At 44.0% G+C, this 72,089-nt stretch overlaps 1 protein-coding gene and 1 long non-coding RNA gene across 2 annotated transcripts; both read left to right on the forward strand.

The window, feature by feature from the left end:
- The first annotated feature begins 43,680 nt into the window (after nt 1-43,680).
- On the forward strand, nt 43,681-48,988 carry LOC112883031. The gene is made up of 3 exons (XR_003226746.1): nt 43,681-43,858; nt 44,915-44,962; nt 48,500-48,988. It is a non-coding gene; the product is annotated as an uncharacterized LOC112883031 (long non-coding RNA).
- Nucleotides 48,989-49,722: 734 nt separating this feature from the next.
- Nucleotides 49,723-60,424, forward strand: LOC112880217 (vacuolar protein-sorting-associated protein 33 homolog). The gene is made up of 22 exons (XM_025944723.1): nt 49,723-50,027; nt 50,101-50,140; nt 50,242-50,322; nt 50,479-50,673; nt 51,140-51,250; nt 51,323-51,388; nt 51,586-51,693; nt 51,787-51,831; nt 52,034-52,090; nt 53,460-53,554; nt 54,241-54,292; nt 54,500-54,559; nt 55,471-55,533; nt 55,604-55,710; nt 56,141-56,263; nt 57,210-57,291; nt 57,405-57,475; nt 57,987-58,067; nt 58,775-58,832; nt 58,912-58,979; nt 59,597-59,684; nt 60,107-60,424. Exons 1-22 carry the CDS (start codon nt 49,975-49,977, stop codon nt 60,206-60,208), a joined length of 1,806 nt encoding a protein of 601 aa, XP_025800508.1. The 5' UTR covers nt 49,723-49,974; the 3' UTR covers nt 60,209-60,424.
- Nucleotides 60,425-72,089: the final 11,665 nt, after the last annotated feature.

The raw sequence follows: 72,089 nt of genomic DNA on the forward strand, positions 1-72,089 counted from the left end.
CCCGATGAAAAACCCTGGAACAGGGGAGGCGATGCACCGTGAGTTGCTGATGAATGAATCTTTTTTTCTTGTTTATTCAGGGTACATATTTATAGTCCGTAGACTTGCTCTCCTTAACTAACCCTAGCCAAACACGACACGAATCCTAACTGCCTAAGCCTGAGTTTACACGGCCTTACTGCCCTCAAACACCCGTACGGGATCCAATCTGTAATCCTGCCATACCCTTTTCCTAGGCCCATCTTGCTCCTTGGCCCACTTTTGGCCCGTCCAGAATATGGCGATAACACATGCCCCCCTGGTTTCGGCAATGGTAATTCCGAAATTATTTATTTTAAAACCACCCCGACCCTTCGGCTTCCGATCCGTATATGCCTTTTCGATTTCCAACCGATATGACTGCCCTGTACCAATCTCCTCGGGAACTGTCACGATGCCGATTCACCTTACCCCTTGATTTACCTTTATAGACTTACTCACGACAACTTCCCCAATCATCTTTCTCTTACAGCCATCGCCAATTACGCTTCTCCTCTTCTTCCACCATGGCTTCTTCTTCCTCTGCCTCTTCCACCATTTCTTATGAATCCGAGTCCTCTCGAGAGCCAACCCCAGAGTACGACCCAATCGCCGCTTACGAGGTCCGTGCCCCCCTGCATTGGGACACAGAGGAGTCGGACTTCCGTTACCAGTCAGAGGATGATGAATCCCTGACCGATGGCAAGGATCTCGCACTCCTCCTCGGGGCCGAGCTGGAGGAAGATGAAGATGACGTGTCTTGGGGGGAGAACCTTTCTTCCTCGGAGGAAAGAGCCGATTCCTTCTCCTCCGAAGAAGATCCGATGGCAGGTACCTTCCTTCTTGGCAGGTCATCGGACGACGCTTCCGATAGCAGCACGGGAGCCGAAGACGACGACAGCTTCACTAGTGACGGCAGCGGAGACAATGATGACAGCAGCGACAGTGGCGACAGTGGCCCTAGCATTGCTCCGTCACCCAAGCGCTGCAAGACCTCCGGCGTGTACTGGTGGTAGATCGTAGTATCCCCATTAGGCCACCTTTAGGAGTAATTAGTTCCCCCTTTTGTATTCACTATCTTGCTATGAATGGAATTTTACTTTTGTATCGGCAACTCTGCTTGTGTGCAATTATCTGTTTTAAGAGCCGATGGCAACGCATCGGCCTCAGAATATACCAATCCGGATCTGAAATAACCCTTCAATTTACTTTACCCTTCCGCTGGTCTTTCACCCAACGCAAATCTCTAAAGATTCTGGGATCCAGATCAACTCCGATCCCCTCTGCTTTCAAACCCTAGCCGCAAGATCCTCCCCGGTCCTTGAGACACATATCCGATCTTGCGCCACCAAACCTAGATCCGTCCTCCAGGATCTCGATTCAGGATTCCCGATGGCAGAGTCGTCGCGCACCGCCGCCGCCGTCTTCGGTCTGAAGGTGAACTCCGACCCCCATTAATTTAACACAGCATCTGCAAGTTTTACTGCGCGGTTAATTAATTCCTCCCTTGGCAATCTTGTTTTTCTTGGGGTTTTTTCAGGCTTCCGATATCTTCTTGCCACACCCTTCTTCCCCCAACTCTTTCTGCCTTGGGCCTCGTTCCTATGAGAAACCCGTAGATTTGATTTCTTGTGAAGCCAATAGAATCCCCTTTGTGAGTCAGGATATAGACCTAGAATCTTGGTCGGACAGCCTCCGCGCTTGGCCAAATCCACCTGAAAACTGGATAGTTTGGTACAACAGAGTAGCGAGCGCTTACCAGCCCTTATGGGAATCCATCGGGATAGCCGATGCTCTGTCTCTGTCCCTCTCCCCCCTTGAGAAAGATGAGAACCTTCTGAAGACCATCGGCTATTTCTGGTCTGACGCCTTGAATTGCTTTCTCTTCGGGCACAGCCCGTTAACACCAACACTGCTGGACGTTATGATGATCACCGGCTTGGACATATCATCAGCCTGCCCTTCTGCTTACAGCCTCCCTGTGGTCCCTTTCAAACTGTCTTCCAAAACTGAGTGCACTAACTGGAGCACATACCTGAGCCAACACCAAAAAAGCAAGGGCCCTGTATCGGAAAAGGAGCACACTGCCTTTCTGAACCTATGGCTCGAACATTTCCTCTTCTATGGCCCTTCCGTCGCCCCAACCAAGAACTACCTCTCCTTGGCTTATGAGCTGGCCAGGGGTCAAACTGTTGGCCTTGGTAGACTATTTCTCAGGGAACTTTACAGATATCTCCATCTGATGACTTCTAGCCTTCTTACTCAGAAGAAAATCAGAACTGGTGGCCCATGGTGGTTCATCCAGTTGTGGGCTCGTCTTTATTTCCAAAGTTCTGACCCCGATTTCCCTTCCTTAGTCGGCAATTCCTTCCCCGATCTGAGTGGGAGACAGATTAGGTGCACTAGTTTCGGGCAGGCCTTGTACAGTCTCCCTGGCGGGAAACTGAATCCCCTAGATGCTTCCCGCTGGTTCAAGATTTTCTACAAAGGCCTTGACAACCCAGACTTCCTTCCTTATGCCGATTCTGAGCTCTTCGAGAACCCGGCTACCTTCCGATTAGCCGATATTGCCTATGATGCCGACACTAGGCGCCTTTACTCCATCATGGTTCGGCCCTATCTTCTTCCAGTTGGCATGAGTACCTCTAACCGGATCCTCAAGCCTGGTTATGAGTTTTACCAGCCGGTCGTAGCAGCCCGGCAGTTTGGTCTTGCACAGGTGCCTCCACACTTCCTTCTCCACCTGTTGACATCAAACAGGGTGGACCTTCCTGATGCTTTGACCACCCAAAGGTGCTACAGCCTGTTTACAGACCTTCCCTTGTCTGTTCCTGCCAATATTTCCTTTACTTCTTCGGCTGTCGACTTTGAAGGATGGTGGTCGATGTGGAAAACTCACGTTTTCCGAAGAGCTCTGGGCCCGATGCTGCAGCGAATCCATCCTGAGTATGATATTCCCGCCGGAGAGGTACTACCTTTGATTGGCATTTCTTCTTTTAACTTTTACTGGACCCCTTCTGAATCCATTTTCTGTTTCTGCAGCAAGAAGACGGCCCAGAGCCGATGAACGATGACGGATCCCCCTTCTGTTTCCTGGCGGTTGCTCCTGTGGTTCTTGTGGCAGAACCAACCTGAATTATACCGACTCAAGTACGCGAGTCCTCACCGAAGGGCTACCTCGCACTTCAAACGGTATAAAACCATTGGTCTGTCGGATAACGTCCCGATAAACCACCGAACTCAGGATCCAACAAGATACCTCACACGAAGGTGAGTCCAGAGATACAATGCCAAAATATCTTACACCACAGGCAGTTACATTACAACAATGTACAAAACATCATTAGCTTCCACAGAGGAGAGATTATTACAAGACAGGTTTTAGTTTTTAGTCAAAGCAGCGGAATTTGAAAAGCGTAACCATTATACACGTCATCATTATAAATATTATGCTAGCCCTGGCATAATATCACTCGGCGGAATCGGTGTTGGCCGGGGACGGATCCCATTCCACGGACCAACCATCAGGCAAAGGGTAAGGCCACGGTGTAAGGAACGCTGGCTCATCAGAAGGATTACCTGAAGTAAATCAACAACAACAAGGCTGAGTATACTAATACTCAGCAAGACTTACCCGGAATTGGGTATATCTTAGCCCATAACTAGACTCATGATGGCTTTTAGCTTTGGGTAAAGTTTTCAGCTGAAAAGCAACAAAGGGTAGATCCTTATTCTCAACTTTTAACTTTCAGATTCTAGTTGATTAACCATTCTAGGTAAGCACCTACAACTAGTCAAACATGGTAGAATCTTTATTCAAACATCATCTTAGATAATCACATAATTACTCTTGTTACTCTATGTGATAAAGGGGATAAGCAGTCTCATACATCGTGAGAGGCGGACGATTCTGAATCGAGATTCAACCCTTGCAAGGTAAACCTAACACACACGCTTGGAACACCACAGGGTAATTCCGAAGCAACCGTTTGCCTTTCATTCCGACTCGTGGATCAGTGCCACCACAAGCGACTGCAGGTCATACGCACATCCAAAGTGCAGGACGTACGTCTGTAGCGCGACTACAAAACCCGTACTCCTGGTTGCCCAGCAACACGTATGCCTACACGTCGAACAAAGTAACCAAAAGAAGCAAATACATGTGGTGGGTGGTATGTCCACTCCTCGGGCCGATCGGTTACTAAGCTTACCGCTTACCATATTTCACGGCATGTGGCTAGTGCTTTCAAACGCTTAACCACCGCTACCACACACTGCGACCTTATCAAACTTCATCAAAACAGACGGGGTATCATCTTGACCATGATACCTCATAAAACTTCCGTCCGTCATCCTTATAGTGATAACAGGAATGTAAACATTACAACTCCTATATATCGCGCGAGTGACAGGAAATCACTCGACTTCTACCGGTCCTATAAGCAGAGCAGCTATTCGGACTCAAGTTCTAGTGTTCAATACATAGGTTCCTGGAATTATGCAACTAAGGTTTACAAACAACTCCTAAGAACTTAATGCATAAAGATATACATAAATAGTATAGGTTGCAGTGTAATAAAGTAGGGGTTATGTCCGGGGCTTGCCTTCGCTGGTAGGGTTGGGGTTAGTCAAACTATTTTCTTCCGAACCTTGGTTCGGGGCTTCAGAGAAATCCGCGACGAGATTTCCGGGGTCTTCAGAATAACCTCCTTCTTGTTCCGGAATTAGCTGATAGTCCCCGTCAGCGAGAGTGGTCGATTCTACATGTTATGCACAATGAAGTTTAATGGATGCATACATTTGTAGTTCAGTTCACGATAAAGTTGCAATCCAACATAAGAAAAATTACATTACGACGATAATCTAACTACCCCGTACTGGGCAGTCATTTATCGAGTACTAATTAAACTAACTAGTCTCGTTAGGCAACCGGGGTGGGTTACCTTAAACATCCAATTTAACTATATTAGGTAGTGTATCTAATTACCTTAAGCAACACTACACACACTTAGAAATTCTCATTTATTAGTTAAACATTGTAATTAACTTTAGGTTATTATTTAATTATGGTTAACCTTGAATTAATTTTAGGCAAATGGTAATTTAGTAAGATTAAATTAATACTTATGAAAATTATCCTAAGTGGGTTTAACTGAAATAACCTTACTCTAGATATTCTATAAAATAAATAACAACTTACCTAATTAAACAAAATCAAGATTGGAAATTTCAAGGTGTAATTATGATTAGAATTTTATACTAAAATTAGGGTTCAAAATTTAAGAATATCATAAACTACTTAAGTCTAGCATTCTAGAAAAGTTCCATAAATTTTCATGCATTCTAATTATTATTTATGATTTATCTTGAAATCTAAGTTTGAAATTTATAACTCAATTTATATTAGGTTTCTGTTTCTCAAATTTTTATGTTATATTACACTCATAAAGACTAGACTACAGTAAAAATTTCATCCCTAAATATGCATAGATACTTCTGAAATTAAATTGCCAAGCTTTTGTTAACTTATAACAAAAGTAACCAAATACTCTAGCTAGAGAGCTGATCTTGGCCTCAAAAATTTACACAGAACTATTCACATTACCTACAACACATGCTCCAAAAACTAACAGCAACAAAACTATAGATCTCAGGATTTAATTAATGCATCCTTTTACTAACATTTAAAATACAGAACAAACTATGTACTTTCATGGTATGGTGATAAAATAAAAGTTGCAGAGCTTATCATAAGGTTTCTAACCCAACCAATTTCACATTTTTCTGATTTTTCTACTGTTTTCTATGCATTTTCAAAGTTCACAGCAGAGATCTCAAATAAGATTTACAAAACAGCCCCTAGCTTTAGCACAAAACCCCCTGAAACTTTACTGTCTTCTCCAATGGAGTCCCTGGCCGTGGTCAAAGAGGGGCGGCGACATTTGACCGGCCAAATCCGTGATGCTCGGGTCGCAATAGTGGGGGAGAAGAGGGGGAAAAGCTAGAGGAGGTCGAGGGCTACCCGGGAAGGTGCCCGGTTGGACCCCTACGGTGGCGTATGGGCCTACCCGCGTGGAGCAGGCGGCCGGCGACGGGGAGGACCTGGACGGCGGCACACCGGCAAGCTGGGCGACGAGGCTCTGCTCTAAAAGCTTCAGGGTACCAAGGGGAAACTCCCAGTGGCGTTGGATGGGGCGGAGAGGGGCTGCAAGAGTGGACCCGAGGTAGCGCCGAGCTTGCCGGAGTTGCGGGTGAATGGCGACGGCGTTCCGGTGTCCAGGGGCAAGGAAAAGACTAGCTAAGGGGAGGAATGGGTTGAGGAGATTCTTGCGGTACTGATGCGCCCACAAGATAGAGCTCCGGGGGTCTCTATTGCTCCCTCCACGCGGCGGGGCGGCGAGCAGGGAAATGCCGGCGCTCAGGTGGTGCTGGCAGTACCAGCACGCCGTGGCACACGGTAGAAGTGCCAGCGCCGGGGATTAGGAGCGGTGGTAGAGCTGTGGAGCGACGCGTGGGAGCAAATTTAGCAGGAGGTGGTGCTCGGGCTGTTGTGCCGGCGATGAGCGGCGGGAGCAGAGACAGAACAGAGAGGAACAGAGAGGAAGCATGCGTGACAGAGGAGGAAGAAGGCAGTCAGGGTCAGAAGGACTGATTTGCGAATCTGGAAACTTCCAGGGACTCCTCTGTAAAGGAAAAATTCCCGCTGATACAAAAGCCTAATGAGAAAAGTGTCTAAAGCAAAATTGTAGAGAATTTCAAATCCTACAAGAATGCTTTAAGGTTCAAGTTCAAAATCTCAAAGAATATAGTTTTATTTTAAACTTTAAAGCACAATTCAAATTATAAACTTTGTCTTGTAATTCAAACATAATGCTTTAATGTTGAGGGTCTTTTTGCAAGTTTTCCTGCAGTCATCATTACTAGTTCTTTTTACATTTTAGTCCTTAAGTAAAACTGAGTTTTACTTTTACCTTTTAACCATTTCACATGTAAACCCCTTATATTTTGTGTTAATTACACATAGATCCCTAGTTTCCCATAAAGTCCATTTTTCTTATGTTTTATTTAACTTTTGCATTGTTCTTCTGTACAATGATGTAGGTTTACCACTTAAAAGTACTTTTACACACTTATACTCAAGTAATTACACACTTCCTAAATTACAATTATACCCCTTATGTCTGGTACAACTTATATATATTATAACATGCATACATAATACACTCAAACTTAGTATCTAGTTGTCTAACTACCTGGATATCACAGCCTTCCCCCCTTAAAAAGAATCTCGTCCCGAGATTCCGAAGCTGAACAGAATTGAATGATTAGATTTGGGGATTGGCTTGAAGGAAGTCTGGAAAATTCCGTTGAAGATAAGACTCAGTTTCCCAAGTCGCTTCTTCTTCGGTGTGATGATTCCATACGATCTTGTACATCTTAACTGCCCTTCTTCTGGTGAATCTCTCCTTAGTATCCAGGATTCGAAGAGGTTGCTCGATGTACGAGAGATCGGGTTCAATCTCAATGGCACATGTCTCAACAATTTCCGTGGGTACTTTGATACACTTCTTAAGCTGAGAGACATGAAATACATCGTGAACAGCAGCCAATTGAGACGGAAGGCAAAGTTTGTATGCCACTGGGCCACAAACGTTGAGAATTTCAAAGGGTCCGACATATCGAGGTGCTAACTTCCCCTTTATGCCAAAGCGTTGGACGCCTTTGGTAGGTGATACTCGGAGATATACAAAATCTCCTATCTGGAATTGCAGAGGTTTCCTCCTCTTATCTGCATAGCTCTTTTGTCTGGACTGAGCGGTTTTAAGATTAGATTGAATAACCTTAACCTTATCTTCGGCTTCAATGACTAGGTCTGGTCCGAAGATCTTGCGTTCACCGGTCTCTGACCAACTCAAAGGAGTTCGACACCTGCGACCATATAACGCTTCGAAAGGAGCCATTTGAAGACTAGCTTGATAACTGTTGTTGTAGGCAAATTCAGCTAGAGCAAGGCACTTGTCCCAACTTGTACCATAGTGAATAATACAAGCTCGGAGCATGTCTTCAAGGATTTGGTTAACTCGCTCAGTCTGCCCATCAGTTTGGGGATGATACGCAGAGCTTCTAATCAATTTGGTCCCTAGAGCTGCTTGCAATTGTTCCCAAAATCGTGCAATAAATTGGGGCCCTCGATCAGATATGATGGTTTTTGGAACCCCATGCAATCGAACGATTTGTTCCAGATAGACTTCGGCATACTTCTTAGCAGAATAAGTGGTATGCACCGGAAGAAAATGAGCTGTTTTTGTGAGTCTATCGATAATTACCCATATGGAGTCATGTTTTTGAGATGTGTTGGGAAGACCAACAATGAAATCCATGCTGATGTCTTCCCATTTCCATGATGGTATGGGTAACGGCTGAAGCGTACCAGAGGCTTTTAAATGGCTAGCTTTAACTCTCTGGCACGTATCGCACTCAGACACATATTTGGCAATTTCTCTCTTCATTCTGGTCCACCAAAAATGTTGCCGAAGATCTTGATACATCTTGGTGCTACCAGGATGAATAGAGAATTTGGACAAATGTGCTTCGTCGAGAATTTGCTTACGAAGTTGATGATCCTTAGGTACAACAATCCGATCGTTGAACCATAGGATTCCTTGATGATTAGTGTGAAAACACCGATATTTAGCTTCTCCCTGGGATAGCTTGGATTTGATAATTTTGACACCCTCATCATGTAGCTGCGACATGACGATTTTATTCCGCAGAGTAGACTCAACGGAGATCAAGTTTAAACTTCCTTGGGGAATAATCTCAAGATTGAGTCTTCTCATTTGATGGCAAAGAGTGTCATTCAAGGTGGATATGGTTAAGCAATGACAATGTGACTTACGGCTAAGTGCATCCGCAACCACATTAGCTTTGCCCGGATGATAATGTACCTCAAGATCATAATCTTTGATTAACTCTAACCAACGCCTTTGCCTCATATTTAGATCAGCTTGAGTGAAAATATACTTGAGGCTCTTATGGTCAGTGTAAATGTTACACTTAGCACCCATAAGATGATGTCTCCAGATCTTGAGAGCATGGATAACTGCTGCCAATTCAAGATCATGTGTTGGATAATTTTGCTCATGAGTCCGAAGTGCTCGGGAAGCATAAGCAATAACCCGGTTGTTTTGCATAAGGACACAACCAAGGCCAATTCCAGAAGCGTCACAGTAGACATCAAAAGGCTGGGTACTATCTGGTTGAGCTAGTACTGGAGCAGTCGTCAGAAGTTTTCTCAAAGCGTGAAATGCTTCCTCACACTTATCATCCCAACGAAACTTAACTTCTTTCTTGAGTAGCTCAGTCATGGGTTTAGCTATCTTGGAGAAGTCTGGAATGAATCGGCGATAATATCCTGCCAATCCAAGGAAACTTCGTATTTGATGGACTGAAGTGGGAGGATTCCAGTCCATAACTTCTTGAACTTTGGTTGGATCGACCGATATGCCTTGACTAGAAATAGTATGTCCCAAAAATTTCACACTATCCAGCCAGAATTCACATTTTGAGAATTTGGCATAAAGGCGATGATCACGTAGTCGTTGAAGAACGACATGCAAATGATTAGCATGGTCTTCTTTGGTTCTGGAGTATATTAGAATATCATCGATGAAGACCACAACGAATTTATCAAGTTCCGGCATAAATACGGAGTTCATGAGATACATGAAATATGCCGGTGCATTTGTAAGTCCAAATGACATGACCAGATATTCATAAAGTCCATATCTGGTTGAGAAGGCCGTTTTTGGAATGTCACTAGGCCTGATCTTGATCTGATGATAACCGGAGCGTAAATCAATCTTGGAAAAGACCTTTGCTCCAGCTAATTGATCGAACAAGATATCAATGCGGGGAAGAGGATACTTATTTTTAATAGTAACCGCATTGAGTGGACGGTAGTCGACACATAGCCTCAGACTATCGTCTTTCTTCTTGACGAAGAGAGCAGAACAACCCCAAGGTGAAGCACTGGGGCGTATATAACCCTTATCAAGAAGATCTTGTAGCTGAATTTTCAGTTCTGCCAATTCATTTGGAGGCATGCGATACGGCCTTTTTGAAATTGGAGCAGTGCCAGGTTGAAGTTCAATAATGAACTCGATGTCTCTATCTGGTGGCATTCCAGGCAAATCGTCTGGAAAGACATCTGGAAATTCACATACTATCGGAATATCCTTGACTTTGATATCTGTGATAGCATATGCGCAAGGGTGTAGACATTCTGGTGGAGGCAGAACAAGAGTAATGGCTCCACAATACGGTGAATTAATTTCGATAACCCGGGAAGATATATCTAACTGGACTCGATGTTCAGCCATCCAGTTTGTCCCAAGTATGACATCGATACCCTCTAAACTGAGTAAAACCAAATCAGTTTTAATCTCTTTACTACCTAACTGAATTGGTACATATCTACTTATTCGGTTGGAAGTAATATTTCCTCCAGGGGTAGTGATCATATATGACCCCTGGATAGGACAAGATTCAAGTCCTAGTCGGGTTCCACAGTTGTTACTAATAAAGCTATGTGTTGCCCCAGAGTCAAATAAAGTAACAACTGGTTGGTGGTGAATAGAAAATGTACCCGACATGACAGGAGCTCCATCTGGAAGTTCTGCAAGAGTGGTGAAGTTAATTCGTCCTTGTCGGACTTGCATCACCGGCTTCTTGCCCTTATTCTGATTTCCCTGGGTGGAGCTCTGCCCTTGATTAGGTTTCTTAGGCCGCGGGCAATCTCGGATGAAGTGGTCCGCACTTCCGCAATTGTAGCAGCGATAGTTGCTGCCTTTCTGTGGCACTTGCTGAATATTTGGCCGTGGGCCAGATTGTTGTGCTTGTTGCGGGGGCACAGGAGGTCTGAACCTTCCTTGCTGCTAAGGCGGCCTAAAAACCAATCTTCCCGTTGGAGCATTGCGCTGTGGTGCTCTGGACGGCGTATTAGAAACAACCCGATACCTTGGTGGTTGAGCACTCGAGGTCCCTGCAGGGTTCTTCCGCTTCTTCTCGGCATAATGTGCCACAATGCAGTCTTCCTGAGTTAAGGCCATGTTAACCAACTCACTGAAAGTATTTGCCTTCACAAGGTTCAGGCGTTCCTTGAGTTTGGTGTTAAGGCCTCGGCGGAAACGGTCTTGCTTCTTGGTATCATTATCTGCATGATACCCTGCATACTGGCACAAATGATTGAAATTCTGTGCGTATTGCAAAACTGTGTTGGCACCTTGTGTAAGAGCCAGGAACTCGTTAAGCTTTCGCTCCAATAATCCTGCGGGAATATAGTGCGCTCTGAAAGCGACCTGGAATTCATCCCATGTGATGACATGCCCTGCAGGTTGCATGGCATAAAAATTGTCCCACCAGATTCTAGCAGCACCACGAAGTTGTTGAGCAGTAAAGGAAGCCTTGCTAGAATCCGCACAAGGTATGGTCAGGAGAGCGAACTTCGATTCAATGATGTGGAGCCAGGCATCGGCATCCAATGGTTCCTCGGCCTTACTGAAGAAAGGCGGTTGGGTACTGAGGAAATCTTGGTAACTAGCCACAGGAGGATTACGATCATCCCGGCCTCCTCGGAATTGTTGCTGCTGATTCTGCTGTGCTTGAACTAGCAAATTAAGCAATTCCGTTTGCCGAGCCATGACTTCGGCAAGGTTGGGAGGAGGTGGTGGCGGTTGCTGAGAACCGCTGGCCTGATCAGCCCAGAAACCCTCCAGGGTTCCTCGTGTAGCTCCGACCATCTGAAATAAAGGAGATGTCCATTATTAACCATATATCCTTACTCCCAATTTCAGAAGACATAAACAATGCATATATTCCGCACAATCATCTCATCTCAGAATTAAAGATAATGAACAAGATGATAAAACCGGAAATTATATTACATTGCTGACTCAGATAGTTCCCACTTCGCATGTCGAAAGTTCACTACATAGGCCATCTATGTTACATCAAATGGCACGAGGTTTGACTACTTAAACTTATTACATTCCCTTAGATTACATCTCGAAAGTCGACGATTTACTAAAAATCGTCGAAATTTCCTACAGAAGACTGACTGCCAGAAAGAGAATGATGGGGACTAAGAACAGGATCCCCATGCTCAGAATCAATCTTAGAGATACCCTCAATCTCCTCGGGGTCTTCTTCTTCTTCTTCCGGTACTATGGGTATAGCGGGAAATATCGGTTGCTGCTGCAATTCCTCAATGTGAGCTTGGGCATCATCAGCCACAAGTATCAGATCATGAATTTGTGCCTGTAGGAACTCAATAACAGTGTCACGCTGAGTGATAATATGATCACTCTCATTGATCTGATCTTCACGATTGAGGATTGTCTCATCTCTTGCTGCAATAATTTCATCCTTCTGAGTCACCAAAGCTTGTAATTCTTCTATTTGAGTTACTTGATGGTCAGCGTTCCGATAGTGGCTTTGAGCCACACCAGTTATCTGACTCACCCCATGACGCAGTAGCATTTGATAATGATATTGCACATCCATGAACCTGGTAACCATACGGACGGTTTCTTCAGCCAGATCTCCTAGCAGATGACCATGATGGTCTGTCCGAAAATCCCAGTCCGAATTACCCGGGTCTATGGTAGGAAATAACCCAATAGGATATGCAGCAACTTCAATCGGATGTTGATTGCAGAAGAGTTTGATACCTTCTAAAGCAGCAGTTTCAAGAGTATCCACTAGACGATATCCAACCACTTCCACTTCTATGGGAGGCCATAAGGAGCGGAAAGGGTGTTGAGGAATTATCATCTTAACTCTGCAGCGGGGAACTCCTTCTTCACGATACTCTACCCCATCATACAGAGGAGGCTCTGTATAATGAAACATACTCAAGGATTCCCACAAAAGACGAGGAAACCCTTCCCAATGTAAACCATTGGTGTGGAAGTGCCCCTCCTGATCCCAAAAGGTACTAGTAGGAGCAGCCATCTGCGACAACAATGCAAATGGTAAGATATTTTTACCCTGTTGAGAAAATTTACAAGGTAAAATTAGATTAAGATAGCTGATTCTGATAACAGTAAAGGCTGGAAATCAGATGGATGCCTAAGATACCCAACTAAGATTCTTACTTACCCAAACTAAGAAAAACCAATATGTTGCCCATTTCTTAGGAAGCATTAAACATTCATTTTGGTTGATTAGTGGATTATGCATGCACGCACAAATCGTCCTCTCAACCAAAAATAACTGCCAAGTAATCTTGGTCTTACGTGGTTAGTTACGGTGGCACAATATAAATACGTCTCTCACTATTAACTAGTCGATAAGTCCTATCCGTCCTAATTTCGGAATCGTGGTTAGTGTACCTGCAGAAAACCACAATGCATAAATATATCCAATGAATCTTTCATGCCAGCATGTCATGAAAGCGTCCCCATTCATTACTGCTCACTATAGAAACAGTATCTGTACAATTACCGCCGTACAGACAACGTTAACATACGTTATTGAATAACGTATTCACGGAGGTACCGCAAAATGCGGGGGTATGAACAGCGATCGCCATACCCTGCGCCGAACCATATACTCCCAATGTAGTCAACCGAGGTTGGTACATTGGCAGCATCTCAAGTAGGTCACTGCTTGAGAAACAGCGTTCGGTTCGCATCACCGACGGGAAGGCCAAGCTCCCTCAGTTGGCTGAGGATTCTTACCTTCTTACCTCCCGATCGAAGATGTCGTTACAGAAAGTAAGGTTGGGTTGTGCATAAATTTAAGTTTCAACAGAAAAGTAATGCTGGTAGTCAGAGTCATATATATATTACAGCCACCTTTAATTCCCATAATAGTATTACCCTAGGGCTTACGTACTATACATAATCCTTAACGAACCAACGTAGTTTGCAAATACTTGATTAATGAAATTTTATACTAAAAATTACTTTTTAAGGCTAATTATATCTCCAGGGTACACTTGTTAGCTCTGTGGTTCTTGTGGCAGAACCAACCTGAATTATACCGACTCAAGTACGCGAGTCCTCACCGAAGGGCTACCTCGCACTTCAAACAGTATAAAACCATTGGTCTGTCGGATAACGTCCCGATAAACCACCGAACTCAGGATCCAACAAGATACCTCACACGAAGGTGAGTCCAGAGATACAATGCTAAAATATCTTACACCACAGGCAGTTACATTACAACAATGTACAAAACATCATTAGCTTCCACAGAGGAGAGATTATTACAAGACAGGTTTTAGTTTTTAGTCAAAGCAGCGGAATTTGAAAAGCGTAACCATTATACACGTCATCATTACAAATATTATGCTAGCCCTGGCATAATATCACTCGGCGGAATCGGTGTTGGCCGGGGACGGATCCCATTCCACGGACCAACCATCAGGCAAAGGGTAAGGCCACGGTGTAAGGAACGCTGGCTCATCAGAAGGATTACCTGAAGTAAATCAACAACAACAAGGCTGAGTATACTAATACTCAGCAAGACTTACCCGGAATTGGGTATATCTTAGCCCATAACTAGACTCATGATGGCTTTTAGCTTTGGGTAAAGTTTTCAGCTGAAAAGCAACAAAGGGTAGATCCTTATTCTCAACTTTTAACTTTCAGATTCTAGTTGATTAACCATTCTAGGTAAGCACCTACAACTAGTCAAACATGGTAGAATCTTTATTCAAACATCATCTTAGATAATCACATAATTACTCTTGTTACTCTATGTGATAAAGGGGATAAGCAGTCTCATACATCGTGAGAGGCGGACGATTCTTGTCACACCCTAAAATATTCAATTTTAGGATGTGACTATCTTTTACAATGTGTTCATCTAACAATAGGATTTTTCGAGAATTTTAAAGATTTTTTTGGCAATTATTCTATTTATCCAAGAGCTAGATCCATTTTTTTTACTTGGAAAGCTCTAAAATTCTTTTTTTTATGAGTCCAAATATTTTATTTGGATTCCTCGTGTCCTAAAATTACCTCCCGAGTTCTCCTCGAAAAATTTTTAGGATTCTTCCAGAATATATTTTTCATGGTTTAAAATATTTATCTGGACTTTTCTAGATTTATTTTAAACTTGAAAATGTGTTTTGGAAAATATTTCTATATTTTCATTTTCATCGCAGTCAGACCGAGCCGTATCTTTGTTGTATATCTTTTTAACCTTATCCTCTCCGAATCATTAAGAAGTTCCGTCGAGCTCCCGATCCTCTAACAGTTCTCCCCGATCAGGTCATGCTCGAAAACAACGCCTCGTGGCTCGTCTTCAGTGTTTTTCCGACGATGTTCGACCGCCGTCAGCGCCAACGACTTGGCCTGATCCTTTCCTTCTCTTTTCCGCGCTCTCAAATAACTCGTTCATGTTCAATCAGCTCAGTCAGCTCGTTTTCGTATTCACCACTCACCCGATCATGTTTCGGCTCATAAACGAACTCACTTGGCCCTTCTCGTTTCCTCTTTCTGTTACCTCTTCTATCCTCTCGATGCTCGCTAAATTGTGGGACCCGCTGGTCGGTCCAATCCCGTCTCCCGTGAGCAATCCGAACTCAAGAACGAGTCCCAGCCTGATGCGCCGCCATGTCCTTACCCTCGTTCGAGTTGGAGTCCAGCGTGATATCTGCAGGCTTATTTAAACATGTCCTGCACTACCCGTTTCTCCAGTAGCCGGCCCTAATTTTTCTCCCCTACGTCGGCTCCTGCGTACCCTATAAATTCTCGCGTAACCCTAGTCTTGCATCTTTCAGCCTCGCGTTTTCCTCCTCACTTTCCTGCACAGCCACCGCCGTGCCCTGCAGCACGTCTTCCTCCTCACGTTCCTGCATCGCCCAGCCGTCCCCCTGCTGCATCGCATCCCCCTGCCGAGCGCCGCCATCGCGTCCTCCTCCCCTGCCCCTGTGCGCCCTGCACTTCCCCTCCGCGCTGCCCCCTGCAGGGTTTCCCCTGCCCGTCTCCCCTGCGTCGCACCCCTGTTGCCGCGCTCGCCCCTGTGCCGGCCCCTGCACGTCCCTGCCCCGTGCAGAAACGTCGCCACCAGGAGCACCGCCCTCCCCTGCGTGTCTGCGTTGCCCTGCCCGCCTTCTCCCTGCAGCCGCAGCCTCTCCTGCAGTGCTGCCGCCAGGAACAGGAGCGCAGCAGCCCAGAACGCATGAACAGACCCACAGCCACCTCCTTCCTCCGCGAAATTCGATCTCTACGATGCGTCCCCGGGGTAAGTTAGGTATGGAACGGAATCCCCTCGTCGTCCTCTTTCTTTTCCCCCACTTCCCGCGACCTCTCGTGCCCTAAATCGCCGGCAATTTGAGCTACAGTACCCGCCGCCACCATGGGAGGCTGTTTCGAGCTTTTTCAGATTAGGTCCCTGGAAGATTCTGTAATTACCGTGAAAATTCCTGTGTCTTGCAAAAATTGCAGGAAACCCCCCTATATCTTTTCCATCTTTTCAATCCAGCCCCACCATGGAATTTTTCAGATCTAACCCTAATCTTTTCCTATTTTGCAAGCACTATTTTCTGTGTCTTGTATTTCTTTTCAGCTAACCCTTAAAGTCTATAGTTAATTGCGTATAGGTCCCTGCAGCGCTGTTTGATGCGTAGTTTCCGCGTTTTAGATCCGTTTTGATCCGTTCTTTTTGCGTTAGTCTTCTAAAACCCTAAGCTATCGTTTAGTAGTGTTGTTGTGCCGTAATTCCTGTTTTTAAAATTAAATATTAATTTAATTTGAATAATATCCTCTCATCTAGTTTTCCGAAATAAAATCCAATTAAGTCTTTTCTCCGGTTTTCATAATAAATGTTAATTTGATTACTATCAACTTAAATATGTTTATAATTTTATTTGTTTAGTTCAACTCGAATCATAAAGTTCGACGTTTAGATGTTCTCACAAGTTTTCTTTTCTAATTAATTATTTAATTAGTGTAATTTGTACATAGAGAATTGTATATAAAATTTGACTAAGTTCTACTTCGTCTTTATAAATGCAAATATAATATGAGTTAATTATAATTAGAGGTATTCTCTTTTGAATATCTTTTACATTGGTTTTCTAAATTAAAATAAATGAAAGCCTATAGTTCTTTATTTCTTTTATAATATAAATCTCCCGATAGCTGTATCTTTTCAACCCTAGCTCCGTTTTCCATGTTTCTTTCTTTCTCGTGATCGTAGCAGCGAGCCTTATCCTTTAGTTCGCTCTTTTAAAGCTTTCCTTTTGTTTGTTGTATCTGTTCTTAGTCGTTCTTGCTTGTTTGCTTGCTTGTATGTTTTGGGCCCGTTGCTTGTGTGACGTTAGAAGGAGCGTGACCCAAGAGCTTTGAAGATATAGAGTTTCAAGAACAAGAGTTGAAGACTCTGAGCAGCTATTCGCTAAAAGAAAGGCAAGTGTTTTCTTGATCATGCTTTTGTCCTAATAATCACAATAAATACAACATTTTCTTTATATGCATGCATGTGTCCTAATTTTGATGGATCCTAATTAAGGATATGCCTAGTCTTTATGATCATTCCTTGTCAACCTGGGTTTTATCTTTATTGTTGGGTAGCTATTGCTTAGTTGCTTCAACTGGTTATGGTTTGGGGAATAATATATAATCATGATGACAACAATGATGATGTTACACCTATTTTATCCATGTTCATGCTCTTAGTGATGTTAATCACAAGATTATATATTTTAATTGGAACATGGAGAACCACCCAGGAAAACAGTGCAACCACAATACTATATGGCTCTGGTCTTGGCTAATTAATTGGAGACTCTAGTTTATGATAATCTTACCGAAAGGGCAAGAGGGGTTGCATCGACGGGGTATAGCTCGATCCTTTTGAGGCACATGGCTATGTGGTCCTTGGCTAAGGTATTTCCTCATTAGGGAGGGTTATGACCGCTTTGACTTGAAACCTTAGCGGATTATCATAAGTTAGGGAATCTTTGTAAAGGCCTCGTAGTGAATCCCTTGCCACTCACCTCGGAAGTGTTTAAGAGGCTAGCTACCTCGGGCAAATCGGGAGACACGAATTGTGGGTAAAGTGTACAACCTCTGCAGAGTGAAAACTGATATATCAGCCGTGCTCACGGTTAAGAGCGGCTTGGACCCTCACATGATAATTGAACTTGAAGATGAATTAAATTGTGGACCATGGCTATGGTTATGGTTATTGTGGACCATGTTTATGGTTGTGGTTATGTTTATGCTGTATCTCTTCTATCTCTTTTAATGTGGGTTTTTGGTATGAACTTATACCTTAGTAATCAGGTGCTAATAAAACTTGATCAACTAAAATTGCTTATCGCAGTAAGCCAGTCAGCCTTTCCTTGATTTTGGCCTTCATGTCATATAATTCCCAACACTTGCTGAGTACCAACCATAAGTGTACTCACGCTTGTTATAATTGCTGCTCAGAGGAGAAAGTGATCTGAAGTCTTTTGAAGATGATGCTGAGTTCTAGGCCTGCGCAACCCCCGGTCGATTGCCTGTGAAGTTTGGAGTCTTCGTTTCCAGGATAAGCTGTATAACTCTGATAATCTTTATAGTGTTTAAATTCTCTTTTCGTGATACTGTTGCTGATTATTCACTGATGAAGTCACTATATGTATGGAACTTGATCCTGGCATACATATAGTTATGCATTCGGTTTTGTTCTTAAAACCGGGTGTGACAATTCTGAATCGAGATTCAACCCTTGCAAGGTAAACCTAACACACACGCTTGGAACACCACAGGGTAATTCCGAAGCAACCGTTTGCCTTTCATTCCGACTCGTGGATCAGTGCCACCACAAGCGACTGCAGGTCATACGCACATCCAAAGTGCAGGACGTACGTCTGTAGCGCGACTACAAAACCCGTACTCCTGGTTGCCCAGCAACACGTATGCCTACACGTCGAACAAAGTAACCAAAAGAAGCAAATACATGTGGTGGGTGGTATGTCCACTCCTCGGGCCGATCGGTTACTAAGCTTACCGCTTACCATATTTCACGGCATGTGGCTAGTGCTTTCAAACGCTTAACCACCGCTACCACACACTGCGACCTTATCAAACTTCATCAAAACAGACGGGGTATCATCTTGACCATGATACCTCATAAAACTTCCGTCCGTCATCCTTATAGTGATAACAGGAATGTAAACATTACAACTCCTATATATCGCGCGAGTGACAGGAAATCACTCGACTTCTACCGGTCCTATAAGCAGAGCAGCTATTCGGACTCAAGTTCTAGTGTTCAATACATAGGTTCCTGGAATTATGCAACTAAGGTTTACAAACAACTCCTAAGAACTTAATGCATAAAGATATACATAAATAGTATAGGTTGCAGTGTAATAAAGTAGGGGTTATGTCCGGGGCTTGCCTTCGCTGGTAGGGTTGGGGTTAGTCAAACTATTTTCTTCCGAACCTTGGTTCGGGGCTTCAGAGAAATCCGCGACGAGATTTCCGGGGTCTTCAGAATAACCTCCTTCTTGTTCCGGAATTAGCTGATAGTCCCCGTCAGCGAGAGTGGTCGATTCTACATGTTATGCACAATGAAGTTTAATGGATGCATACATTTGTAGTTCAGTTCACGATAAAGTTGCAATCCAACATAAGAAAAATTACATTACGACGATAATCTAACTACCCCGTACTGGGCAGTCATTTATCGAGTACTAATTAAACTAACTAGTCTCGTTAGGCAACCGGGGTGGGTTACCTTAAACATCCAATTTAACTATATTAGGTAGTGTATCTAATTACCTTAAGCAACACTACACACACTTAGAAATTCTCATTTATTAGTTAAACATTGTAATTAACTTTAGGTTATTATTTAATTATGGTTAACCTTGAATTAATTTTAGGCAAATGGTAATTTAGTAAGATTAAATTAATACTTATGAAAATTATCCTAAGTGGGTTTAACTGAAATAACCTTACTCTAGATATTCTATAAAATAAATAACAACTTACCTAATTAAACAAAATCAAGATTGGAAATTTCAAGGTGTAATTATGATTAGAATTTTATACTAAAATTAGGGTTCAAAATTTAAGAATATCATAAACTACTTAAGTCTAGCATTCTAGAAAAGTTCCATAAATTTTCATGCATTCTAATTATTATTTATGATTTATCTTGAAATCTAAGTTTGAAATTTATAACTCAATTTATATTAGGTTTCTGTTTCTCAAATTTTTATGTTATATTACACTCATAAAGACTAGACTACAGTAAAAATTTCATCCCTAAATATGCATAGATACTTCTGAAATTAAATTGCCAAGCTTTTGTTAACTTATAACAAAAGTAACCAAATACTCTAGCTAGAGAGCTGATCTTGGCCTCAAAAATTTACACAGAACTATTCACATTACCTACAACACATGCTCCAAAAACTAACAGCAACAAAACTATAGATCTCAGGATTTAATTAATGCATCCTTTTACTAACATTTAAAATACAGAACAAACTATGTACTTTCATGGTATGGTGATAAAATAAAAGTTGCAGAGCTTATCATAAGGTTTCTAACCCAACCAATTTCACATTTTTCTGATTTTTCTACTGTTTTCTATGCATTTTCAAAGTTCACAGCAGAGATCTCAAATAAGATTTACAAAACAGCCCCTAGCTTTAGCACAAAACCCCCTGAAACTTTACTGTCTTCTCCAATGGAGTCCCTGGCCGTGGTCAAAGAGGGGCGGCGACATTTGACCGGCCAAATCCGTGATGCTCGGGTCGCAATAGTGGGGGAGAAGAGGGGGAAAAGCTAGAGGAGGTCGAGGGCTACCCGGGAAGGTGCCCGGTTGGACCCCTACGGTGGCGTATGGGCCTACCCGCGTGGAGCAGGCGGCCGGCGACGGGGAGGACCTGGACGGCGGCACACCGGCAAGCTGGGCGATGAGGCTCTGCTCTAAAAGCTTCAGGGTACCAAGGGGAAACTCCCAGTGGCGTTGGATGGGGCGGAGAGGGGCTGCAAGAGTGGACCCGCGGTAGCGCCGAGCTTGCCGGAGTTGCGGGTGAATGGCGACGGCGTTCCGGTGTCCAGGGGCAAGGAAAAGACTAGCTAAGGGGAGGAATGGGTTGAGGAGATTCTTGCGGTACTGATGCGCCCACAAGATAGAGCTCCGGGGGTCTCTATTGCTCCCTCCACGCGGCGGGGCGGCGAGCAGGGAAATGCCGGCGCTCAGGTGGTGCTGGCAGTACCAGCACGCCGTGGCACACGGTAGAAGTGCCAGCGCCGGGGATTAGGAGCGGTGGTAGAGCTGTGGAGCGACGCGTGGGAGCAAATTTAGCAGGAGGTGGTGCTCGGGCTGTTGTGCCGGCGATGAGCGGCGGGAGCAGAGACAGAACAGAGAGGAACAGAGAGGAAGCATGCGTGACAGAGGAGGAAGAAGGCAGTCAGGGTCAGAAGGACTGATTTGCGAATCTGGAAACTTCCAGGGACTCCTCTGTAAAGGAAAAATTCCCGCTGATACAAAAGCCTAATGAGAAAAGTGTCTAAAGCAAAATTGTAGAGAATTTCAAATCCTACAAGAATGCTTTAAGGTTCAAGTTCAAAATCTCAAAGAATATAGTTTTATTTTAAACTTTAAAGCACAATTCAAATTATAAACTTTGTCTTGTAATTCAAACATAATGCTTTAATGTTGAGGGTCTTTTTGCAAGTTTTCCTGCAGTCATCATTACTAGTTCTTTTTACATTTTAGTCCTTAAGTAAAACTGAGTTTTACTTTTACCTTTTAACCATTTCACATGTAAACCCCTTATATTTTGTGTTAATTACACATAGATCCCTAGTTTCCCATAAAGTCCATTTTTCTTATGTTTTATTTAACTTTTGCATTGTTCTTCTGTACAATGATGTAGGTTTACCACTTAAAAGTACTTTTACACACTTATACTCAAGTAATTACACACTTCCTAAATTACAATTATACCCCTTATGTCTGGTACAACTTATATATATTATAACATGCATACATAATACACTCAAACTTAGTATCTAGTTGTCTAACTACCTGGATATCACAGCTCTCTTCGGCAAGAATGCGCCTCCTCCTTCAAAAGGCGTAATGCGGATTCAGCCGAGCACCGTTAAGCTGACCCCCAAGCGAAAACGGCTTTCGGAAGCTGTTGCCCCCCGGGCTCACGCCAAGACGAGGAAGATTCTTGTCAGAAAGGTCCGGAAGGAAGCTACGCCGTCTTCCCCTATTCCGTCATCTCCAGTCGCCAACCAGGTTCGGCCCCTCCTCCTGCTTTGCAATCGGACTTTTGTTCATGTTTCCTTTAACGGCGCTCTCTTCTCTTGTAGCCTGCCGTTGTAGAAGTCTCCAGCGGGGAGGAGCCCCCATGCCAGAAAGGTTCATCTTCAGAGGTGCCAGAGGACGTGAATGCGCCTATCAGGGCCTTGATCACTCTCCGTGATCCTGGCGCAACAACCTTGGAGGATCCTTCCGCGTCAGCTGTTGTCCCAACTGCCTCGCCAAGCCCGCAGGTGCCGATCGTGACTTCATCCCCTGCTGGCCCCTGTTTGGAAGGACCCTCTACTGCCTCAGCCACTACCGATTCCCCTGCGCGAGAGGTACGTCCCGCGAAGCCGTCTGCCATCTCATCGGCTTCTCCTCTCGCAGAGCCGACTGTTGCCCCGTCGGCTGTCGCCTCTTCTTCCGGAGGTGCGGCTCATACGGCCTCTGCCGCCGTCGTTCCCCCTTCGGAAAGGATGTACCCCCGGGAGCCGATCGTCCCTTCGTTGGCCATCGCTACTTCCTTCTCAGGACAGGTATAGCTTTTTCTCCGTACCTACTTTGGTCTTTTCCCGCGATGCCTTGCTTACCCTCTTTTCCTCCAGAGCCTGGATCTTTCAGAGCTCCTCGCGTTTGATCCTGCCACGATTGGGTCGACCATATTGGAAGCCGATGACTCTCCCTCAGGCCTGACCAGCACTGCCGATCGGCTCCTCCGCATGAAGGATCTTCTGTCGGGTCCGATCTCCGCCCTGATTCAAGATTCCAGTGCAGTTAAACAGATCCTTGACGAGGTCAGTTCCCAGCTCCCTGTGAGCCTCCAGGCCAAGCTCTTGCCGGCCGGATACCTTTCTTCCTTCCAAGCAAAAGTGGCAGAAGCTCGCCGCAGGATCGAGACTCGGCGTTCCCAATCACTCCTAAGGACCATCATCGCTGAGATGTGTCAGTCGATCAACAAGAAGAAGGCCACACTCGACGCAAAGGTCAACACATCTGCTTCTGCCCATCGGCTTTGCCTCTTGGAGAAAGAACTGGAAGATCTTGAAGCCAAAGTCCGGGCCACCAAGCAGCGCATCCAGGAGGAAAAGGACCTCATTGCGGGTTCTAAGCAGGAGGCAGAAGCTTTGACTTCCGAGCTGAAGACGGACTTCGCCGAGCTGAGCAACTTGAGCAAACAAGTGGTGCAGGGGGTGGACGAAGAGGATGAAGCGGTACTTGCTGAGGTCGACCGCATCCGCCTTGATGCTATCGCTGCTATAGACGCTTTCCTTCAGTAGTCCTGTTTAAGATAAACTTTGTACCTTTATGTAGTGAACCCACTGTGTTTTCATGTAGTGAACCTAGAGTCGATGGCGACACATCGGCTGTCTGATAATTTGCGATGCTTGATCGCCATAAGCAAAACTTCTAAAAGCCGATGGCACAGCATCGGCTGTTCTAATCCTTTCTATTAGCGTACGGGCCGATCAACGCTTATCGGCCTTTTCCCGTCTCCTGTCTTGCCAATGCCAACGTCGTTGATTCAGCCTTCGCCCCCCTTCTTAGCCTGTTGGTTGCATCGGCTTCTTGCCTGATGGGTGCCATCGGCTTCACTGTTCGTTAGCCCACATACTTGGGAAGTATTTCTTTAGGTGTTGGCCGTTGACTGCTACTGGAAATTTGACGCCGTCCAATTCTTCGAGCATGTATGCGTTCCCGGGTAGGACCTGGTCAACCCTGTACGGTCCGTGCCAGTTTGGGGACCACTTGCCATACGCTGTGTCTTTGGTTCCCAACGGTAATACTGCTTCCCAAACCAAGTCTCCTACCTGAAATTCCTTTGGCTTGACCTTTTTATTATATGCACGGGCCACTTTAGCCTTATTCTTCTTAATCTTCTCTAGTGACCATAACCTGAGTTCCGTGAGGTCCTCCACATTATCACTCATCAGAGTAGCGTATTCTTCAGCGGATAGGTCATTCTGGAATTCTAAGCGCCTGGACCCGGCTGTAACCTCCCACGGTAACACGGCTTCCTGCCCGTAGACCAAATGATAAGGGGAAGTTTTTGTCGCCCCATGACAAGATATTCGGTATGCCCATAAGGCTTCTGACAAGACTTCGTGCCAGCGTCTGGGATATTCATCGATCTTCCTCTTAATCAATTTGATAAGGCTCTGATTGGATGCTTTAGCTTGCCCATTCACCTGGGCGTAATAAGGAGATGACCTAATTAGCTTGATACCCATATCAGCAGCAAACTTCTTGAATTCTTCTGAAATAAAAACCGAGCCACCGTCCGTTGTTATGGTTTGTGGGATCCCAAATCTGTGAATAACATGTTCCTTGACGAACTGAATCACATCTTTGGATGCTACTGACTTCATTGGGACGGCTTCCACCCATTTGGTGAAATAATCTGTGATAGCTAAAATGAACTGGTGACCCTTGCTAGATGGAGGATTGATTTTGCCGATCATATCCATGCCCCAGCCTCTGAACGGCCACGGTTTAACAATGGGATTCATTACGGACGCTGGCACCGTCTGGATTTTTCCGAACTTCTGGCATGCTTGACATCCTTTATAATACTTAAAACAATCTTCAAGCATAGTGGGCCAGTAGTATCCTGACCGCCTGATTAGCCATTTCGTCTTGTGAGCTGACTGATGAGTCCCGCACGTTCCTTCGTGAACTTCATGCAGGAGCCGATTGGACTCGGTCGGTCCTAGACATTTGAGCAACAGCCCCTCCAAGGTCCTATAAAACATATCATCTCCTATCAGGACGTACCTCATGGCTTTATGTCGTATCTTCCTGGGTGCCCCCCGAGCCGAATCCTTCAAGTAGTTGAAGATATCGGCTCTCCAATCTCCCTGATCCAGGAAATACACCTGATGTCTTGATCCATCAGCTTTGTATCCTGAAGCCAGCTGAACTGGGCTATCAGTTCCTGGCATTGCATCCACAACGGAAACAATAGCTCACTTTCACACCTGTAGTCTTCTATGAGTTGGGAGATCACCAATTTAGAGTCTCCGAAAACCTCTACGGCTTCAGCTCCGGCCTCCAGAAGCAATTCCATGCCTTTACGCACCGCCTCATACTCTGCAAGGTTATTAGTACAAGTGGCAGGTAACCTAATTGAGAAAGAGTATGTTGCCCCCCGAGGTGATACCAGCAAGATGCCGATTCCACATCCATCTCCACAGGCGGATCCGTCGAAATACATAGCCCAGGCTCGTATGGAAAGCGCTGCTATGTTGGTATTGATCCTCTCAGCAACGAGGTCTGCCAATGCTTGCCCTTTAACTACCTTCGCGGGTTGATATCGGATGTCGAATTCCGATAATGCAAACATCCATTTTCCCAATCGGCCTTTCAACACCGGAGCCGATAGCATATGTTTTATAACATCCGATTTGCAGATGATGATTACCTCAGCCGATAGCAGGATGTGACGAAGCTTGGTGCATGTAAAAAATAAACAAAGGCAAAGTCTTTCCATGTCAGAGTACCTTGTTTCGGCGTCCAACATTTTTCTGCTGAGATAAAACACCACCCTCTCCTTGCCATCATATAATTGTACTACCACCGAAGCAATTGAGGTGTCACCGACCGATAAATATATGTAAAATGGCCTGTCTTGCTGAGGCGGCACCAACACAGGTGGTCTCGACAAATACTCTTTGATTTCTTCGAATGCCCGTTGTTGTTCTGCCCCCCATCGGAACTCTTCATTGGTTTTGATTTTCACCAATTCCATAAAGGGTTCGATCCGCCCAAACAAGTTAGAAATAAACCTCCTGACGAAGTTAATCTTGCCGATGAGTTGCTGGAGCTCCTTCTTGGTAGTGGGTGGCACCATAGTACGTACGGCTTCCTGACTTTTTAGGCCAATCTCTATTCCTCTTTCATGAATCAGGAAACCCAAAAACTGCCCAGCTGTCACACCAAAGGTGCATTTTTTCGGATTCATCCTGAGCCCGAATTTTCTGGTTCGTTCCAGGACTTGCCGTAGATCATCTAGGTGCCCTTCGACCGATGCTGACTTAACCACGACATCATCGATGTAAATTTCTACCAGATTGCCGATTAGGTCATGGAAGATGTGGTTCATGGCACGCTGATATGTTGCACCGGCATTTTTCAATCCGAAGGTCATAACCACGTACTCAAACAGTCCCACCGCTCCGGGTACTCTGAACGCCGTTTTGTGTATATCTTCAGGAGCCATGAAAATCTGATTGTACCCAGCATTACCATCCATGAAGCTCAAAATCTTGTGGCCGGCAGCCGCATTGATTAATATTTCTGCAACAGGCATTGGATATTCATCCTTCGGAATGGTCCTATTAAGATCTCTGAAATCCACGCAAACCCGCCACCGGCCATCTTTCTTTTGCACGGGTACGACACTTGAAATCCACTCAGCATATCTGCAAGCCCTGATAAATCCGGCTTCTATCATTTTCTCTATTTCTTTTTTTTACTTCGACCAAGACATCGGCTTTCATCTGACGTATCCGCTGTTGGAACGGTCGAAATCCACTTTTGAGAGGGAGCCGATGCTCTACTATGCTCCTATCGAGCCCAGGCATCTCCGTATAATCCCAGGCGAAGCAATCGGCATATTCCTTCAACAGAGTTATCATCAGCTCTCGTAATGACGGATGCAATTTCTTACTAATGAATGTTGGTCGCGGCTTATCCCCGGGACCAATATCAACTTCTTCAAGTTCATCAGCCGACGTGAAGCCGTATCCTAACTTCCCGTCCTCCGTTAGATCAATGCTGCAGATAGGAAAAGAAGACAACCAAACGATTTCCAGCCGATCGTTAGTATCGGCCAATACACATATTTCATTACTTTCCAAGTTTTTAAGAAAAGAATCAGGCCGGCTGTCAAAGCTGGCCATCTCATAACAGCTACATAAAACACCTGTCACCAAAAATTCATTTTTTTGGGGCCGATTGCGCGAATCGGCCTCAATGGGTACATTATTGCGACTTTCTTCATGCAACTTTTCTATTCTGTAAGGCCAGTGGATAAGACCAGCCTTACTCCGTTTTTTGTAGCCTCGATGCGATCACACCCTTCTAAGCTTATCCCTGAAATCGGCTCTTGGTCCTCCGCATCCCAGATGCTCATGGCAGCATGCGAAATCTCGATTGAGTCGTCTGCCTGGACTACCTCCACCTTGTCTCCATCCCACTGGATCAAACATTGATGCATTGTTGAGGGGATACAACAGTTGGTGTGAATCCAGTCCCTGCCGATTAAGATATTGTAGGTGCTTTTGCTGTTGACGACGAAGAAGGAAGTTGGGACGGTCTTGCTCCCGACGGTGAGATCCACACTGAGGACACCCTGAGCTTCTGAAGTCTGCCCGTTAAAGTCACTTAACGTGACATTGGTCTTGATCAAGTCTCCGGTGGATCGCCCCAATCGGCGCAGAACTGAATATGGCATAATGTTGACTGCCGCTCCCGTATCCACCAGCATTTTATTAACGGGCTGACCATTGATGTACCCTTTGAGATACAATGCCTTCAAGTGCTTGTAATTCCTGGCTTGCGGCTTCTCGAATATCACTGGTCGTGGTCCCAAATCAAGCTGGGCTACGGATGGCTCCTCGTAGGTCCGAGCATGGAACTCTGCGGGAAGCACAAAAACCATGTGTGTATCAGCCGATACCTTCTTATCGGCTCTTGTCGACTTAGGCCGCTATTCTTTCCTTGAGGCGCGCGGCTTCTTTTCCTGTTCATAATGAACTTGCTCTGCCAGATCCGGTCGCGCTTTTCTCAATGTCTCGATGTATCTGGCCTCGGCCTCCTCCAAACTCCGTAGCCTCTGAACCCGACGTTTTTGTGAACGGTTCAGTCCATCTGGGCACCAACGTGGGCGATGATACCTATCCTCCTCTTCATCTTCCCTTCGTGATCGAACCCGCTCCTGCTGAGCTGGCACAGGTCCTAATCGCCCGAAAACCGATTCTCTTGCCTCTGTCTTCATAGATGCACATTCTGGGCAGTCCCTAACAGTAGGCAGTCAGCTCATACCGGAATCCCAACAATACCTGAAGAATGGACAGTGCCAATGATCACGAGCATCCTCATGCTTCTTCAAACGCTTCCCGGTGCGACGCTCATATTCCTCATCTTCAGATTCCCGCCGGAGGCGCTGCTGGTACTGGTACTCATATTTCCTGAGAAGGTCAGAAGAAGTTGGACGTTGATTCCTTACATACCTTACTCGCTCTTCTGTGACATATCCTTTTTTCTCCTTTTGGGGCCGATTGCTGGAATCAGCCTCTTTATTGTTAGCCCGGTGTCGCGATGCCATCCCTACCATGTTGATGCCGAGCGCGAAATCCAGTTGTCATCTTGCAGACCGGTCATGATGTTCCACCATATTTACACCAGGAAAAGGCTGAGTGTCTACCTTCATGGCGGTCTGTCCCAAGATCAATCGGCCTTGTTCAATAGCCGATTGGATTTGTCGACGAAGCTCCTTGCAATCACTCGTGCCGTGAGTAAAGGAATCATGCCATTTACAATATGATCTTCCTTTTAGCTCCTGTGCTGTGGGAAGTTTATGTCCCTCTGGAAACTTCAACTATTTTTCTTTTAGTAACAAGTCGAAGATTTGTTCGACCTTACTCACATCAAAGTCAAACCCTTTTGCAGGACCAGTTTGCTTCAGCCACTTACAAGGCACAGGATTTGCACCACGAGCCCACTCAGCAACCGATACCTCCAGTTCCTCCTCAGAGTCATCGGCTTCTTCGGTGTCAACTACCGCTATTTGACGCTTAAATTTATCTTGGTATAACTCAGGATGACGCTGTTCATACGTCGATAGTTTCTGGACCAAATGCGCCAAAGAGGTGAATTCCAGTTGAAAAGCCAGATCCCTGATCGGCTTTAATAATCCCACCGATGCTAATTCGACAGCTTCTTTTTCTGAGATCCGCGTTGAATAGCACCTATTCTTCATCTCTCTGAAGCGTCGAATGAACTCCGCTACAGTCTCCCCACGCTTCTGTCGGAGCTGCGCCAGATCGGCAATTCCTGCTTCCGCGACTTCTGAATGATACTGAATATGAAATTGCTCTTCCAGTTATTTTCAGGTACGGATGGAGTCAGGACCCAGTGACGTGTACCATCCAAAGGCTGGTCCTGTAAGCGACTGCGAGAAGAACCTTACTCGCAACGGATCTGATACAGAAATCATACCCAGCTGAGCTAAATATCGGCTCACGTGCTCGATGGAGCTGGATCCTTCTGCCCCACTGAATTTGGTGAACTCGGGGAGCCGATACTTGGGTGGTAATGGAATTAAATCATAATCTCCTGGATACGGCTTAGCATAGCCGATCGCTCTCCTCTTTGGTAATATGCCGAACTGATCCCTTAGGATAGCGCTAATTTGTTCCGCTGTCTGTGACCCAGGGGCCGAGTGCATACTGTCGTGACTCGGCCCGATAGCATAAGTTGCTAGCCACGCTTGTTTGTCTGCATCAGCTCCAGAAACCCCTCCAATTGTCTTCTGTACAGGGTGTACCGGATTGCTACTGTCCGGTATATACGCACACACATAACCGTGTGGGATCTCCTTGGGTGGCTCGCTGAAAAACTGGTGATCCATGGGATCACCACCTTCTTTGTAAACTACGTAAGCTGGAGCACCATGGGATTCTGCAGCTGCAAGTGTATAGTGTAATGGTGGTCTGGTTTGGAATGGCAATTCTCCTCTATGGCTCCCCAAGGTAGGTCCAGTCGGAGAATGTTGATGCTTCATAATCTCCTGGACCACACGTAGAGCCACACGTTCAAAAGCATTAACTAAACTTTCCGAGTGTCAGTGCAATGAATGAGCCACCGCATAATTCACTTCTTGATGCAGCGCCCTAGTACGATCTTCAGATGGAATAGATAAATCTACCCCATCAAGAGCACCTTCAGATGAAAATCCCTTCCACCTGACACCATGGCTGCAAGTCCTTTCGAAAGAGCCGATGAGATCGGCTTCAAACTGAGTCTTGATTTCATCGTACTTCTGCTTATGTTCAGCAGAGAGTTCCTCGTAAGTGATCGGATCGTCCCTTGACATCCTGCTGACCACTACTGACCAAGCCGACGAAGATGACGAAGTCGATGAAGAAGATGCAAACGCCGATGACGAAGTCGATGAAGAAGGTCCCACCAGGCGTGCCAGAATGTGTTGTCGATCGAAACCCACCGGTGAACAACGACAGGCAACACGAGGAGCCGGGAGGCTTCCAGGACGGCTGGTGGGCCCCGGTCCCTCGGTCAACGGCCCAGCGATCTGGCGCACACCCTAGCTTGGAGTTGCTAGGCGTGCCACCTGATCCTGTACCTGATCAGGAAGGTGTGATTCGTGAAATTCCTGTAAGCACAGACACTTGTAAAGATTAGTCCGAGCCGTGATCGGCTCATCACTCCTCCCCGGTATCGGCTGTAAAGAGCCGATTGCATCGGTACCGGATCGGATCTTCGGGACAGATAACATATGTATATAATAAAGAGAAAAAGCTTGCTTTAAAGATATTAATCTAATCCAATCCACGACAACTAAGCCCTCATTACACAATCGGAACATCCTACACGTGATTGAGCCTAACGAATACGCAAAACATCAGAACAAACAACCTAAACAGAGACCCTAAAAGCAGCTAAAGAGCCGATTCCTAAGGAGACCTCTACCCAGGCTGAGATCCGATACTAACATACCGCCGGAACTTTCAACTCGTTTGCAAGGCCTAATCATGCATATATTGAGCTAAATCCCTAATAAATAGAAACTAGCCGTAACAGATCGGATCTATCAATATAAACAAAGCAAGACGCGATCATTGCATCCATAAACGGATACAATGATCGCAGAGCACGCAAGAACAATGAACAGAGCAAGATCATGATACAAAAATAACATTACTCTATGCGCGCTATGATAACTAATGCTACTCGCCATCTACAAGGCTTCAGAACGAGCAACACATAAAGTAACAAGCAAGAGCAATGCGCCCCCGATCACGCGAAGCGTGATCAGGGGGCTACATGGCACTTACCCGATGAAAAACCCTGGAACAGGGGAGGCGATGCGCCGTGAGTTGTTGATGAATGAATCTTTTTTTCTTGTTTATTCAGGGTACATATTTATAGTCCGTAGACTTGCTCTCCTTAACTAACCCTAGCCAAACACGACACGAATCCTAACTGCCTAAGCCTGAGTTTACACGGCCTTACTGCCCTCAAACACCCGTACGGGATCCAATCTGTAATCCTGCCATACCCTTTTCCTAGGCCCATCTTGCTCCTTGGCCCACTTTTGGCCCGTCCAGAATATGGCGATAACAGTACCTCCAGGGGATCCGGCGATATTATGATCGCAACGTCAGGGAACGGTCATTCAGTGTTGGTGATTTGGTCTTGCATCGCATTCAGGACGAATCTGGCCTACACAAGCTCAACTCAAGGTGGGAGGGTCCGTTTGTCGTCAAGCAAGTTACAAGGCCAGGGTCTTATCGGCTACAATATCCTGAGGGTCAAGATGTCCCGAACTCCTGGAACATTCAGAACCTGCGCAAGTTCTACCCATAAGACGAGGCCCGGTGATAGTTGAATCCCCGGGGGCTTGGAAGATTTTGTTTCCTCAAATCAATTTGGAGGCTATGAGCCACAAGATTCGGGTTGTACATTCCCTCTTACGCGCACGATGGCCGCGGTCACATGCAAACACTTATATAAATCGACTTCTTGTCGTGAATATTACGGGGGCTATGGCCACATTCATATCCTTTCAACTTCATTCTCTGGTGGAACCCTCAGCTCTGTCTAACTCCTCTACATATCGATTTCCGCCGTGACCTTGGATGGTCGCACGTGACAGCAGTCGCATTTTTCCCAACATAACCGACCCGTTCGACTGGTTTATTCCCAGTTTGTTGGATGAGCTCGTGCAAAGAGCTGCTTCGACTACATCCTGCGTGGTTGCACCCAGAGTAGTCTCGTCCCGGCCAAGAGCATGGCATACCAGCGGCGACGCCTGCATTCGCTTCCAGCAAGTCCGATCCGTCCGTCCGGGTCCTATATAACTTGCGGAGCGCGCTCCTATAAGGAGCAACCCCGACTACGTCCAGAGTCGATGCACTCGGGGTAGTTTTGCCTTAAAACCTGGCAATTGCGTGACGATGCTCGCATTCTTTCCTAACAATTTTAGACCCACAAGTTCGGGTTGTGGTCAACTTGTTAGACAAGTTCCTACACGGAGCTATGGCTACCTTTAGGGTCGTTGCACCCAGGGTAGTGTCTACTACTTACACCTTGTAAGCCTGGATACCAATTCAGCCTAGGCACATACACAAGTAGAGACATCAAATGAAAACATATATGTACAAGGAAGCGAATACTTGTTTTCAGTACCCTAATCCTGCATTACACTTTGAACTATGCGTTCTGATACAGGTTGGGCCTCTAGGAGGTATCTGTCGAATTGCTCCTCGGTGCAGTCCGCCGCCATGCCTTGAGCAAATATCTCCAGCTTCGCGCTCAGCAGGAAGGACTTCACAATGGCGAGGGCGTTGTTGACGCACGTGACAGGTGCCTCGGAAAAGAACTCCATCACTTTCTTTGGGGCCTCGCGGAGATGCTCTAGCAGGGGCCGGGGGCTTGCTTCGCCTTCTTCTGGTGGATCCACCACGTCCACCAGCTCCCGGGCGGCCCCCCTGATGCTCTCGAGTTCTTCGCCGAGCGTCTTGATTCGCTGAAGGCTGTCGACGAACTGTTGCTCAGTGTCGCCGATCACCTTCTGCAGCTTCTCGACGTCATCTGTATGGCGATAGAGCAGGTTCTTCACGTCAGTAAGTAGCTCTTCTTTACTGGTTAAGATTCTCCTAAGTTCTGTGGTGGAAAGCTTTTCAGAACCTAGGTTAAGTCATACAGTGCAAAGTACCAGAGGGGAGCAATGGTTTACCTTGGTGCACCTTCTTTTGCTCCCTGAGCTGCTCCTTATGTGCCTCGAGCTCCTTCTTCTGCTCCTCGAGTTGTTGCTGGAGCTCGGCGTTTACCTTCTCAAGGTGTACGTTTTCCGTCTTCTCGTCGTCAAGGCGCTTCCTCAGGGCAGCGAGTTCCTTGCGGTCACGGGCAAGGGTCTTCAATTCCTCTGCCTACTTCTGGGAGTGGGCGATCACACTCTGCATAAAAAGGGGAAACCCAGATTAGCAACTCGATATAGCCACTGGCAGAAAGGCTCTCAGGTCTTACCATGGTAAAGTTATGCGCCTTCTTGAGGTTTTCTACATTGTCGTCCGTCAGCAGCAGGTCATCTGCTGGGTCGGTGGCGACGGCATCTTGGCCACCAGACCCGGCCAGCAGCAACTCAGTGGGTCCCCCGGAGGCTCTCGTGACTTCTTCAGTAGTCAGCCGCTGCGCACCTGCAATCACATATGTTCTCAGCATACAGCATGCAGAACCCGGTAGCCAGCCGGGGTGGTCAGATGCTCACCTGCGCCATCCGTGGGAGCGGCGCTAGGGGTCTCCACTTGTTTCTCGCCACTGGCCCCGACCTCGACTTGTCGGAGCTCAGGCGGCGGCAGGTCGGGCAGCGTCGCGTCTGTCCTGGGGGTTGGCTCCGCGAGCGCTGATCCTTTTGGGGCCGAGGCCTCAGGGGCTGACGCAGCGGCGACTGGCCCAGCACTTGATGATTCCTCCCGAGTCGAGGACCCGGGGGCGGGGGTAGCCGAAGCTGGCGTCAGCTGGAGGTCCGCGGCACTTGCAGCACTAATGAAGTCGAAGTTAGTCAATACATAGGTCGAAAGATCAAATCATTTGCTGCGCAACCAGAGGCAGACTTACAGTACAGATTTCTTCTTAATGGCTTTCTTCATCCGCACGGCCCGACGCGGCGTCCCCGTTGCTGGCGGTGGGGTTTCACCAGCTTGTGGTGCGGTCCCTGCCACGGCGATGGTGACGGCGGCGGCGGCTGCGGGGCTCGTCCTTTCTTCTTCGGGCTCGGCCCGGGCGGAGGACGCGGAAGGGCTACAGGAGGATGTCATAAGTATAACTCAGCATTAAGGTACCGCATTACAACAAACCAGTAGACTCTTACCCGGTGGATTCGAGTTCCTGCGCCTTGCGTTTGCGCACCAGTCGAAGGCCTTGCGGCACCAGCGGCAAAGCGCCAGACAACTCCACGCTTTGCTCGGAGGAGTTGTCCCGGCGCGCTTCTCCTTCGGCTCCTTCCCCCGCCTGCGAGCTCACGCCCTCGGTGGACTCGCTGCTGCGTTGCGCTACAGCAAGTCGAGCCCTCTTGGCTTCAACGGCGGCAGTGGGGAGGAGGTGATCTGGTCGGGGGATGTCAGGTCACGGCGGGTAGCTGCGGTACAGCTCCGTTTGTCCCTGCAGAAGGTTCTTCAGTTAGGTAACGGAGTAACAGAGGTTATCTTCAGCACAAAAGAAGTTGAATACTTACTGGTTTGGGCGGGTTTCGTGCGGAAAACAATGTGGGCACGTACGGCACGGCGTCCATGTCTAGCAGCACCCGCTGAACTCGCTGGAGCGCGGCTTCATCTGTCAAATCCTCTGCGCACATGCGAGAAGGATCAGCAGGGCCCGTGTACTCGAATCCCAGGCGATGGCGCTGCTGGATGGGTTGGACGCGGCGTTTGTAGAATGAGAACATGACGGAGGCGCCGGTCACTCCCTTCCTCTTCTGCGCCTCTATAACGTCCAGCAGCTCCTTGACCTGATCCATCTCCCCGCTGGAGGGTTCGAGATTCCACTCTCCCCTCACTACAGGTGGCCTGTTTGACTTCGTCGGGAGGTGGGGAGCATGGTTCTCGATGTAAAATCAATGGTTCTTCCATCCAGGAAGGTTGGAGGGGAATTTGTATGTGAGATATTTGTCACCGGCCTGCTGACGTAGTTGGATGTCGGCGCCCCCCACAACGGAAAGATTCTTGGAGGTGGGCTGTGGTTTGAGGCGGAAGAGGAAGCGGAAAAGATCCCAGTGGGGTTCGATTCCAAGAAAAGCCTCGCAGTAATAGATGAAAATTGAAATGTGGCAAATAGAATTTGGGTTGAGATGATGAAGCTCAAGCCCGTAGTAATACAGAAGGCCTCGGAAGAAGGAACAAGAGGGGAGGGCCAACCCCCGTTCGGCAAAATGAAGAAATGTGACGATTTCGTCAACATTTTCCATGGGAAAAGGTTCACGGTAAGAGGGGCGCCAATTGACAAGGTTCTTTTCTTGCAGCAACCCCTCGGAAACTAGATTCTTAAGATGGTTGAGGGAGCACTTACTGTGTGTCCACTCCGCAGTCGAAGGCTGCGCCTCCTTCTTCTTCCCCTCGATCTCTGCTTTCTTGGGCGCCATCTCCAATTCGCTGGCCACGAGATGCTCGGGGGCTGCGGGGAGAGGGGCGGGAAGATTGGAAGGGGAGGATTTCTGTGGAGAGGTGGCGGCGGCGTTTGGCTCTGTTTGGGGATTTTGGCGGTTCTTGGCAAAATGCAGATTGAAAGCACAGTTTTTTCCCACTGTTGTCGCGGGGTTAAATAACCAGCGGGGTGGGGAAAAGTTACTGTTCTGAAGTTCAAGGGTCGTTTTTTGGGAATATTCCGAATATGAGAGGTCATTTGGTGGACTGTTTGGATTAAATATTCGATTAATCATTTTTTCAGGGCCCGTTAGCCCGAAAAAAGGGGTTTTTCGGGTTGATGATCTAGTTTCCATCAAGTGTATCATCATTTTGGTAATTTTTCAAGTCATCATTTTTAGCCTGCATGCCATGGTTTTTAGATCCTTATCTCCATATTTGGGGGATTTGGATTTAAGGCTCGGGGGCTGCGGGGTACGTGGCATCGACTACTTATTTTTCAAATTTCTTTGACGGATAAAGAGGATTGCAGATGAATGGGACCCTCAGCCTGATTCTCCGATTCAACCTATGGCTCGGGGGCTACTCCATATGGAGTGCGATTTTTCAAATCGCACGCCATGTTGAAAATAAAAATTCGGGGCATGAGCACCTCATAGCTTCGATGCAGACAAGCAAGTACTCGAAGAAGGACTTCAAGGCGAAGCTTTAGAAGAAGTCAAAGACTGCTCCGAAAGTACTCGATAAGCCTGCAGTACTCAGCTATAAAGAGCTCGGGGGCTTGTCAGACCCGGGGCCACAGGACTGGGTACATAACGTAGTTTAAAGAGCTTTAAGAGATTAAGTTTGTCTTATCTCTTATTTATCTCGTTTATCTCTAATTTATCCCGTTTAAATAGGAGATAGAGCTAACCGATACGGAGACGATCTACTCGAGATATGTTCTGGTGTGATTCCTCAGCTGGAGTAGGTTAGTATCTTTGTAACCCTGGCCTCTCGGATATATAAGGGAGGACAGGGACCCCTCTCAAAACAAGATCATTAGGTCATTCTACACCAAAGGCAATACAAACCACCATACAGGACGTAGGGTGTTACGCATCTTGCGGTCCGAACCTGTCTAAGTTTTGTGTTCCTTGTACCTTCGAGTTCCTGATCTCAGTGTCTCCTCACCCAAAACTTACCACCTTGGGTATATCCCCCGGTGGGCAGCCGGTTAAACACCGACAAGATGGACTTTACCCAGGATGAGAATACATGTCCACATACTTATGCAATATAATTAACTGAGTTTCAACATGACATAATATATAGAATTAATTCCAAGTGCATTATTTAAGGACACAGGCAAAAGTACAACGCATACATGAGTTCATATCACCATGACATATATCAAATTCAAGTCAACCAAAATAACTAGACTAACCAACATAAGGGCAGCAGCCACCATGATACTAACCATGACCCAGAAGCTAGAAGTTCTCTCTAACGAAACTCGAAAACCACGATAGCTTCCAATCGGATGGTAGATTCACGAAAGCATGGGCATCATTGGGATGCCTAACCAAGTGATGATAGTATCGAGACTTGTGGTGAAGCTCAAAACCTGGGAGACTGTCCACGGCTTCAAACAAACCATCTGGTAAAGCATTGTTTGCTTTCTCTATTGCCTTTGCTAGCCTTTGGCTGCCACAATCAAATGCTTCAACCAAGCAATCAGTCTTTCTCCCGGTATCATCAATAGTCTTGGCTCTCTTAGCTGGCCTAGCTGATGAAGATATATCATCATTGACAACACTTTTACCAATACCATGGTTCAGCCCATCACTTTCTGCAATGGCATTAGCCCCATTGCTCACACCTTCACTTTTATCAGTCCCAATTGGTTCATTAGAGCTCTTTGCATACTGACCGGTAGCAACGCTATTGCCAAAGATTGTAGCTAGAAAACCATAGTATAAAAGAGGCTTGTTCAAATATTCATCATCAGCCTTGTTTTTTGGATCCTAATAGCGAGTGCAACACTAATTAAATACAATATCCAGCATATAGTGATATCAAATACAAAAGGATAGTGAAATTCATACCGCCATATGTTCTTTGTAGTGGTCATGATCTAGAGAGACAATGAATTCATCTTCATCCCAAAGAGCAGCACTCAAATTCTTAAGATAGTTGATCCTAGCGTACTTCTTCTTCTATGTCTTCAAGTGATTATTAACTTGATCACCTGTCCTTGTGAGTTTAAAATGACCGTTGAGAGCCTTAGCACAAGTGTTGAGATGAACTTTCTTGAAGCCGGTAGAGGTCTTAGTGCCATCAGCTACAATGTTGCTAAGAAAGGTGAGCACAAATGTGGACTGAGTTGGAGTCTATTGACACACTCCACCACCAGCTTTTGCACCACTTGCCTCCGTGTCCATCCCCTACACTGAATCATGACAACAAATACATTAAATTCAGGAAGATAGTTTGCCAAAGCACATGTCCATATTCCAGCAAGTTTACCAAAGTACATGTCCATATTTCAGCATCATACATGTGCATACAAATAAAAGATACAAGTGCAAATATGTAACACCCTGAGGTAATTTCTTTAATTTTTAATGAATTTATTTTGGGCTTAAATAAATTTTTCAGGCTTCTCCTTAATTTTTGTGGCATTTAAAGTAATTTATAACATAAGAAATAAAATATATCATAGGATTAAAGTGTTTGTGCATTCATGCCGCAGCATTGTTTTAATTGTGTTGAATTTATAGATTTGAATTCAAATTGTGCTTTGAATTCAAATAGTTTGTTTGAATCAGTGATTTAGAAAAACAAAAGAAGAAAAGGAAAGAGAACAGAAGAAGGCAGCCCAACTCAAAGTCTTGGCCCAGCCCAGCTCCCTTTCCTCCCCTTTCTCCCGCATGGGCCAGCACCCCCTTTTCCTCTCTTTCTTTCCACGGCCCAAAGCCACCCGAGGCCCAGTACACCCCCCCTCCTTTCTCTCCTTCCCCCGCGTGGGCCGCACGCTGGTCCACTAGCCCGAGCCAGCGCCCCTCCCCGCTCTCCCCCTTCTCCCTCTGGCGATCGGGACCCACGCGTCAGCGCCATCTCCCTCCTCCCTTTCTTCCTCCCCTTCCTCTGTTTTCCCCCGGCGCCCAACGAACTCCGAAAACGCCGGCGAGTTTCCCCCTGGGCCCGCACGCCGAGGCCTCGATCCCTCGCCCTTAAGTGGACCCGCAGGCTCCCCGTACCCCTGTCTTACCCGTCGCCGCCCAAAACCCTAGCGCCGCCTTTCCCCCGCACCGCCGCGCCCCGCCCCTCTGCCTCACCGTCGGGCCGCTACTCCGGAGCGCCACCGACACCGACAGTCCCCGCGGCAGCTTCGCCTCACCACCCAGGAGCTTCCCAGGCCCAATAATTGGATCTTACGCCCCTGCATCGTCACTTCCCGCGAGGACCCGATCCCCTCCGCCGCGGAAGCTCGTCGCCGGCCACCCTCCCCCGCAGCACCGGCTACCGCAGGCCCCTGGTGAGCACCACCTGCTTCCCCCGCGTCTTATGCACTAGATGTCGAAGCCCGGGGCCCCTCCTAGTCCCCGGAACGCACGCACGCCGGAGTTAGTAGCCACCCCGAGCCGCCCTCGCCGCCGTTACACCTTAACCGTACCTTAATCCATCGCCACAAGTGTCCAGATGAGTTCGCCGTGCCGAGCCCTCACTCCTGGACCAAGCCCGCCCGAAAAATCATGCCCGGACGGCCGAGATCGGCCTACGCCGGCGAAGCGCCGCCGCGGAGGCGAGCTCCGGTGACCATCCCGCCGCCGGCCGTGCTCCTGCGAACCCTAGCCACCCGATCCGTAGTCGACGCGTAGGATTAGATCGCGGTTGGGATGGATCTGCGCCACGGGATCTGGATCCAACGGACGGAGTTCGTGCGTACCGGTTCGCCCGGTATTTTAAATCTGGGCCGCCCATCTCGGATCCAGCGGGGGGTATTAGATCCGAGGGAAGATAGAGTCCGAAGCGTAGGATCGAGATCCAACGGGTGAGATCGGCGCGTACCCCTTCGCGAGCCGGATCTAATCCGAACCACCAGATCGTAATCCAACGGCTCAGAATAAAACGTACCGCTTCAGCCGTCCTTTTTGCTAAAGAGTCCCTGCCCTTTAGGAAAATAAACCCGCAGTCCACCTGTAGTTTAAAAGTATTTACGATCAGGTCCTTTTCTTTTCGTTTAAGCCCCTGTCTTTCCTGGAAATTGAACCCGCAGTCCATCTCTTGAGTTTTTCTCGCGCTAGCCCCTAGATCTAGGCTTTAATTACGTTTAAGTCCTCGGTTTTTGCGCAGAACCCCTTAGGACCTCCAGTTTTCTTACAAATAGGTCCCTGGATCTTGTTTTAAGCGCAGTTTTCGCGTTTTAGCTCCGTTTTAGGTGTTCTTTATATCCTCGCGATCGTTGTAACGCGTAGATTAGTTCTGGGCTAGTTCCATGTGCTGTTCTATTGTATTGGTGTACTGTTTTCTTATAGTTTGCTATTGTTTGTGCATGTGTGTATGTATGGACTATGTTTGATGATCGTGAGTAGACGCGGAGCCTTTGGATCAGTACCAGGAGCAGCCGTCTTCCGAGCAGTTCGAGCAGCAGCCGGGAGAGTACGAGGAAGGCAAGTATAACATGAACCTCCTATCACTTTTAAATACAATTTCATACTGCATTTAATTCTGTATGCCTATAAGGATTTCCTAGCCACCTTTATATCCTTTATATATATCCTTGGGGTTGCATTCTTGGTTAGTTGTGCTAGGTTGCTGCGCTATAACATATCTTGGTCCTTTTTAATTAATTTGATTAATGGTCTTATGCAACTTAATTCTGGAGCCGACCCTCTGTGCTGTGTGCTTGAGTGGTTTGTGCGTCCTTAAAAGATGTTTTTGTTAGAAACATGGTTTAGGGGGCCAGCACGGTGCTTAGTGCTTGGTTGGCCACTCTCCATAAGGACCGGTTCATAGAGCGACAACCTGGGACAACCGCGCAACCACAAGACTGGAATGGGACGGTCTTGACTTACTAATTAGGTCGTGTTGGTTCGGGAGTAACTTACCTGCGTGGGCAAGAGGGGTGGTAGGCTTCAATGGTCCCTGCTCCTCCGGCTTGGTCTGTGCTGTGTGTCTTGTACCCCCGGAGGTGGGCCCCATCGTCGCTGATCCAGAATCCTTAGCGGTTACACCTTACCAATGTGGTCCTTTGTAACGGTCTCGTAGTGTGCTTGCTAGCCATCTCACCTAAGGAAGTGTGATGAACAACTAGCGTAGCTCACGACTTGTGGGTAAAGTTGTGCAACCTCTCGAGAGTGTAAAACTGATATATCAGCTGTGCTCACAGTCATGAGCGGCCCAGATCCTCCGTCTGATTAGTGGGGTTATCAACCTTTGACGAGGGAGATTCCCCGGGTGGTTTTGGTTTGGATGGTTCTCAGTAGTTCTTGATTAATACTGATTAATTTATTATGCAATTGGGTTTATGGTAATTCATCCACTTGTAATAATTAGCTTTAATAAAATTTGCCAAGACTAAAAGCTAATGCAGTTGAGTCAGCTAACCTTAGAGCCTCATGCTCGTGTTATACTTGTTGAGTACGAGTTTGTACTCACACTTGCCTCTCTACTCTTCTGTTCTATTTTCGGATATCTTCGACTGCTGCTCAGTGCCCGGCAACGTGGAGGATTACGTCAGCGGCTTCGACGACTTCTAGGCGTTTGTCTCCCAGTCGACGTCCCTGTGGCGCCCAGCTCTTCATGTATTCATTTTACGCTCCCGCATTCCTTGAACTGATTCTTGATTCAGTTGTAATAAAGATATTCATTTATTAATTTATACGCTTTTATTCGTGACATGTGTTGTGATATCTTGATAATCTGTTGTATATATGCGTGACTTGATCCTGGCGCATATATGATTGCTCGATTTATGATCTTATAAATCGGGTGTGACAAAATAAAAGATACATGTTCTACATGTCCATACAAGTAAAAGGCACATTAAAAGAAATACATAACAATCATATATTGTTTGCATGATAGTCTTCCCACATGGCATTGGCAAGATCCTGCCTGAAGTTAACCATAAAGGCATGCTCTACTGCTTGTCCATGAGAAGATGTTTGATGAATAATGGTAGGGACTTCCTCACTCTCAGTAATGATAAAGTCATCACTCGTTCAATGAAGGGAAAGAATGGTGTAGCATCATCAAGAATTTTAAATCTCCTCTTCAATGAACCAAATGCCCGCTCAACTGTGACTCTCAAAGAGGAGTGCCTATAATTGAAAAATTACTTCTCATTTTGCACAGGATTGTTGCCCCACTCGTTCAAGTGGTACCGAACACCACGAAAAGGGGGCAGAAATCCAGGTTTGTCTCCATATCCGGCATCAACTAGGTAGAACTTGCCTATCATATAAGGGATATGTATGTAAGCTACACTAGGTATTAAATTTCATGACTAAAATAATGAGCTACACAAGTTTTATTTTACCTTCAGGAACACGAAGGCCATTTTCCCTCTCTAAAGCATCCCGTAAGACTAGAGCGTCATGGGCTGTCCCCTCCCAACTGGCCAAGACAAATGTGAATCGAAGATTAAAATCTATAGCTGCCATGACATTTTGAGTAGCATAACTCTTTCTACCACGAAAGGAAGCCTCCTGGTGTTTAGGAACAGAGGCTCACACGTGTGTGCCATCTATTGCTCCAATACAATCCTATTATACAATTAGAATGCAAATAATATCAGAAATTACAATCTAAACTCCAATACAATCCTACTATCGTAATGAAGTCCTTTCGTAGCTCTCCAATAGCGTGAATTACTTTGTTGAAATAACGGCTAACAATTTCACCAGACCTATCAAAATTGGTGCCAACTAACCTATTCCTAACATTATGACCTACTGTGTTTAAAAATATTGTAACCTGCTGCTCAACACACAAACGTATGGTGTCTTGCAAAAGGCCTCGGTCCCTAAAAAGTTTGCAAAATCGGAAGAAAGATGCTCTATTAAGTCTAAGCATATTGACACAAGTTACATCATTCTTCTATATCTTATTATTTAGATACTCAATTCTCATTCTATCCCTCTCCTCAATTGGAGCATTAATTGTTTCTACAGGTTCATGGCGTTTTCTTTTTCTAGATTGAATAACCATGGCCATCATTGAAAGGAACATATGCGCTGCAGCTGTGTAAACTAAAAGTTGCTACTTCGTATCCATCTAAAAATACAGAACAAATATAAAATCAAAAAATTATTAAGGCCTAACAAATAATCCCACAAGGCATATAAGGCCTGTTTGGTATCCTGCCTAAGGCGCCACAACTTGCCTAACCTTAGTCGTCCAAATTGAAGAACTAACCTTAGGCAGAAAAGTTAGGCAAATTGTGGCACCTTAGGCAGGATACCAAACAGGCCCATAGTCAGTAGTTGTAACCTTGTGTCGGCGTACATGCTGTCCTTATTCGTCCACCTAAACTTCTTCCCGTGAATTGCCAAGATGAAAACAAATGAGAGACCGAACAATTTTATCTAGAGAATGCAGATTTCCTGATTGAATTTTGAATGTGAATACAACATACTTTACAAACAAATTAACAAAAAAGTGGCCGTGCGGGGGCGTGCGGGGTGGCCGGCGCGCGGGGGGCCGGCGGGCAGGGGGCAGGCCGCGCGGGGGGCGTCACTGGGTGGCTGTGCGGGGGGCTGGCGAGTGGGTGGCGGCGCGCGGGGGCGGCGCGCGGGGGGAAGAGAGTGAGAGAGGGGCAGCAGCTCACCTGGATCCGGCGGCGGAGGGGGAAGTGAGAGACGGAGCGGTGCCCCTATCTCATGCGTGCGGGAGAGAAGAAAGGGTGCGCTCGCGTCCGGTCAGGTCGGGTTCCGCGTATTAGAGGAATATTCCAAACAACCAAACATCTATTAAAAAAAAAAACAAAGCCTTCATTCCGATTCACTTGAGACACATCCTAACACATATTAAGAGAACGCGTCTTTGGATCGTGGATTGAATCCACGCCTCCCCGAGCGAGCAGGCAGGAGGCGGCGCTCTCCCCGCTGGCGGCGCGACCCGGAGGTGACGACCGCGAGCCTGCGCGACGACCTCTTCGACGGCGGCTGCCTACTCCGGTGGCAACCTTCTCGCCGGTACTCGTCGCTCACTTCCTTACCCTTTCCTCCCCATATCCTAGGGTTTCTTGGAGCAAGTTCGCCGATCCGGTTCTTGATTCGCGTACTCGGCGGATTCTTGATTCGTGGGTACTCGGCGGCTCCGCTCGTGGCTGCGCACAAAACAAATCGGCCGATCTGGAGCCGGTCGTACTGCTGCTAGTCCTACGTGCTTTTTGGCATGAATCCCAGATCTTGGCGTGAGGATAAACCAGCGGGGAAAGCTCAGCTTTACGGGCGGGCGTTTAGACCAAACAATTTACCCATTCGATTTCTCCCAAAGGTCCTGCTGTGGCATCATCCATCCATCCCCCGAAAGGCCTGATGGTTTGAACATGTGCCAGCGACATCGAGTTCAAGCTTCAGGAGTGGTGTAACGTGTTTCATTTTTTTTACTAGCTGTGCTCTAGGATACTAGTACAATTTAACCGTCGGTCCAGTGGGAATTTGTTTCCTTTTTTCAATCTCTGCAGCTGACTTGCTGCCTTTGTGCTTGTAATTTTTCTGCAGGGAGATTCCTAATTTTGCAATGTCACCTTGTCTATAGACTACTAATAATTCTCTGTTCAACGTTGTATCAACTGAGATCTTGCTCTAAAACTTGTAAACCCCTAAACATGAAGTGGTAAATGCTCCTGCTCATGTCATTGAAAGAGCTGTTATATACAGTTAGGTTGCTAGTCATTTTGGTTGACTACAGATGACTAATGTCTAGGTTGGAAATTACTTGTACTGAACTGAATTTGGCATTTGCTCTCCTGCTTAGTCCCATTTGACCTGCTGCTTGCTTCAGAACTGGTGTCAAATGGTTAGTGATATGGCTTCTGAAATTAGAAATGGGTGTTCATATGAACTATGTGAGTAGGCTATTTGCTGAATTATTGAACAATGCATTTTAATTTCTTGTGCATCTGTATGTTTCTGACTTAACATCTCTTTGCTGAATTATATGTTCAGAATTAATATTAGCATCTAGAAGCCTCTTCTAATCTAAACAATCTACTTTGCATATTATCTCGGCACCGGTTCGAGTAGGAGAAGACGAACCTCTGCCATCCTGGGATCCTGTACCCTCCCCAAGAGGTACTTTCTATTGAAAGTCTGAACTATGTTATTGAGTAGGGTATGGGTGTTGGACTCTTGGGGGTATATTTTTCTATCCTGCTTTTGTTCTTGGACAGAATTACAATTGTTTCTCCCTTGTTTCTGAAACTAGTATGCTAGCATGGAGTACTAGAATTGAATTGTTTGCTTGCAGCTGATATGTTAACTGCTTAGTTACAACAACAACAACAACATAGCCTTTTGTCTCAAGCAAGTTGGGGTAGGCTAGAGATGAAACCCACAGAAAACAAGAATAAGAAACACAAAAAGGGCACAAGCCAAAGTTCAGGTACGTTAATTGCTAATCTCTAAGCTCTCCTATCCATAGCTAATTGCTTAACTATATTCCACTCCTTAAGGTCTCTCTTAACTGTCTCGTCCCAAGTTAGTCTAGGTCTACCTCTACCTCTCTTTACATTATCGCCCCGCTTTACAACTCCACTACGCACTGGCGCCTCGGGAGGCCTCCGTTGTACATGTCCAAACCATCTCAACTGATGTTGAATCAACTTCTCGATAGGTGCCACCCCGATCCTATCTCGAATCTCTTCGTTTCGGACTCTATCCCTTCTTGTATGCCCGCAGAACCAATGCAGCATACGCATCTCTGCTACACACAGTTGCTGGACATGTCGCCTTTTTGTAGGCCAACATTCAGCACCATATAGCATCGCCGGGCGAATCGCCGTCCTATAGAACTTACCTTTTAGCCTTGTGGCACCTTCTTGTTACAGAGGACGCCAGAAGCCTGCCGCCACTTCAGCCAACCGGCTGAAATTCTATGTCTAACATCTTCATCAATGTCTCCATCTTTCTGAAGCATTGATCCTAGATACCGAAAAGTATCCTTCTTGGCCACCACTTGACCTTCGAGGCTAACGTCCCCATCCTCATGCCTAGTCGGGCTAAAGTCGCACATCATATACTCGGTCTTGGTCCTACTCAGTCTGAACCCCCTCGACTCTAACGTGTGTCTCCACAGCTCTAACTTCATATTAACCCCTGCCCTACTCTCGTCAACTAGCACCACATCATCAGCAAAGAGCATACACCAAGGGATATCACCCTGTATGTCCCTTGTGACCTCATTCATCACCAAAGTAAATAGATAAGGGCTCAATGTTGACCCCTGATGTAGTCCTATTTTAATTGGAAAGTCACTGGTATCGCCATATCGCCATCACATGTTCGAACACAAGTCATCGCATCCTTGTACATATCCTTGATGAGGGTAATATACTTAGTTGGGACTTTATGTTTTTCCAAGGCCCACCACATGACGTCTCTCGGTACTTTGTCATACGCCTTCTGTAGGTCAAGAAAGGCCATGTGTAAGTGCTTCTTCTCTTCTCTATATCTCCCCATCAACTGTCGTACTAAGAAAATCGCCTCCATGGTCGACCTCGCAGGCATAACCCAGACTGGTTTTGGGTCACCCTTGTCAATCCATTTAGGCGATGCTCGATAACCCTCTCCCAAACTTCATCGTATGGCTCATCAGCTTAATCCTTCGGTAGTTAGTACAATTTTGAACATCTCCCTTGTTCTTGAAGATCGGTACTAATATACTTCTCCATTCCTCCGGCATCTTGTTTGACCGGAAAATTAGGTTAAAAAGCTTAGTTAACCATACTACCGTCCTCTCGCCCAGACATCTCCACACCTCAATGGGGATGCCATCAGGACCCATCGCTTTACCTCCCTTCATACTCTTCAAACCCTCCCCGATCTCTGCCTCCTGAATCCTCCTCACAAAGCGTCTGTTGGTATCATCAAATGAGTCGTCCAACTCGAAGGTAGGACCCTCGTCTTCCCCATTAAACAACTTGTCGAAGTATTCTCGCCATCTTTCCTTGATCTCCTCATCCTTCATCAGAAGTCGATCTGTCCCATCCTTGATGCATTTGATTTGGTTTATGCCCCTTGTTTTCCTCTCGCGGGTCCTAGCGATCCTATAAATATCCTTCTCTCCTTCCTTCGTACCTAGCCGTTGATAAAGGTCATCAAAAGTCTGACCTTTTGCTACACTTACAGCTCGCTTTGCAGACCTTTTCGCTAATCTATAGCCCTCGATGTTGGTTGCGCTCTTGTCAAAGTGAAGGCGTTTGAAACACTCCTTCTTCTCCTTAATAGCCCTTTGCACCTCATCATTCCACCACCAGGTCTCTTTCACTTCCTGCTTGCCTCCTCTACTCACACCAAACATTTCTGAGGCCACCTTCCGAACATATGTCGCCATCTTTAGCCATATATCATCTATATCTGCTCCTTCTTCCCAATGCCTCTTGCCTAGCATCCTCTCCTTAAACGTTTGTGCCTCTTCCCCTCTAAGCTTCCACCACTTCGTTCTCGCAATCTTGGCACGTTTGTCCCGGTGGGCACGTACCTGAAAACGAAAATCTGCCACCATAAGCTTGTGTTGGGGGACAACACATTCCCCAGGTATCACCTTACAATCTAAGCAGGCACGTCTATTCTCTCTCCTAGCAAGGATAAAGTCAATTTGGTTCGAGTATTGTCCACTATGGAAGATCACTAGATGGGACTCCCTCTTTCTAAAGAGGGTATTTGCTAATAGCAGATCGTAGGCCAACGCAAAATTCAAAACATCCTCCCCCCTCGTTCCTGCTACCATACCCAAAACCCCCGTGTACTCGCTCATATCCTATATTAGTCGCACCCACATGGCCATTGAGGTCTCCTCCTATGGATAGCTTCTCACTGATAGGTACGGTACTAACCATGCTATCAAGGTCTTCCCAAAACTGACTCTTGGAGCTCTCGCTAAGACCTACCTGAGGGGCATAGGCACTGATCACATTCAGAACCAAATCTCCAATGACCAACCGCACTAGGATAATCCGGTCGTCTTGCCTCCTAACATCTACAACTCCATCCTTAAGGCTCTTATCGATCAAGATGCCTACACCATTCCTACTCGAAGTTGTCCCCGTATACCAAAGCTTGAAGCAAGAACCCTCCACCTCCTTCACCTTCTGGCCCTTCCATTTAGTCTCCTGCACGCATAGAATATTTACACGCCTCCTAATTGCTACATCGACTAGTTCTCTTAACTTACCTGTTAGAGACCTTACGTTCCAACTATCTAGACGAATCCTAGTTGGCTCGGCTAGCTTCGTTACCCTTCGCACCCGTCGAGAGAAATGCGAAAACCCTTGCTCATTTTTCACTACACCCGGATGTAGCGCGCCACAGAGGCTGCGACGCCCCGACTCTTGCTCACTTATCATCGTACCCGGATCATGATACGACGCGCCCCTAAGGGGATGACGACCCGGCCCTTGCCCATTTAACACCACACCCGGGTTCCGATGTAGCGCGTCGCTAAGAGGGTTACGCCCCAATTTCTTATGGGTTTCATTTCCATTAGAGTGGCTGATTTTTTACGCTGGTTCGCCAAATCTAACACAACCCTCCACATTTTCTCATCGCGGGAGTTACCTTTTGATTTTGTATTGGCTATTGAATATGCTTGTTTCTTATGTTTCTCCTCAGGGTGGTGTTTAGGATCAAGGGGAAAAAAAAGGTGGCAAAAATCAGAATTGAAGTAGACTGGCATCAGATTTCTTTGCTAAGCTCCCAAAGCAGAAGCGGCAACCTGTATTCTTATGTGAAGAAGAATTTCTATAACTAATTTTCCCCTATCTATAATCTTCAATTTGGGATTAAAGCAATGCCGTGTGATCAAATCTGTCAGATCTTCAACCTGTTATTGCTGTAGCACTTTGAACAATTTCTGCTTGCTGGCAGATTGGTTTTATGTACTTCAGTATGTATGGTTAGAGAATGGAGTGGAAACATCAGTACATGTTTTGTTGAAATCTCAGTAGTCAGTACATTAGTGCTGTGAAAGATTGTTACTGTAATATGTTCCTGGTGCTCGTAGCTGAACTGTTCTTCAGTTCAGTCAGTTTCATTTGCTGTTGTCTGAAGTACTGAACTTGCTTGTATATATGTGAATTTTCAGTCAGTTACTCAGTTTCATTTGCTCATATCAAATTTTTCAATCAATTTCATTCCCCTGTATTAACCGAATGATGGTTTGAAGAGAGGGATTAGGGGAAGGAAGGGATTGGATCCCCAAGGGGGTTGGGTGACATGGGAGGGATTCACCCAATCCCTGTCCCTGCATGTATTTGATCTCCCTATGGATTAAACCCATGCCTGCCGAACAAAGCCTAAATGGTGTGAGGGAGAAAACCCCCCATCGAGAGAGGCGACCCAGGGAAAAAAACATATGGCAAAATCCCCCCGGGGTTGATTTCCCTGGGTGGCGTACCCTGAGCTCCGAGACTAAAGGGTTGTTAAAGGGTTGTTTGGTTTCTTAGTCGCTAAAGGGTTGTTTGGTTTCTTGGGGGCTAATTAGGAGTTCCTTTGCATCGGGTATTTGATGCTAATTAGTAATATTAAATATAGATTAATGATAAAATAAGTTCCGTAACCTTTATTTACGAGATAAATCTATTAAATCTAAATAGTTCGTGATTAGTCTATATGGTGCTACAGTAAATATGTGCTAATTATAAATTAATTATGAATTAATTAAATTTAATAAATTCAGTGAATAAATCTAAATTTATGCAGTTAATTTTATAATTAGTTTATATTTAATTTTTTTAATTAGTATTGGAATATTCGATGAGATATGTTAAAATAAGCACCAATAACCGAACACCCGCTAAACCTAAGCAGACCCTTTTTCCCCGTGCCCTTCCTCTCCTCGTGCGCGTCCACATACTCCCTCCGACCCCTGGCCTGTGCCGCCGCCCTCCCTCCCTCCTTCCGCTCTTGGCCGCGCCGGCCTCGCTCCCTCCCTCTGCCGTTGGCCCGTTCCTGCGCCGGCACCCCCCGTCCTCCCTCCCTAAGATCTTGAGCCGCCGCCCTCCCTCCGTTCCCCCTGCGCCGCGGCCCTCCCTCCCTCTCATTCTGCGCCTACACCCTATCTCCTTCGCTCTTCCTGTTCTTGACAGATGGCGCAGATCCCTAACCTGGACAATGCGCCGCTCAATCTTGCGGCCCTCAGGTGCCCCCTATCCTTTTCGCCTCCTATCTGTTACGCCTCTGGATTCTGACAGGCGTGTTCGCTCCGATTGCAGGGAGCAGTCGCAGAAGGACCTAATCGGCATCCTAAAAACCGTGGGTTTCTTGTCTCACACTGCTCGCTCGACCACGGGCTCCAGTGTTCTTGTTGTTGACGCTGAACTGAGGAATTTAGCTTCCTTTGTGGTGCATATCAGATAAGGGGGAAGAAGTGTCTGGTCATTGACCCGAAGCTTGCTGGGACCCTGTCGCTGATCGTGCAGACATCCCTGCTAAAGGTTCAATGTTGCCATGTTGTCTCAATAACTCTGAATTGCAGTAATATTCGTTGCAATACCTTTTATGCATTATATCTAGGGCGAGGCTATTGCCACATTTCATTTGTGGAATTTCAGACTTGCTTATCTCACTATTTGGTTTGTTCTACTTATCAGGAGTATGGTGCGGAGTTGCGAATTCTCTCTTCCGATCCCTTGCAGACGGAATGCCCAAAAATCGTATATCTTGTGCGCTCTCAGCTGAGCTTCATGAAATTCATCGCAAGTCAGATCAGGAATGATGAATCTAAAGGGCTCCAAAGGGAATACTTCCTTTACTTTGTACCACGTCGCACCGTTGCTTGTGAGAAGGTATCTCTTGTTCTTTTTTATGTTTGGACTAATCCATTTAGGTGTTCTTCATTGTTATTTTTCGCTGGAGGTCTAGTTTGTTGGACCTTAGAATAGTTTCCAATGCTTATAACTATTTAGTTATTATAGACTTAAATTTAGTAAGAGTGAAAGCTCAAAGTGATAACAATTGCCGGGTATGATGGATATGTTTAGCATTGGAGTAGATATTGCTGAGTCTAGTTGAAAATTGGTTTGAATAGGTTCCAAAAATTGGCAAGCACCTTCTGTATTGTATATGGCGTATTAAGCATTGGCAGTGTGTACTATATATATAAGATTCTTATGTTGCCCAGGATATGCATTTATGGTTTTAAGAACAAATGAGCTTTCATTGAAGGCAATCTTGTCTTTCTTGCTACCGTGAAGATGGTTGCTGAAACTGTGATTGGAATATGGATTCTATTGTCTTACTTGGTGCCTGCAGATCCTGGGGGAAGAGAAAGTTCATCAGAGACTGACGCTCGGAGAATACCCCCTGTATCTTGTTCCATTGGATGATGATGTCCTTTCTTTTGAACTTGACCATGCTTTGCAGGTACTGATGCATATCATCTAGCATTTGTGTTTCGATATCCTGAGTCTCATTTGAGCTCCGATGATTCTTTAGGAATGTCTTATTGAGGGAGATACAAGTTCTATCTGGCATGTTGCAAAAGCAATTCATAAACTAGAGGTAATTATGTCCTCCCTTTGTATATTTGAAATTTGTATATTATGTGCAAGATTTGTGTCTGAGGCGCATGGGGACATGCTAACTTGTTATCTGCTACTGAACTGTAGAGTGCAGAGTATTTACCAATTTTAGAAATCTGCAAATCACAAGATTCTTGAAGTTATACACTCATGCTTATTATTCCATCTTTTTGCCAGTTTGCCTTTGGAGTTATCCCAAATGTTAGGGCTAAGGGTGTGGCGTCTACCAAAGCTGCAGAGTTGTTGAATAATATGCAACTAGAGGATCCAGTCAACATGGATGATGTAACATCAGCTAATGTTTTCCTTTTGTGTGTCAGATTTCTGAAGTCATTTGAACCTGATTAGTTCTGTTTTTATTTTTTTGTTGATTCTTAGATGGGGATTCCGGAGATAAACACCGTTATCCTGTTAGACAGAGAGGTAAATTTTCTATTACATTCTATTTGATACTGTGATTTACATTTCTGAAAACATTCATTTTGTGCTTCTTGATTTCTCCTATTTTTGTCATATGTTTCTCTTTTAAGTCATCAAGTGATACCTTTTGTATAGTGATTTCAGGTGTGATACTGGTTTGATGTATCATAGTTTTCTTATCTGTTCTAATTTTATTTCCATTCAGGTGGACATGGTGACACCAATGTGCTCTCAGTTGACATATGAAGGCTTGCTGGATGAGGTAGACAAAAGCTTTTCATCGTGGCATAGATCATTAGATAATGAGAATATGATCTGTTTGTGTCTTCTATTAACTGCAGGAAAATCTTCATATGGCAATGAACTTGCATCGGCACGTAGGCCTGATAAAGGGCCTAAAAAATTAGCCTACATATTCTATGGATCGGGCTCAAAAGTGCCCTGCTAAATTTTTACATGTTTCTGAGCTAAAGTTAATTAATGGCTGATTTGGATAGTGAAAGGGCATTAGGGCCATCATCCTTACCACCCCTATCTGTACGACACTAGCATCAATTTATCTAAAGATGGAACCAACAAGAAACATTCTATAGTTCCCTTTCTCTTACCAGTTACATGCTCAAAGCAAGAAAAAAATTTGATTGCTGCATCTATCTTTCTAAATTCACCCTGTTAAGTTTTCTGTGTGTCTGATAAGATTGAACAATAATGATTTTGCAGAATACAGTTAAAGCCACCAAAGATCATCTGAAACTCTTAGTCGTTAAATTAATTGTTTTGTCTCCGGCAGACTTCATTTGCTATTCACCTAATTAACACTGATATTCAAAAAAGCACTTGGAATGGTCTTACAAATGTAATATCAACATAATTATCAATATAACGTCTTCCAGAATGTCTTTCAATATTTTTTATTGATCTAATTAATAATAGTACAAATTAGCGATAAAAAGTGTTAGATGTGTAATGAAGGCTGTCAAATGCCTGAAATGTCCTTTGTTTGAGTGGCTGCAGCACACAATAGTATGTCTTAGTCGGATGAATGCTTTCATGGTTCACTATTTGGTGTGCTCCGGTGCATACTGGAGGTGACCTATTTGGTATTTCTGAACTATCCATGGAAAGCATTTAGCCATTATGTAATGGTTAATTTGCTTTGTGTTTTCAACTTGAGTGTGGAGAATGGATGTAATATTTCCCATTCTACTATTGAACTATCGTTAGGTTCCATTCGTTACTATGATGCTCTTTTAGCAAATGCCTGCTGCTAGATTGCACATGATGATCTAGGAATCTTAGTTTATATAGAAATGCATATGCAGCTGCATGTTTACCTGTTTTCTATGCTGCAACCAGCAGGGTAGTATTGCCTAGGATTTTCGCAATTTGGGCTTGTCTTTTTGTCTGTTTTGTTCCGTATGGTCTGAAAGCAACAATAACCAATCATCGCTTAATGGATGAGGCCTTAAGGCATTTGTTTTTTGATTAACTCAGTGCAATCAATATATACAGATGATCTATCATCCATTTTGTAAGAAAAGATTATCTACCATCCTAATGCTGCATAGCTAGTGTGATATAGAATCTCAAGTTGTTTGAAATGAATTATATGATCATGTAATATTCTACAGATGCTACAAATTAATAATGGTTCAGTGGAAGTTGATGCGAGCATAATGGGAACTCAACAAGATGGGAAAAAGGTTAAGGTTCCACTGAATTCGAGGTAAATATCCCTGTCTCTATTAGCGATGATTAATTTGGTCTTCGTATTTTCAAATACCCCTTTATCACAAATGTTAGTTGTTTATGTTTGTCCCAAGTCAAACCTTTTTATATGTCATCAATGACTTATATTTGTGATTGGAGAGAGCACATATTACTACATTGTAAATTTGCTGTGTTCCTATGGATACTTTGTATGTAAGGAAGCAGTGTTGCTATTTTTTAAATTATTTTTGGATACTCTATTGACTTCATTGTCCTAATCAAGATACTTACGATTCGTTTTTCACATTTCAAAACATTGGATGTAGAAATTTAGATATTTATTACTAATGGATTTCTTTAGAAATTTAGATATTTATTACTAATGGATTTTTTTTAGTTTTCATATGATTGAAGTTACTTTTTGTTACTCCTTCCAATCAAAAGTGATGGTGCAAAATGTTTGATGACTTTATGGTCATGAGTATCTAGATTGGCTGTGGAATTATACTGGTTACCTTTTCTCAAAAAATATTTTCCTAACATTACCATTTAATAATTTACAAATATATTGGATAGAGGCTGGTACTTATTTCTGACTGTATATAGTGCAAATATATGTGTGCATATTGTATTATTTTACATAGGCTTACAGGATATTTTTGTGGAGCTATGAATTTATATTGTCATTCTTTTCATTTCCAGTGATAAGTTGTACAAGGAGATTCGAGACCTGAATTTTGAAGTTGTAGTTCAGGTTCACTCAATTGACTTCAATTCTTGTTTATTTCATATGAACGAGCTTTGTGGTAATTCTTCTGTGGTTTTGGTTGTACCTGCTGTTGTCATAGCTTATAAATGTGTCTAATTCCAGTTTGTTTTTTTATAAGATAATTCCAGTTTGTTATTATAGCTACCATCAATTCTACCAACGTCAAATTATCATAAATTGTACTGCCTGCAGGTTTTACGTCAAAGAGCAACATCTATTCAGCAAGATTATGCGGAAGTGAAATCGACCAATGTAAGAATGAAATTGTCCTAATTCTTTTGTCAGATGATTTTTGAGTATTTTGCTACAAGTTTATTTTTGATACAAGTTTATTTTTGAGACCATTTACTGTTAGAATCAGAAGTCCCTTGTTATATGAAGGTTAAAATGTTGTTCCCCTATATATGGATTGAGTATTTTGCTTGTTTATCAAGTTGTACTTTCCTTTATAGATAAGATTGAGTTCTTCAGAGAAAGCCTCTATAGTGGACCATAGTTATTTCTATCAGGACACAATGAAAAATAAAGTGTATAATCAGCCGCTCTTCACTCCAGACTTGAATCAAGGAGGATGAACCTCACAAACTGCCTGTCAAGTACGAGTGCCCTGCCATTTGCATCTGTGCCCGTATTTAGATCCAGCACGATAATAGTGGATAAAATCCTGTTCCTGAAACAAATATTAGACACGGTCATTTTTCAGTCTGTTTGATTTCTTACTGTTGTTATGATAATGTGGACATATAGCATTTACCTGCTGTTGAGGAGTGACATGATATGAACTGATTTGATACTCAAAAAGATCATAAAAAATTGTTAAAAATGTCATTCAAATTTTATAATCAGCAGCTTATCTTGAATTAAATAAAATTGTCTTATTCAAAGTTTTGTTCTTCGGGGGAGGGGAGGCATCTCAGGTAGCTCCATCGTTGGTGATCTAGGTATGATTGCTTGGATAAATATTACCAAATGTTTTAGTCTTAAGTGTGGACATGCTTCGATTGAACTCTTAGCATGAGTAGCCTACTACTTTCTAGTGTTTTTGTTGCTTTCAGTAATAAGTATGTTTGTCTAAATGTCTGTTTATTTCTACAGTAAATTACCTTTTTTGCTAGTACAATGTGGAAAAGGAAATTATTTTATTAATATTTTCGTTTTCATAGACCCAGTCTGTTTCTGAGCTCAAGGATTTTGTGAGGAGGTTGCACTCGCTACCGGAGATAGCTGTGAGTTGATTGCATGGCTGCATTCTATCTTTGTTGTTGTTTTACTAACTTATTGCATGTAATGGTTTAGAGGCATGTTCATTTGGCGCAACACTTGCAATCCTTCACAGGAAAACCCTCATTCCATGCCCGACTAGACATCGAACAAACAATATTGGAGGTTCAGAACTTTGAAATGTGAGTTTATCTTTGCACGCTCATTCTTTTATTCTTTTAATGCACAGCTGAGCTTCGTGTCATTTCATTTCCACTGCTCTTTAATTTTCTTTTGTTTCTTTTTTCTTGCAGTTCATTCATTTTTCCTATTTAACTTATCGTTAAGTTTACTCATTTTCGTAAAGTATCGCTTTTGGTATGCTTGTTTCTATCGACGTGAAGGGAACTTAGTGAATTAGTAAAAATTAGTTCTCTTGAGCTTTCACAAAGTTGAACTTGTGTTTTGAATTGCATTTATATTGATATTCTTTTTCTTCCATACTGGTACAAAATCCGCTAAAAATGTTATGTGAAGTTTGACTGCATGTTTTCTATCATGATTAACCACCATGTCTTTTTTACTTCCTCCCAAATTATGTTAGTATATGGGCTAAGTTAATTTCATCCCCAGATGCTTTGAGTACATCGAGGACATGATACATAAGCAGGAACCTATTGAAAATGTGCTTCGCCTTCTAGTGTTACTCTCTCTTGCAAATACTGGGTTGCCAAAGAAGAATTTTGATTACTTGAGGTATGCTTATGTAGGTTTACAGAGCTTTCTTCTTTCCTTTATTGCTTCTGTGCAAAGTTTTATGTTCATTATTGGTTCAATGCTTTACAACTTCTGATATGTACAGTGTACTACAACATTATATGTGAAACGGGCTGATAGTGTATTCTGTCTTGGCGCACATTTTTCTTTCCAGCTACTGCATTCAGAGATGTGCATTTTCTCCCAACTTTTTATGAACTAATAGAATTTTGACATGTCTTGGTACCCAGACATACTAAATATGAAGCATCCATGTATTTTGCACCAGTCCCGGATCAAGCTAATGCATAAATTTACAAATTTGATGTATCACCTTCCATACATGATAAATTAAATATTGAAAAATATTAGAAATTCATAAATAGGCTTTATGGCCAATTTTTATACAACAGGATGACCAGGCAAATGGTCTTATAGCCCTACACCTTTATCAATTGAAAGTTGGCTACATGTCTTGTCAGAGACATCTTGACTTTGAATTGGGACTGGGCCCCTGACCACGAACTAGACATCGTCTTTATTCCAATATCCTGATGTGCAGTGACTAGTGGATGTGCTAGAATTCTCAGTATTCTGTACCACTGTCTCATTCAGTCATAGATTGGCTATAATAATTGCTCCACAAACATAAGACAATTTTTATGGCCTTGTTAACAAATGTACGGCATGTTTCGTACTCCAATGTAAAACAAGTCCCTGTACACCCTTATGAAACTTCCACCTTTTATTATGTATTGCTTTCATGCATGAAATGAATCAATTTTGAGACAATAATTAGGGATCAAGCAGTCATTTTATGTCTTACTTGGTCTGCAAGTGCAATTGTTATACGCTGCATATGTTAGAATTTTTTTGATAGATTCTAGCATACTGTTGAGTGTACATTTCAGCCTTTTTTACTCTGCTTTTTTATTCTACTGTCTAGGCGAGAGATACTGCATAGTTATGGCTTTGAGCACATGCACTTATTGTACAATCTGGAGAAGGCTGGCCTTTTTAAGAGACAGGTTAGTCAGATTTGGTCCTCACTGAACTTTTTCATCAGAGTCGTCCATGGCTCCTTCGATGTTATTTTCTTTTTCATTTCTAATCTTCTATGGCATATTATTGTGCTTTCCAGGAATCAAGAAGCAATTGGGTTGGTATTACAAGAGCTCTGCAGCTTATAGTTGATGTACATGATACAGCAAAGTATTAACACTTGAGGCTATATGTTTACTTTGCATGTTGTCTTCCGTGTGCTCATTCTGCAAAGATGTGGTTTCATATATGCATGGTCATATAAGCACGTGTATTAATCTGTGCTTCAATATTGCTGCATGTAAATCTGCTTGTGACTTGCACTGTTTCTTACTTACAGATAAGTAATATAGATTGTTGGAGTCTTCAGTTGCACTAGAGATGAATTAAAATGCCTTTAGTTGCTTCCACTAATAATTTGGAAGGAACGGAATTGATTACTGGTTTCGATACATCTGACTAAACTTTATGCTAAAAGTTTACCAAAATGTTTGAGTCATTTTGTTTACTTTCTATTTTGTTTTAAAAGTTATTTGTTTCCTTGCAAGCGTTGCTTTATTGTTATGATTATGAAACACATAACTATGGCCATTCTTCTGCTTGTTGTAACTTGTAACTAACTTGGCATTCAATATCTTTGGCCATGCTATCTACCACTAATCTATTCTTATGTCAATCTCAGCCCTAGTGATATATCGTACATTTTTTCTGGATATGCGCCTCTTAGTATTCGCCTTGTTCAGCATGCAGTGAGATCTGGATGGTATGTTTGTCATCCTAGTTTCTTTCTCTCTTTACTTTTGGATAATAATATTCTTTTTGTGTTTATATGAATGTAATCTGCAGAGAACGTATTGTTTAATTTTCTATGGAAGAAATGTTTCTATGATCGTTCTATTTCATTCGATGCAGTCTCTATGATCTTTTGGTAGACATAAAAGATGCGAAAAGAATCATAAAAAAAAGGAAATATCTAGTTTTTTTTCTGAGTGATGGAAAATGGTTTTGTTCATTTATCCCTTTTCTTTGTTTTGGCGAAGAACATAAATTCATAATTCTTACATGTTCTCCTCCCCTCTCATGTACTTGATTCAAAATTGTGGCCTTCCAATTCCATTTTTCTTAAGAAATTGTGCAGTTTAATTCTGTGGAAACTTATGAGTCATTTTGTCGATAATAAATTACAGATAAAATCTGTTCTACTAGAATAAATATTCAATATAATAGGAGCATCGCCCAAGTTTCTTTTATTTACAGTTCTGCTTTCTCGTTCCAGACAGACTATAGTTTGTATCAATATATCAGATGAAATAATTGCTGTTTATGCGGCAATAAATGCTTCATTATTTTCTTTGTGAGAAAGCATCAGCTGTTATGTTGTGCAAGTGATTTGCATGAATGACCTTAATTGAAGGATGAAAGATTTTACACATATACTCTCTCACATTATTGTTATTTCTCATTTTACAGGCGTTCTATTGAAGAATTGTTGAAACTATTGCCAGGTCCACATTTGGATTTGAAAAGGGTATGTGGACTCCCTCGAATGATTTCGCATTTCAGGGAAGCAAAAATCTTTTCCTTGAATATTCATCTAACTCATGTAGGGTGGTTTAACGTTTGATTCGTCACTGGAAGTACAGCCTGTTTCAGGGGCTAAACAGAGTATTGACAGGTAATTCACCCCTTTAGTACAACTCAAACATTTAGTGATTAAAATGGAGAGAGGAGAGAAGAGGATATAGACACCATGTTGGCTCTATATACAAACTCAAGGAAAATGGGGTCCGAAAATGTCCTGCACAACCCATTAGGATCCATGTGAGGGAGGAGCAACACCATGCCTTCCTAGGGCCTTGGGATTGGGTTGTTATTTGGGGATAAAACTACATGGTATTGTTTCCTTAATTTTAAAGATTAGTTTTGAGAATCAAGTCATTCCATAAGTATGGCTTGTAACTCCTCTGGGAAAGCTAGAAATATATCAGAATTCCTAGCACCTCATCTATCCTTGCCTTGTCATTTTGCTAACAATAAATTACAGAAAATCTCGTCTAATAGAATGAGTATCCAATATATTTGATAAGGAAAACATTTGATCAAAAAAGAAAGATAAGGAAAACAAGGAAAATGTGAGCAATATTAGTGTTTATTTTACTGAATTTGCTGGTGTCTGGTTTTTTCTATTACTTATATTTACCAGGAAAGAATTGTCATTTGCTGCAGTTCTAAACTTTCCCATCATATTCTCATGATTTTAAGTCTGCTTTCCAAAATTTCTGTTTATTCTAGGGTTGGTCATCGCTCTCTGGTTTTGGTTGTATTTATTGGTGGAGTCACATTTGCTGAGATTGCTGCCCTCCGATTCCTTAGTGCACAGGTATGTGTTGTCCCATTTGTTTCTCAATTTTCAGACGCTTATAGCAAATTGATTCTAAGGTGTTTTCATAGACACCAAAATTCACTTCGGTATCTATGGCACGTGTTTTCCTGATTTCGTTGTTTCATGGCGGGTCATTACAAAATCGAGAAGAATAATATGGCGCAACCATTTATAGGGATTATTACAGAGTCAGTTCCTTTCATGGTTTTTGCTTTGTCCCTTATTATATAGAGTATATGGGTCATGTTTTTTTCCCTAATAGTCAACTAACCACTACTTTTTACACGACCAAAGTAGTTCCTAGGAACTATATTCTTTTAACGCATAAATACCTGAATTTCACTGGGGAAGATTTGTTTTCTTTATTTAGACATACCATTTTTTTTTAAAAAAATAATCTTTTGGCTTGCGTATTGCAGGAAGGAATGGGCTACGACTTCCTTGTTGCAACAACAAAGGTCGTCAATGGCAACACGTTACTCAGACCAATAATAGCCAATAGCAAAGAGGGGATGATGTAACATTTTTCTTTTCTGGGCATGTGTTTGTAATTGCAATCGCAGACCAACCCAAACTTGTGAGGGGTTTTCTTGTTTGGCTATGGGTTCCTAATTTTTCGGCAACTGGACGCTAGGCTCGTACGCCTGTATTTATGATATGGGCCTTTCTTTGCGGTGTACGTATTTGTACTATCATCTCTGGTGCAAATAAAAATAGATTAATACTGCTAGATGGAATTTCAGTGTTCTCATTTTTATTCAGTTCTATTGCTTGCAGTTAGTACATTCTACGCACTGTAAATCTGTGAAATTTTTTAACGTATAATGCTTTGGTAGTTTAGGACAACTTTCATCGAGTAAGAAAAGAGCTGTAATCTCAAGTTCTAGAAGTGACATGAAAATTTTAATATTTGTTGTAGTCTCGCTAAGTTTTATTAATATCATGCAAATATTCTCAACCACTAGAAGGATACAATTGTACCTAGAAGACGATGGAAGCCCTCGATGAAATCCATAGAAACTACCTGCCAATTATGATCTAGCACTGCCAAGGGTTGTAAGAGTCCGGGATAAGCTACTTTCTCAGTTTTTGCTTGCTGACACGCACTTGAATGAACTTCATATGTGGCCAGTAAAATAGCTTTTTGACCCTGATAAAAGTAACCAAAGCTCCTGAATTGCCCCCAATGGCCCTAGAACGAAGAGCCTGCATAACTTGGTTCTATAATAAAGCATTGTGCCCCAACTTTCTCCCCTTGTATTTGATTACTCCTTGAACTAGACTGAAAATACCCTGTTCTGGATGCAGAAGTAATTTAGATAGCAGTTGTTTCGCTTCTGCATTATCAATGTAACTTGTTTGTAGAACCTCCAGCCAAGTGGGTTGAGCCATTGATATGGCCAATAATTCTGGAGAAGAAGGGTCATGAGAAACTTTGGACAGTGCATCAGCTGCATTTTTTGACGACCCTTTCTTATAAAAGATTTTATATTGGAGGCCCAGCAATTTTGTCAAAGCTTTTTGCTGCCAATGTGAGTTCAATCTCTGATCATCCAAGTGGACTAAGCTTCTTTGACCATCTGTGATGTCCGGGTACTTCTTTCTTTTATTAGTCAACTTGCTTACACCAGAAAGATTTTCCTTCTCTCCTTCAGGATATTCCTCCAAAGATTTACCTCTCTTGTTGCACTTGAATGTCATTCTTGTAACCATGCCCAGTGTTTCTTTATCTCTTGAGTGGTAATTTCCACACTTGACAACAGAAAAACCCACAATCAATGCATACTGATTGTAGAACTTGTAAGCCTCATCATCTGTTTTGAACTGCATGTCTATAGTTGGAACATGCTGACTTTCACCTTCCTGGCTTAAAGAAATGGCTTCCTCCAAATTCTCATTCTGCCTGAAGATTTCAATATCTTCTTCTGTAATATCGTTGTCTAGAGGTTCAGGAGGAATTGTTGCTGTTGTTGCATTGCTTCCAGGACCATAACCATTTTTATTTGTCATTTCTTGATGTCCAAGTCCATATGCATTTGTATCTGTTGTTGCATTGTTTTCATAATCTTGCAAATTTTCTGCTTCAATTGATATGCATGTTTCTGGATCTAAATCATTTTGCACTGCCATTGTTTCATTGCTAGGTTCTTCATAGTCTAAATTAGCTGGATTCTTCATAAAGGATGCTGAATTAGCTTGCTGATTAAGCTGTACTGTAAGTTCTTCATAGTCTACATTAGCTGCCATTGCATTGTCTTCAATTCTGCTTGTTGAGACATGCATTTGATGCTGCAAAATAAATTATGACAAACCGTGTTAGTTTGTAGACATATAATAATTTTAGAAAGTAGTTTTATTATTCTCAAATGTATTGAACAATATTTTTTGATTGAAATGTCATTACCTCAAAGGCACTGTCTAACATGCCATCAAAAACCTCTGGAGAACTCAACATGTTAGTGAAATATCCCATTGTAGCTTGTTTGAAACAATGTGTTTAGCTCATGATGTACTGTCAATTTTTTAATATAGAATACATGAATGCTACAAGGATTATCTATACCTCATATGATATTCTGATATCTGCAATGTTAGTATTGCTCTCTCCTTGTGACTGAATAAGCAAACCATCTTCAATGCTCCAGGTAGTTGTTGAAGAATTCTACATTTCTGATTGTCCAGGTATTCCTTGAGAAACTTTTTTTACCCATGTCTTTTTGTCATTTTCTATTATCTGAGACACACTTGTTTCAGCAGTTAAAACTTAATAATAGGTCAAGAATAGAGTCTGTTCTTTAAATTGTAAAGAATTCTGCACATTGTACAATGAAATGTTCTTTAAATTGTAACCTGTGATAGTTGATTCTTATTCTAGTCTTCCATATAAAATTTGTTGAATGGTATACCAGATACTTTTTATCTTGTCTTTCTTATCCTCCTTCTTACTTTCTTCCAGATGTCTCATGGCAGTATTCTATTCACCTCTCCTCATGTTTCTTTGTGTCTGCATGCATTCATAAAAAAGTTATAGTCTAATTTAACCTTCTTATAGCGTATACTGATTTTATAATTTCAACTAGTCCCAACTGTAAAATAATATGAAACCTTCAAATTGGCAAGGCTGGCAAGATTATTACCTATTTTTGATGTCCATCCTTGCTTGTTGTGTATTCTTTTTCATTTAAGGATGTATACCATGATCCATTTCCACCATTGTCAGCAATATGCAAGGTTTTTTTTCCTATAATGACTCTCCCTAAAATTAACATGTTTATGATGGATTCTGCATTCCTTGTACCTGTATAACTTGAGCAGATGAGTTCGTCACATTCTCCTCTTCATAGAAAGATGAACATTTTGATGATAAATTCTGTGTTCCTGGTACCTGTTAATTTGCACTTGTATATAGGTTAACAAAATTGGAATTGCATGATATGCATGAAATTCTTCATAATACCTTTGACCCATGTAATTCTGAACTCGTTGTTGATAAACTCTTCATCTTTTCTACTTGTTGATGACTCTGAATGTGTATTAGACATTGCATCTTGTTCCAATTGTCCATAACACAATTATCATAACTAATGGTGAAATTCATTGGATTCAATTCCAAAAGACTTTCCTGTACAAAGAAACAATGCACATAATAAACATAGGTTATGTAATGGGATCTAATATTATGTATTCATTCTGTCATTTATGCAGGTATCAGAATGCAATTCTTGTATCTTGTAGATGAGAGAACCTGAGAGACATTTTCTAGGTTGATGGTGTGAGTTCTATTGATCATAACAACTCACATAGCAACCAAGACAAAGATCACTACCAGCCTATAGAAATTTATCAATCTGTAGCAAGAGAAATTAGATCCACCAACGAGCACTGTGGTGGATCTGTAGCATCACAAGCACTGCTACTGTCTTGATTGTGAATGTTGTTTGCCTTCTGGTGAAATCAGATCAAAGAGAAAGAAGATTTTCAGTGCTGGATGTTACCTGAGGTACTAATCCACCAACAATTTCTTCAGATTCTTGTTGCTTACTTGCATATCCTGATTCCTCGAATTTCTTCTCCGTCCTCTATCTCCTCTTGCTTTTCGGGAGAGGATCCTCCATGGTAGGTAGCTGGCGGCCGTGTAGTTTTCGTGTGATCCACATCTTTTATTTCACTTTTTTGGTGGCTACCTTCATGGATCTTGATGGATCTGGCGCCTTTTTTGCCTGGTGCCCAGGTAACATTTCATTCTGGGCTTTTTTCCATGTTTTAGTGCCCTGTTCTATTTTATGGTCGAAGCCAATGCAATAGGCTGCAATCTCCACAAAAAAAACTGAAGTTCAGTGTTCAAACAAGGCCCGCTAACAAGTACAAAGAAAGCAGCCCAACATGTAGCAATCGAATAGATAGCAGCCCAAAAGCTACAAAACATTAAGAAGCCCAATAGACATAGGCCCAACTGCAACTAATAAATCCACAAACCCGCTCAGTAGATCCTAACGGATCTAAACAACACAACTCAGCAGACCGGTTTGGAATAACGGGCACATCTACTGTAGCGCGGGCCTGGTGACTGATAAATTACATTTGCATGCTTAGATTGATGTCCAATGGTCAGTTTGGGTGACTTGTGTTTACAATAACTCAGTCACCCGATAAGGATACAGATCCCATAAGAATACCCAGGCTCTCTTTGTCATAAGTTGACAAGCCTTGGTTCTTAGGACCCAAATCCTTGCTGATATAAGTGATAGGATGGCCATTTTGCTGTAAGACTGCTCCAATACCTTTATCAGAAGCAACATTATCTACCACAAAAGTTTTGTCAAAATGAGGAATTGTCAATATAGTGGCAGTGGCTAAAGCTTTCTTCAATGCCTGAAATGACTGTTCGTTAGTGTTTGTCCACATAAACATTTGTCCTTTTTTTAGAATTTTGGTCAGAGCTTTTGCTTTCATGGCAAACTGATGAACATACCTCCTCTAATAGCCAACCAGGCCAATGAAGCTTCTTAATTCTTTAACTGAAGTAGGAGTAGGCCAATTTGGGTCATCCTTAATTTTTTGAGGGTCAGTTGCCACCTCTTCTACACTAATCACATGGCCTAAATACTTTAGTTCTTGTTGGGCAAAAGAACAATTGGACAACCTTACTTTAAAAAGGTATTCCTTCAAGATATCAAACACCATTTGGACATGCTTCACATGTTCATCAAAAATTTTGTTGTCGATAAGTATGTCGTCTATGAACACAACAACATACTTTCTAAGGAGAGGAGCCAAAATATGATTCATAATGGCTTGAAAAGTTGCAAGAGCTCCTGTCAATCAATAGGGTATCACCATATACTCAAAATGTCCAGTGTGTCTGAAAAGTGTCCTGTGTTGATCTTCTTTGGCCTTTAAAATTTGATGAAAATCAGATCTCAAATCTAGTGTGGTAAACAATTTAGCTCCATATAACTCCTCAAACAGCTCTTCAATTATAGGCAAGGGTAACTTGTTCTTAATTGTGTAGGCATTGAGCCTTCTAAAATAAAGACATAGTCTCCACTCTCCTATTTTCTTTTTGACAAGTAGCATTGGTGAAGCAAAAGGACTAGTACTCTCCTGTGTCATGTGGTGCCTGAGTAGGTGAGCCATTTGCTGTTCAATCTCATCTTTCTGAGTAGGTGTACACCTGTAGGGCCTCAGTCTAAAAGGTTGAGTATATGGAGCAAGGAATTGTATGGTTGATCACTCTGGCACGAGGTGTACCCGAAGGTTCAGTAAACAGTTTAGAGAATTGGTCAACCAGATTTTGTATCTGTGGGGACAGAAGATCTTTAGGAGTATCAACTGGGACTTCCACAGAATACAGTCGAACAACACACCATATTTGATCTTGTTTCTACATGGTATAAAGCTGATCACCAGATATATGCGTTTGCCAATAGAGTTAGTTAACCCTTGCAACTTGACTTTGTATGCATTATACTTGAAAGACAATCATTTAATTGATAGAGGAATCAAAGTTTGGATACAGGGATGAGAAAGCCGCCGTCTGTCCTCAAGCCTTAGCTTGCCACAACCGTTGTTTGCCGATTACTTCCTAATCGATCTATCCTCGATTGTCGATTCTCCATGTTCACATTTAAACGTTACAAGCATTGTGTTGACATGCCACCACGCTCGCTATTTATATGGGCCTAATTAATTTACCCACTCTGGCCCAATAACGCTTTTCAAAAAAAACTCCAGCCCAATAACATGAGACCTTGATTCTTGGCCCGCGTAGGACGGCCACCTCCTTTCCTAGCTTCACTAGCAATCTGAGTGTTCACCATACTACTAGCGACACCGCATGTTCCTACCGGCTGTTGGTCGACGTACTCCTCCACCGTCTGAGCCACCTCTCCAAGCACCGCCCCCCGAGCTTGTCACCCCTATCTACGTCAACCCCTATGCGATAGTCTCCGTCAAATCCCACATTCCCATGATGCTTGAGATGGCGAACCCGAACTATACCAAGTGGGCGTATTTCTTCCATGCTATGTGCATGAAACTTGGCCTCCTATCTTGCATCAACGGCACCACTCCATTGACCCTACATGGGAGCAAGCGGACTGTTGCGTTTGCAGTTGGATCTTCGGATACATTACGAACGCTGTGCTTGACATCAGACTTTTGTGCTCGTAGTTGGATCTTCAGATCTGCTGTGAATGCCATGCTCGACCTCGCCATGGAGCCGATCCAGATTTTGCCCGTGAACTGCAGGTCATGATCAAGCTTGGCCCACCCCGCTCCAGTTACCACCTCACCCTCTCCCTCGCCCCACCCGATCCAAATCACCGCGGCGGTGTGAGGCTGGAAGCGCGGTGGCCTTGAGAGGCGAAAGCACGGCGGTCCCATGGGCATAGAGGCTGCTGCGGTGGCGAGCAGCGTGGCACGGTGGAGGCTCACTGGGCATGGAGGCTGCGGCGGCGGCGAGCAGTGCGGCGTGGAGGCTGCGATGGCGGTGAGCAGTGTGACGCGGCGAAGGTGGCTGGCGGGGCGCGGACGTTGCGGCGGTGTCGAGCGGCATGGCGTGGAGGCTCTGGCGGCATGGCCCGGTGGCGGCTTGTTGGCGTCCTCGAATGGCTGGGGTGCGTCTGAAAGCATCTAGGTGCCTAATTCATGTTTTGGTAATTAATGACAATACTTGTGGACCAACAAACTCTTAAGAAGAATGAGTATAGGTTGGTCCATGAGAAAATGACCATACGTTGATGTCATGAAGACACTTGGAGATGATGTTGAGGGAAATGCTCAAGGCAAAGGTACATGATAGGGCTTTTCTATTTTTGCGCGTCATAAGCTGATTAGTGGATGAGAAATGACTCGATTAATAGGATAAATAGCCGTACTATCAACAGGGTCCGTTGTGCCTTTGCTTGACGGTTCTATAGTGCCATTTTGCTCAAACAATTGCATTGCATGCATGAGGGTTAACTTTGTTTGAAAAATGGCAAAGCGTGAACTTCAAAATGTGTGCTGACTCGCTGAGGTGGACGGTTCGGTCCAGATGGGTGGACGGTCCGCCATCTACACAGAAGGTTTTGGATAACCACTTGAGTTTATGGTGAGTGTCAAAAGATGAACGGCGGACAGTCCGCCTAGGGGAAGCGGACCATCCGCCAACTAACACCGATTGGTTCGGTGGCAATGTTCGTGGAAGGACCGAATTAATCGGTCAAGTCCTTGGTGTCCGAACTTGGTGAACGGTGGACTGTCCGGCCCATATGTGCAGAGCGTCCGCCAACTGCACAGAGACGATCCTCTGCCCTAGTTGGGTTTTTCAAGTTGAACGGCAGACGGTCCGCAAGTGAGGTGCGGACGGTCCGCCAGGTCTCTAACGGTCAACTCTGACATGCATTTATTACACCTCTAGCTGTTGGGTTTGAATGACAGACGGTCCGCGATAACTCTGTTTCGACGGGTTTTAAAGGTAACCGCTAGATTCCGAGGAGCCGGCTATTTATACTTCTTGCCCGGCCATGGTGAGGTCTCTTGGCACTTTGAAAAGCTATTTATACTTCTTGCCCAAAACGATAACGGTAGGTCCGAATGGCTCATCATCGACCGAACCATGTCCAACAAAGTTCGATTACATCGCTCGGACACACCGTTTCTCTGAGGTGTTCCACGCGGCGTGAGTTGTGGAACAATTCCGCAACTCTTCAGACGATTGCTAAACTCATGACTCAAATACTCGCCTCCTCGATCAGATCGCAAGGCTTTAGTTTTCTTGCCACGTTGATTTTCAACCTCATTCTAAAATTCCTTGAACTTTTCAAAGGTTTCAGACTTATGCTTCATCAAATAGACATAGCCATATCTACTCAAATCATCAGTGAAAGCTATGAAGTATTGGAATGCTCCTCTAGCCGTCGTGCTCATTGGTCCACACACATCAGTATGTATGAGTTCCAGCAAGTCTGATTCTCTCTCGAAAAAACCTATGAATGGTGTCTTGGTCATCTTGCCTAGCAAACAAGCTTCGCATGTCTCGTATGATTCAAAATCTAATGAAGTTAGAAGCCCATCCGAATGGAACTTCTTAATGCGCTTCTCACTTATATGACCCAAACGACAATGCCACATATAGGTAGGACTCAAAACATTAGGCCGAAGCCTTTTAGCACTTACATTACAGATAGGTGAATCATCAACATTTAAAACAAACAACCCATTCTTAATAGACGCTGAAGCCACAAACGTATCATTCTTAGAGATCACACAACCATTGTTTTCACTCGCAAACAAATAACCATCCATCATCAAACATGAAGGAGATATAATGTTTCGACTCAAACTAGGAACAAAATAACAATTATTTAATTTCATAATAAATCCTGACGGGAGGTGGAGTTGCATCATCCCGACGCTCAACGCAGCAACTCTTGCATTATTGCCTACGCAGAAATCAACTTCTCCTCTTGCCACGCTTCTACTTCTTGTCAGCCCCTTCATCGAATTGCAAATGTGAGCAACCGATTCGGTATGAAATACCCAAGAATTGATAAAAGAATCAGCAATCAAAATATCCATAAATAAACAGTAAGGGTACCTGATTTGGAAGTACTCTTACTTCCGCGGTTCTTCAAAGAAGCCAAGTACACATTATAGTTTCTTTTACAGTGACCCTTTTCATGACTTTTCGAGTGACCCTTTTCATGACAGTGAAAGCACTCAGTGTCACTAGCTGGTCCACTTTTAGCCTTAGGATCTGGGTTCGGCGTGGGGTTCTCAACCTTAGCCTTGCCCTTCTTCTTCTTCCAAGAAGTACCCTTCTTCTTGAAGTTAGGCTTGTTCTAGACCGCCATCACATGGCGCCGCCCGTGCTCTTCTTGATGTCACTTTCTGCTGTCTTCTGTCTTGAGCATGCCGCATAGCTCATTCAAGCCCTTTTCAGCCCCATGCATGTGGTAGTTCGGGATGAAGTTCCCATAGCTTGGCGGTAAAGACGCAAGAATGAAATCAGTGGCCAACTCTTGGCCGAGTGGGAAGCCCAGCTTATCCAACCTCTGTGTGTAACCAACCATCTTGATCACATGCAGCCCCACTGCTACACCCTCTGCCAACTTGCTCTTCTGGTAATGGGGTATCCAGAATGTCTTCCTTTTTCTCAGCCCTGAGAACAATTCTCAGGTTACGGATCCAATCTGTATAGTTAGTCCCATTCAACTTATCCTTCTCAAGGATCGAACGCAAAGTAAAAGATGTGGTGGTGCTAGGTGCATTGAACTACAACAAAATAATAATGCAAAATACTAAGACAAACATATCTATGATAGAGTAAATCACATTAAACATTTAACAGAATCTACTCCCACTAAAATCAATATCCCTCCATTGATACTTAGTGATTCAAGACCCACAACTATCAAGTCGACTAGTGAGCTTTAGCATCACCGCTAGAAGACAGGTAGATCGGTAAGCAACTCTTTGCTAATCATATCACATATGACTCTTGTTGTTGGGTGACATCTCTATGTCTCGGCTTCTAACCTTTATGCCCCAAGGTCCTTGACCGTTAAGATGACCTTGTTTAAGCTTACCAACCCTTTATGCGTGTAAGTATCCGATACAAACTCATCAAGTCAAGGAAAACTAGCGGCGCCCTAATTTCGTAGACCCACCACTAATTGTACAAGACACGCGATGGAGAAAGGTTTAGTTGGGAGGGCATTTAAACTTAAATATTGCAAGGGATCGATCGGTCTACTTCTACTGTATGCAGAAAACACATTGTCGCATGTAGAAGTAAAATGATAAGAACGGCAAACACATAGTTGTGAATCAGTATGGCCCATATTCACATGGTGATCTCCATCTCCATAGAATCTGTCCACCATGATGATCTCCATCTCCATGTTCCATGTGCATCATCCTTCAAGTGATGAGTCCTCCAAGAACTATAGCTACCGAAATCTAGTTACATTGTCGGATCAGATCATCACAGGTCAGCACGCAGGCCATTACACAAATTGGCAATACATTTGGCTCCTACCATATTGCATTACTCACGACACGCAGGTCATGAAAATTACATACATTCATCACATACACATAAGGGCCATATCGATCACACATGATCCTGCAAAACCAAGTTAGGCGCAATGACTTCTAAACTTCGAACGCCCGAAACTCCATCTTCCAAGCCATTTTGGGAAATCTAATTTCAGCAAAAATGCCGAAGGGTTTGAATTTCATGTGTAAAATTTTCTATAGATGAATTTGCATATAAAATTCACCTTAATCCGAGTTCATATGCAAAAGTTATGGCTGTTTTACGGAATAATATTTTTCGATTCATATGCATCTGGTGATTCATCCTAGATTTCGATTCGACCAATCTAAGTGATCTCTGCCTGCTTTGACTGGTTTACATGTATCACTTAACTCCAATGGCGGATACCCGACCGGTAGGAGTATATCGTTACAAGACCATCGTAGCGAGGACACAAAACAGGATTAGAGTTTCATCTACATCCATGCATATCTCCATATGCACACATCCGAACCTATAACAAAGCAGCTAGCAGCTACGGCTCTAATACCACTGAAGGTATATGAGGTGGGCTGCTAGCAATAAACAAAAATTTTCACCGCATAAACCAGGAAAACTGCTGTTATAGATCACAGAATTACCACTAGACGCGCGGGTGCGGAACTTCTGTAGCACGTCGGGGTAGTGCAGTTGGTCGCCGGCACCTCCTCACGTGCGGCTCGTCCTCGTGCAGCAGATGCAGCACCTCCAAGGTATCCACACGTATAGGAAGAAGCGTCGCACTCCAGACTGCTAGGTCCGTTGGTAACCGTGGGCGCGGGCGTGGGAACAGGCGGCTGCCAGCAGGTGTGGAATTAGGGTTAGCCCCTCCATGCGCCCCCACCCCTTCTTTTATAGGCACTCACTAATAGGCTTCCTATCTGAGGCCTATTAGTGCACCTAAGCTCAGTCTAATTCGGATCATATCCTCATTAGGCTTCCAGCCCCTTAAGTGTGTGACCCTATGGGATCATGTGCGAACAGTCATGGTCTGAGTACTCCTACTCGACCAATAGTTGACAGCGGCCTCTAGCAAGACGTGTCAACTCCTATGCGAGCGCAAAAATCATATCAGACGAGCCGTCACAATCTCATATGCATGCTATTCCCTTTGCCTCATGATATTTGGTCTAGCTTCAAGCTGACCTCTCTTTCTTGATACCGTGATCCGGAATCCTTGGTTAACACTTAACCCTAGCACGGCCATGCATTTCTTGATCCGATCACTCGAGGGGCCTAGAGATATCTCTCTCAAGCAGAGAGGGGCAAATCCCATCTTGACTGACCATGTCTTACAGCATGCTTCTTGCAAACACGAGAACCACCTTTATGACTACCCAGTTACGGAGTAGTGTTTGATGGCTCCTAAGTAGGTCGGTTCACATCTTGAGTACATGCGACAATTTCTAAGTCTGAGGCCACAACATACACATTGTGTAATGAGAAATCACTATTTCTCGAGTTGGGTCAGTCCAGCCTCATGTCATACATGCGCCCACATTATTAGTTTGACATCTCTATGTCTATGACTTGTGAAACACAGTCATCAACTAATACATGTGCTAGTCTAATATTCATGTGTGTCCATACATGAACTCCGACTAGGAACAACTTTAGAATAACCATACAAGTAAAGAGTCTCACAAATAATTCATATAATTGCCAATCAATACAAGTTGCCTTTCATGGATATTCAATGAACACATAATACATCATGGATACAACAAAATATGATCATCTCTACGATTACCTCTAGGGCATATTTCGAACAATAAGGTGAATAGTGGATGATAAATAACCGGATTAATAGAATAAATAGTTGTACTATCAAGAGGGTC

The sequence above is a fragment of the Panicum hallii genome, chromosome 2 (assembly GCF_002211085.1).
Source record: "Panicum hallii strain FIL2 chromosome 2, PHallii_v3.1, whole genome shotgun sequence".
In the NCBI taxonomy this organism is placed as follows: domain Eukaryota; kingdom Viridiplantae; phylum Streptophyta; class Magnoliopsida; order Poales; family Poaceae; genus Panicum; species Panicum hallii.

Coding starts and splice junctions, on each gene's coding strand:
- LOC112880217 (XM_025944723.1), top strand. CDS start 49,975: ATGGCGCAGATCCCTAACCTGGACAATGCGCCGCTCAATCTTGCGGCC. Junction 57,476..57,986: donor GATGTACATGATACAGCAAA/GTATTAACACTT, acceptor TGTCAATCTCAG/CCCTAGTGATATATCGTACA. Junction 58,068..58,774: donor CATGCAGTGAGATCTGGATG/GTATGTTTGTCA, acceptor CTCATTTTACAG/GCGTTCTATTGAAGAATTGT.